The 72,089-nt window shown below is 41.4% G+C and overlaps 2 protein-coding genes across 2 annotated transcripts; both read left to right on the forward strand.

The window, feature by feature from the left end:
- Positions 1-22,009: 22,009 nt before the first annotated feature.
- LOC137260820 (coadhesin-like) lies at positions 22,010-32,200 on the forward strand. Its single transcript, XM_067798382.1, has 10 exons — positions 22,010-22,016; positions 23,527-23,712; positions 23,812-24,024; positions 25,647-25,832; positions 26,602-26,790; positions 27,767-27,952; positions 28,722-28,910; positions 29,887-30,072; positions 30,842-31,030; positions 32,007-32,200. The coding sequence occupies exons 1-10, from the start codon at positions 22,010-22,012 to the stop codon at positions 32,198-32,200; spliced, it is 1,725 nt and encodes a 574-aa protein (XP_067654483.1).
- Positions 32,201-34,692: 2,492 nt separating this feature from the next.
- LOC137260821 (coadhesin-like) lies at positions 34,693-49,142 on the forward strand. The gene is made up of 11 exons (XM_067798383.1): positions 34,693-34,699; positions 36,245-36,430; positions 38,362-38,547; positions 39,317-39,484; positions 40,479-40,664; positions 41,434-41,601; positions 42,596-42,781; positions 44,714-44,899; positions 45,669-45,857; positions 46,831-47,016; positions 48,949-49,142. The coding sequence occupies exons 1-11, from the start codon at positions 34,693-34,695 to the stop codon at positions 49,140-49,142; spliced, it is 1,842 nt and encodes a 613-aa protein (XP_067654484.1).
- Positions 49,143-72,089: the final 22,947 nt, after the last annotated feature.

Below are 72,089 nucleotides of genomic sequence, written 5' to 3' on the forward strand. Positions count from 1 at the left end.
AAACTGTTTGATCGACACTCTTGACGTTTGGGAGTATAAGCGTGTGTGCTCTATACAAATGGCATGCAATGACCAAATGAGAGTTTTACCACCCGATCATGTCTGTCGCTACCCGTGAAGATCCGGGTTATAATTGATCTTCAGTAGCCCATGCTTGTCGTAAGACGCAACTAACTGGAGCTCACCGACTTATTAGACACATGTCATAGTATCCCAGTTTGTGAAGGTCGATGTTTATGTTGCAGATCATGAATTTTCTCACTCGATTATTAATAGGCAGGTGATATAGGGAGAATATTGCTGAGTGTGGTGTTAAAGAGCAAACCAACCAACCTACCGCTTGTTGCCTCCCACTACAAGCACTTATTGCATAAGCTCATTTCAGTAAAGGATCTCCCAGGGAAGAGTAAAAAGCGAATTGTATGACTTTATGGAAACATCTTGTTGTTAACTGCATAGAGCAACATTTCTGTGTAGATTCTTGTTATCAAACTAACAGCATCGTTCTTGACGCAACGAGAGACTCTCGTATGTGAATCACTGGATTATCTGGTTATGGCCCGATTATTTACAGACCGTCTTAATGGGGCTGGAAGCTTGCTGTGTCAAACATCAACCACACTGATGTAACTTTCACGTTCGCAAAGACATCGATATCATTTCATAATGTGATCAATGTCTGTGGCTCCAATGTACATGCCTTGGCTGTTTAGTGTTTACTGCACATAAATGAATGCATGACAATCTCCAAAAATATATGCATTTGTGCAAAGACAAATTGCAATATCTGTAAAAATAGATCCCAGATCAAACGCACAATCATTCCCAGTTAATTGCACCTATATATGGTCAAGACTTAGTATAACTTACATTTCTGTTTCTTCTGAGGGTGAAAACAAATGTTTACGAATTACGTAATAAATGTTTACGAAAATAAACATTAACAGCTGCAGTTTAAGATTTTACATTCCTCAATACCATATGGTGCATACCTTCAAAAAATGATATGAAGAAAAATTATTTGCTTTAAAAATGTAGAGGTATAAATATTGTGAAGCATTACATTGGATTTTCCTTTTTCAAGTGGGCAAAGATTCATATTGAAAAACAGAGTGTATGAAATGTATAGAATAACTGATGTTTATTTATAAGTTGTCAAGATAACCTCAGAAAACATTAAGCTGATGAATCAGTTGTAAATTTTATGCATGCGAATTTGCTATTTTAAGCAACCAACAAAAATGAAATGACTGTTACACTTTGATATCATCTGAAAATGCGAGAAATATTAGTGGAGATGAAGCATGGGTTGGAAACTTTGTATAAACATAGCTCTGCCATTTCCCGTAGGGGATGTTCCACACTCGGTTGAAGTGGCTCCTTGCTTCACTCTTGTTGCTGGTTCCATCGACGTCGAGTCAACAGAACGGTAAGCAGCCTTGCACACATTTACCATGATAGTCACTGTCATATATTTCGTCGTAAGAGAAACACTGACCAAGGTCAGGACCAATTGCCATCGTGACAGCTGAACCCCAGCAAGGATTTTTTTCGCCGTTTTTAGCAGTGCTCCAGGAATATCAAAGCGGGGACACCGGGAATAGGCTTCATGTATTGCACCCATATTGGGAAACGATCCTGGGTCGTCAGCGTGACAAGCTACCCCATTTCGGGATAGAAGCAGGGTTATTGCGTTTGTGACAACAGACGATATAATCACACTATGATGTAGATGCTAGGATGTAGAAAATGACGTTGTTAGTAGTGATGCATAGCAAAGCAATTGAATGATAATGAATGATAATGAATGATAATGAATGATAATGAATGATAATGAATGATAATTCACGTGACAAACATTACATAAATTATCATTTAGTTTTGAGATGACAAACAAACAGACTTAATCATCATTATCATAATAATCATGAAAATATTGTCATATTTAGGGACAAATGATATTGAAGGTGACCTTTCATGTTAAGATTTATGTTAAGGATTTATATTACTTTTGGATGTTTTATATTTGGAAACAGTTAATGTTAAAACGGTCAAATGAATGTAAATGAACATAATTTCAAAAGCATGTATGATGAAGCTAGGCTTGTTTCGGTTTTGGTAATATATATGTATACGTATATCTTATTTCATTGATAGACAACATTCCAAAGAAGATTCTGTTATGTTACCACTGGTTTTAATTTGAAGAACCAGGTTAAAAGTGACCTTCAGCAACAAATTCGTGTCGTAAGAGCGGGTGTTCAGACTTGATTGACTTGATTGACACATGTCGTCGTACTTGTAGCACGATGACACAACGAAAGATGAAAAGCTGCAAACAGTGTTCTTTAATTACGACGTATATATAACTGAAACAGTCCACAGTAACAACAGAAAGTGATGGAAACTTTGAGAGAGGCTAGGCACTTCTCAGGTGCTGACCAAGTCTAACCAAAGCTGTTCTTCGGACTTCGCTGCTCAGCTGGTCAGCTAGCATTGTCTGGTGGTGTGGTCCGTTGGTTGGTGTTCAGCGCCCTTCTGTGCCTCAAACTGCCTCTCTGTCGACTTCATTGACGGTGCTGCTTATATGGGAACTGCTCCCCAGGAACACGTCAGCAATACGTAGAGACCAGTCAGCATTTCTCCGGTCAATTGGCCAAAATATCACAACCCACTTAAATCTTTATCTATTCAGTTAGCTAATCATTACTGGTGGCCAGCTCCTCACCAACGGGCATGTAATAGACAAAAGCCAAACACCATGTAACATGAGTCTATTTCCATAGGCTCCGTTGGAATTCCACTGAGTAAACAAACAACTATTCTTGCGTATAATATTCTGAAAGGCAAAAGAAACATTGCTGGAGATTGTGTAGGCGTCCAATGGTTTGTAGTCTTTGATGTCTCGTTAACCTTGCCATGGCTGATTTCTTCAGAAAGCAAGTGAACTATTGTCATTCAAGCCGGCAATTTATGCCTGAAAGCATGCATGATGATCTCGATTTTAGTGTGTTTGTGCGAACTCTTCCATTTCCACAAATAAAAACATTTCTGACCAAAATCTCAAAACAATACTTTATTGGGCAAATAAGCTATAAGACCACGATTCATGTTTTCTTCAAACTTGAGTTCTGGTGCGTATTTAAAAAAAAACATATTTCCAACATCTTGACAAATCCATACGAAACTCAAAACCATGGGGAAATGTCTAGCTGCTGATGCCCAATTTATGTAGCCTATGTCATTATGTTGTAAATAACATACCTGTCATAATTCATTCATTATATTTAAATATATTTAATCAAAAGGTTATCAGTGAACTCTTAGCTGTTGATGAAAACAAGGGATGGCGTCCACAATCGCTAAAATTACTTGTGCGGTAACCAATTCTGAAAATATATTTACCTTCTTTTTTCTTGTATGATTTCTAAAATTTTTCTTTCTTTCTTTAGTTCCCTATATTCCCGACCAGTACATAGAAACTGGCTGAATGTTCCTGTAAAGAACATCAAACCATCCAAATTTTCATATCTATAAATCAGACAGAAACCATAGCATTTCCCTATTTAGCAAAAATTTGGCAAGCAACTGTAAACATGATTCTGAATGAAAATACAATGTCCAAGCCACATAGACTTTCCTGCATATACCCAATTTTCAAATTTCGATACAAGTCCTCCTTTATTACATAAAAATATTTTGGTTTTATCTACATGTAGAGTTATACCACGCTTCTCAGAATGTTCTTCTAAAATATTTATTTTTCACGGGAAGTTGATCATCAGCAAATAAAATAAAAACATTTCTTCAATATCAGCATTTACAAAAATACCATGTGGACCCGTTTGAAAAAAATGATTGTAGCTAATTGTGCATATACATCAAAAACAAAATTGGTGACAACATAAACCCTTGTCTAACACCAGGGGAACATGAAAACATTTTTTTGTAAACTGACATGGCATGAATCTCACAAGTTTCAAATTACAATAAATACTTTCTACGTGTTAGTAGTGTTTGGCCTGTTGCCTAACTGCGGTACTCCTTATTATGATCCAATACCCCTGCTCCAAACAGTTCAGAATTATATTGTGTTCAGTAAGATAAATACTTTGGTAATAACAAAAAGGGTACATCTAATGCGCCGATCATTATTACAACGGATACTTAAAGCTGCCTTTTAGGCGCTAGAAGATTATAGTCACATGACTTTATCTCACCGGGTACCCATTTTCTGATAGGTGCACAGAGGCAATTTTGAACAAACTCACTTGCCTAAGGTGAGACAACATGTTTCACTTGTGCTTCGTAGTGGGGAAAATGTCCGGAGTCAAGCTGCCAAGCACGGTCACCCATCTGAGGACTGTCCGAGTAATATTTTGTCCAGTATAGATGGTAAATTGACCATGACCAACATATGTCTTAAGAGCGATAAGCCATTCCTCACACGTATCATTCGTCCAAAGGATCGCTGGGGTAGCCTAATAGTTAAAGCGTCTGTTCCCCACGCTGAAGGTCCGTGTTCGATTCCACACATGTGTAGAATGTATGAAGCCAAGTTCCTATAGTGTTATTGCTGGATTATGGCTAAAAGCGGCGTAAAACTGTATTCGACCAATCAAGGCATGGTAACACCCAACATCAACTTGTGTACCGTCTGGTTCAGACTCAACAATTTACTGACAGCTGCCACAAAGCTGAGCCGTCGTATGATTTATCAATAAACCAATCATCAGAAACCCCACGGTCACCCGTATCAGTCTACACAGGTCCCGGGCATTTCTGGTGTCTCCACCATTATACTCATGAATAATTCTGGTCCCCACCATTATACTCATGAATAATTCTGAAGCCATACTCACTCACTCACTCATTTTTTCACGTCGCAGTCATTGAGATTGGTCTGGCAGACAGCGAGTATGACGTCGGCGACTTGGGGCACCTGCAGGTGATACTGAACCAGGAAGTAGAGGAACCAGGGACGTGGTACAAAAATGGCATGTTAGTTGAAGAAATGACCAACAAACTGCTGATACTGAGGGCGCCGACATCTCGACAGCTGGTCATCTACAACGTGCAGTACGACGACTCTGGGCTCTACACCCTCAGCATCAACGGCGTCAACACTTCGGCGACTGTCACTGTAGGAAGTAAGTAGAGAGTTTTAGCTAATCCAGAAACAAAATTCGCCACATTCCTCGTGTTTTCTAGCTGTCACTGATTACTGGCCTTCCGAGGAGAAAATACAATCCATAGCTATATATATGTAAGTATGTCTTGATCATAAATGTTTTAAGCCATTTAAGTTTAGTAAATCTGAAGGACAATTATATGATAGGATGTAGATTTTAAATTCTGAATACCATTGTTTCACTCTTTATTGTGATAATGGATTGACGTGTTTGAGATGTTCTTCATCGTTTCTATTATGTATTCGTTTCTAAAAGGCAAGGTGTGATTTTCTAGTCGCGAACTTGTGCAATACTGGTGATCCGGCTAAAGAATTCACTCACTCACTCGGATTTTCATTTTTGTTTTGCCAATATTTTTGCAGAAATCGACATCCTCATTGGTCTCCGTGACGTGGAGGCCGTAGTTGGGGAACAGATGTCGTTCCAGACAACCCTGTCAGATTCGGGTATTACCCAGGGTTACTGGACGAAGGATGGCGTTCCACTGTTCATCTCGGTCAAGTACGCATTTTTTGTACGCAATCAAGTTCAGCAACTGACCATCACAAGCCTAACCCCTGGTGACGCAGGGAGGTACTCCTACACCATTCGAGGGAAGACTACTTCAGCTAATCTTGTTGTAAAGTCAAAACCACGTAAGTTTGTAACGTTCGGGCATTTCCGTAATTCTGTTCATCCGTCGGGGCTCTTCCACTTCCGAATACAGTCGAACTGTTTTCTCTCATTTCTTCCCGAATAAAGGAATTTCGGATGTCATCAGTTACCCCCCTCGCCTAAATTGTCTGGATACAAAGTTATATCTCTGGTAACCTTGCGTATATGTTTGTAAGACAAAGATGGATCTGGCTGTCACATGTCACCTGCGTAGATTGGGACGTCATGTCGTCAATCACTGGCCATGGTTTGTTTCATCCAGACTCGAACACTGACAGCTCGTTATCACATTACCGGCATATTAGTGCTACTTTGACATGGGTGACAGTATTAAAGTTGTCAGTATATTTTCTGTGCTTCCCATTTTGCACAGGTTCAGAAGTTTCACAACACTGAAAAAAGAAAAAGTTTACTTTTTTCACATTTCCATTAAACTATAGCAATATATGTCTTTACCTTCAGGAAGGAAAATATGCAAGAAACAGTTTTTGTGTTTGAGATAGGTACAAGTCCGCTATAATCAAGCCAAGATATTAAAGAGACTAAAACGCAGTTTGAAACTACATTCGTTTGTTAAGTGAGTGAGTGAGTTAATATTTACCGTCACATCACTGTTGCAGCTATATCGTGACGAGAACAATTCATTTAATAAAAAGAAAACATCTGGAAGAGTATAACCTGTGGACAATGGACAGTAAAAATACTAGACTAAAACAGATATGAACATACAACTACCATGTAAAACTAAAACACTGTAATCAGACTGAAGGTAGATCATCATAGTAGGGACCATGGAGACTTACATTACTTTTGCTACCTGGAGTCTAGCTGGATCTACACCATCCCCTCAGCCTCTGCCGATTGTAAGACAACTTAGCCAAAATTTAAAATAACAAAATACTACGTTTAAAAATTTGGTACCTGAAGCCTTTACTTTGAAAGTTCTGGGACTTACGTACCCTCTCAGGGCACAATAATTTTACGATACTTTGACCCCTGTGAAGGCACAACCACTAACCATCGCAGTTGCTAATCTATACTACCATTAATACAATAAGATGTATATATGTACAAAATATATTGTTCAAAATTTATCCCACAATTCTATTTCTTTTAAAAACTAATTATGAAATGATAATTTTCTTTATTAAAAGATCCTTAATTGTTTTGACACAGAAATATTTATCCCTTGTGATGGCAAACAATCGCTTGTTAAAGTGACTCATGTATACTGAAAGAGCTTATTTTGGAGACACTTCCCACCCACCCAGCCCTTTCAGATGACCTCCTCGTAAGGACATAACTTATTCTAATGTTTTAAGTTATTCAGACATAATGTTAAGGGTTCAGATTAAATACTGAATGGTCAGACAAGTGTCAATATATTGTAAACAGGTTCAGCTTGAGTATCGGGACACAATGCTCTTGAAAGACTATAATAGGGTTGTCCTTAAATACACTCCTCGTCTAAATATAAATCTAGCAATCCAAATTTTTGACTGCGATTGTGACTGGATGCTACACTGTATCATCCAATGCTACACTGTATTATCTGAGGGCATACCATTATACAAGAGGAACCAAATGACAGGTGGTGTTTCATTACGTTTACGAATATTATATTTCTATTTACCAATGTGTTGTGATGACTAATATCTCGTTAACGACACCACCAACATATGAAATTTTGCATATGATTAATGATTCCCTACAAAAAATGAATGCTTTTCAAACATTAAAAAACATCGAGCATATAGTTAGACCGAGTACTTTTTGACCGACACTGTTACCAATTAACTAAATTTTGAAATGTCCTAAAACAGACTAAACACTTAGTGAAACTAATATTGTGTAATTTTATGGATTTTTATAATACATTTTCTTTCTGGTTTAGTTTGGAGATAAGAACATGGAATAATCGGATGGCCTTGTGGTGTCCGTTTATCTTGACAGAAAGAACTTTGGTTACTGCAATAAATCACTTTGGTCCAAGAACCAATTGCATGAAAGTATTTCTCCTTCAGCGTTACGGATCCTGAGGAAACTACAGTCAGTGACCGTACTCCCTGGCCAGTCTCTTCTTCTCAGTGTGACATTGTCCGAGCCCAACGTTGCAGTTGGTACATGGTACAAGAACGGAATTCCTGCTTCGGCATCGGAAAACAGGCAAATTTCCGTGAATGGAAATTTTCACCGACTTCTCATTTCCAACACCCAAGCAACCAGAGATTCTGGAGTCTACATCTACATTGTTGAGCAACTGCATACATTTGCTACCATAACGGTGACGGGTATGCTCAAACTATCAGATTCAGTCAGTTGGAGATATCAGCCTCCCTTTCATTTCATGTAAAATCAAACCAGAGAGGTATATATACACATATACATATATACCAAGAAATCGAAGTAGATTATAATATATAAAGAAACCGTGATAGATTATTCGGATTTCTGAATTATAGATTATAGATTAGATAATATCCGATTAGGTTTCAGATGTTAAACTGTAAATGACAAGAAGTAACTGACGCATTTTCAACTGATCATGTAATATGACAGATGAACTGATATACCGAGAGCTGGACCATGATCACAAACTACTATGACGTCATTAAAACAAATGAAATGGAAGACTGTTCCTGTTAGACACAAGGAAAGCGTGTAAGGCAATAAAATGCCACACAATCATTCACTTTCCAAAAGCATTGCTGTATACTCCAAAATGGTAGGTGTACACAATCTAATTCTGTCTAATATTGTGTCTGCTTTTTCCACAGACATCAACATTCTGACAAACCTTGAGAACGTGACAACAACAATTGGGAGCAACATCACCTTTACATGCACGCTGTCTGAAAGTGGTGTTGAGATAGGTGTCTGGCAGAAGAACGGGACAACTTTGTCTACTGGTGGAAGGATATCTATAACAACACAAGGTCCGATCCAGGTGTTGACCATCAGGAACGTTGGGGCGACAGACACCGGCATATACCGATACTCCATAGGTGGCAAAGAAACATCAGCAGTGCTGGCACTGGCAAATGGTAACTAAAGATGTTTTCACGAGTTCTTCAATGTTATATTTGGCATTGCACTTTCTCCGTAAATGTCCCTCAGAGTCCGGCACCTAATCGACAGCACACAAAGTCAGTGGCATCAGCTCAGAGTTGGTTGTTTCATTGTCTTCAAACAATTTGTAATCTACCAAGTGCAAATTATATTTTGACCCTTCCTCCAAAGCCGAAGCAGTTTTTTCTCTTTACCATCATGATAGTCGATGGCAATCATATTTATAAACGCATTCAAAATCAAGAATCCTTTTCTTGCTTGTCAGCACACATATCGTCCTATCAGCTATGGTAAATCTAAATCGTTAACGCCACAGGTTTTGAAGTTATCTGCCGATAAAAAATCATTCTATTTGATGAATTTCGATTGAGGATCAGATTTGATTATTGAACCTTTGTTTGCAGATCAAATTGCCTTTACGACGTCCATGGTAATCGATGCTTCTGCTAGCATTACGGAAGCCAATTTTCTCCTCATGAAGAACCTGTTGAAGTCTTACATCATTCGTGCCTCCAATGCCAACAAAGAGTCCAAAGCTGGCGTCGTTGTGTTCAGTGACACTGTGACAAGCACCCCCATTACAGCTAATGTCTCAGCCCTCATCAGTCAGATAGATGCACTGACCTATCCAGGACAGGGGACAGCCACTCACCTGGCGATCGATCAAGCAAGGCAGATGCTGTTGCAGGACTCCACGCTCAACCCCAAAGTTATGGTGGTTGTTACTGACGGTGCCTCCGACGATGAAGAAAAAACACGTACAGCCGTTCAGCGTGCTAAGGACGCTGGGATAACTATGTTGGCAATAGGAATCACTGAATTTGTATCGTCATCACCTTTACTCTTAAGGAGGCTAGAAGAAGAACTATCAAATATAGCAAACAGTGATTCCTATAAAGTCACTTTTCCAACTTTCTCCTCACTCAATGACGCAGTTTCTGAAGCTCTCTACCAACGTTTGCAGGGTTTTATAGGTACGTTGAGTAGTTCTCAGATCATCTGTTTTTAGAAACGGTTTCATGTATACGGTAACGTTACCATATTTCACGCGCAATATTTCCATTTGTGTTATAGTGTTTTTGTTAATCTTGTTGACCAATGGTAAAAAAATGCAGGTATTATCGATACAAAACATACAGATCGATAATCGATAATCCAATATGATCATTATCGATAATTATCGGAGACGTAACTTTGATCCTAATGGCAAAAATCTCTGAAAGAAATGAATAATTATATTTCACATCACAGGCGAATGGTGACATTTTTTCAATGGAATATTAACAAAAAACAACCCCATGAACATAATTCGGAAACATATCATTAATAAGGACCTCACGTTGTATATCGTGTGATAAAATCAAAACTCTATTTCCTATCCTAAAACTTTTACGCTATTAACGATAACACAATTTTGATATCGATGCTCAATACTTTGTCCTTTCGACGATATTTTCGATAATTGTAGCCAGCTCTAGTACGAGGTACCCGCTTTGCACAGTATTTCAGCTACCTCTACAGTAAATCGGGTCTGCTTTATGAGGGAGGAAATCCCGAAGCGATGTCGGTTTGATACATTAAACATGGTGATCATCTTTCCATATTTTACTAAATGGTGCTGTATATGGGATGAATATGATTGCTTGTAATATGTTAACATCATGTCCATACATTCTATTGTATTTTCAAGTAGATACATCATTTCCCTTTTGCATGAACTGCATTTTGAAGGGAGCAGCTATTATTAGTTTTGGGGCAATTTACTTTGAAGAAAGTGGATAATATTTTATATATCATATTAGACATGGTGTATTAATTGATGTACATGCAGAACATGGTGACAATGTTGAATGTCTCCTTAGCATAAAATGCTTCCCATTCCTGAGCGGTCATCTGAGCCAACTTTGGTGATTTTATCACGAAATGCACAAGAAATGTCGAATCATGCATAAGGTGTTGACAAACCTTGAAACCTTTTGAAAGCTAACTATAATTAGCAACAACATGAAAGCAGCCTTGGCTAACCACTAACTATTATGTTTTTACAAAGCAAGCACAATAGAAATATTTGTCAGTCACAATCGAAAATGTATATATGCAAAATTAATGATAATAGCAAATCTTTGTTCTTTCAGCTGGAATATCAATCACCCAAGAGATGGTATCGAAGACAGCTCTGACAGGCTCTACGGTCTCTTTGACAGTTACAGTCAACATATCGGAAGTGACTTTAGGTGTCTGGAGTAAAAACGGACTCCCTCTCATATTGGGCCAAAGATACATTAAGTCCGTGTCATCTTACTTACAGAGACTTGACATCAACAGTACGGATCTGGCTTCTGCTGGGTTGTACTCTTTTACCATCGGGAAGAGGAGATCATCCGCATCAGTGACCCTTATTGGTAAGAATCTGACGTCAGTGAGTGAGTTCAGTTTTACGCCGGTTTTAGCAATATTCCTGGAAAACTACGGCGGGCTATCATACCTATTTTCTTGTAATAGTGTAATCTGATCAGACGGTCAGTACCAAGGGTCACCGCGATATAGCTGGACTGTTGATCACAACCGACAAACAGACTTGAACCTCTAATTTAGGTCATTCTGGAATAGAGCTGTGAGTAGTGTTTCACCCCGCGTTTAGCAACATTTCAACAATATCACGACGGGAACACCAGAAACGGGCTTCACACATTGTATCCAGTGTTGGGAACAGAATCCGTGTCTTCAGTGAAGATCAGATGCTTTAACCCTAGACTGGTTACGTTATTAAAGTAATCTACTCTTGTAGTTTACATAAATACATTTCTTTTCTGTATGATTTTGACAGTCAGTAATATATTCAGAATAACGTTAAAGCAAAACATCATTTATTGACAAATAACTCTTGCTTGATTTAGATCCAGTAAATAGCGTCACAACGTATGTCGGAGCACAGGCTGTATTCAGGACGAACGTGGCACCATCAGGGGGATCGGGTGGATCTTGGTCAAGAGGAGGGGCATCCTTGTCCAATTCCAGCAAATACACAGTGACCATGAATGAGCTGATGGACAGACAGTCACATCAGCTGACCATTAACGCTGTACAAGTGGCCGACCAGGGACCATATAACTTTACTTTTAATGGAGTGACAACGCAAGGAATCCTTATAATCACAGGTCTGTATAAAACGGCCATTACACGGCAATCTAAAGTTTGTCGACAGTTGTTAAAATTTTAAAAGTTGTCAAACTCACGTTTTCACACGTCAAACACATATTGTCAAACTTTCGAACTTAACAACGAAAGTTTCGAAACTCGAAATTAACAACTCCGAAAGTTTGATGGAAATGTTGGAGAGAATAGAGACCGATCTTATTTCTTTACATTAGTTTGACAACTCTGAAATTGGAGAGTTGCTGAAATGTTCATTTGAAATGTTCATTTGAAATGTTCAGTTCCAACTCGAGCAACATGTGAAGGCCGCTTATGATTTTGGTTCTCGCGAGAACGTAGATACTATATATTGCCATAATTGTTTTGTCCAATAATATATAGGAATGTCGGTGTTATGTGAAAAACGTGATAACTAATTCAGCTATACAAAATGATGTACTTTCATATGCGTAAATATTTAATGTATAGCCGAGCTGAAAATATACACTTGGATTTGACGAAACTTTAAAACGATTTCAAATTGTGATTTTGGTGAAAATGATATAGAATGCCAGTACAAAAGAACACCCAGTTTTAACTATCCTAAAAACAAATTCCGTTTGGTGTAAGGGGGAAAATAGCTGTGAAAAGATATATAATTGTTCAGAGAGAATGAGTCATGAGTGTTGCTGAAATACTGCAGGAACACATAAAAACATCGCCATCAAAAAACGTTTCTTGTTTCTTTCATCTGTAGCCATCATCAAACATGACTGGGTTGTGTTTTCTTTTCCTCCCCTCTATTTTTTTTTCTTTTATTTTTGGGTTTTGCCCGGCTGGGGGAGCCTTGTGGTCATTGCTCACTTACTCTTTAGCCCGGCGATTAAAGATCGGTCGAAATGCTAGAAAATGAAATACGTCGACGCACTTTATATAGTACCGACAGAATACCCCAGTAGTTTTGTCTGAACTATTTAAATTTCTATAAGATGTCATGACTTAACATGTTTAATAATGCAACATGTTTCTGTTTGCTTCATAGTTTTGAGGATTGTTGCATCCTTGCAACCGCAAACTGTGAGGGAGGGTTCCGCCACAGACCTCCAGACTATCCTATCACTACCCGGCATTGATACTGGTGTCTGGAGCAAGGACGGCGTGGTACTGTCTAATACTCCGAACATCCTGATATCCACTGAGGGCTCGATACAACGGCTAGTTATCAACGAGACTGGTCTAGATGCTACTGGAGAATACTCCTATTCAATCAACGGTCTTGTCACCATGGCTCAACTCACAGTCGTGCCTGCGCCTGGTATGTGGAATTGGTTGTCAAGTGACTGAATGTTGTTTTACGCCGATTTTAGCAATATTCCAGCAATATCACAGCGGTGGGCACCAGAAATTGTTTTCACGGATTATGTCCACTTTGGGAATCGAGCCCTGGTCGGCGGTGGGACGAGCAAACGGTTTGACCAACCACCCATGCCAAGAAGAGATAATGTACAATATGTCTTCCTTGTTTAACGCCACACTCAGCAATATTTTCTTCTATGTGGCGGTGGCCTGTAAATCATCGAGTGATCAAGACCATGAGCATCGATCTACGCTATTGGGATACAATGACATGTGTCAACACAGTCAGTTAGTCCGACTACCCGATCACGTTAGTCACCTCTTAAAACAAGCATGGTCTAGTGGAGAATGAAGAGTTGAGATCACAGCCAGTGTTATTGTACATTAAATTAATAATGATTACACGATGCCATTTAGAAAGTGGTCAAATGCAACATATGTCATATTTGGGATTTCACTTTCTTAGTAAAGTACAAATTCTAGTACTTTTTTCGGTTGGAAGTCGCGGTGGCTGAGCGGGCTAGGCGGCTGATTTTGTGTGCTGGCGATTAGGTGCCTGACTCTGAGGGTGCGGGTTCGAATCCCGGATGGGACTCAACCGAAAAAAGTACTAGAATTTGTACTTTACTAAGAAAGTGAAATCCCAAATATGACATATGTTAAATTAATAATGTTGAAGAAAGAGAATAATCCAACAGTGTAGATTGAAATAGAGACCACATTGCTTAATGATCTATAATAATGACATTTTTACGGAACAAGCTCCACACATTGTTCCCATGTGGGGAATCGAACATTGGCATTCGGTGTGACGAATAAACGCTTTAACCGCTAGATTATTTTTATTAATATTAATTACCATTAATGTATTGAAGTTCAGAGATTCCGTTGCTTGCATGTAAACAAATATAGAAAGAAAAATGTTTTCCAGTTACATGTGTTTCACATGTCATAAAAGATCAGTTTTTCTGTTTTTATACCTACTTCAAAAGGATAGTACCAATCGAGTTCATTTGTATATGGTAACGTAAGCTACAAAAAGTGTGTACAATTTGCTGGAATTGCAATACAGTATACCCTGATAATAATGCCACCGTTTGTCCCGGAAAAATATGGCATTATATCCGAGGTGGCATTATAACCGGATAGGACAGTTAGATGTACTTCTACGCACCCAGCAAGATGTTCTGAGCTGATGTCGCTGTAATGAGCCTTGAATAACTGGATAATCTCTTCTACGGCTGCAGGTGACTTCTCCTTGTAGAAGTGCAGGAAGTGCATTGTCACATTATGTTTGTGCCTTCAGTGATTTCTTCAGGGTAATCTAGGGGTTGAACATGACGACATAAAGCATAGAAAATAATCTGTGTCATGTCAATTAACCCATTAAGGTATGTAGGCTATATACAGCCACTCTAATTAAATTATAACTGGGAGAAAGTAACGTTTTTCCCCAAAAGCATTGGCAAATGACAATAAATCATATTTGGCATTATAACAAGGTATTATTGGCAAAAACATTATATCCAGGGTGGCATTATAACCAGGGTGCAGTTAGAAATGTCTGCGCATGCATGGGTGTGTGTTCTCACAACAAATGAAACAGAAACTATGAAAATGTTAATTAAGTGACATGATAATTGCTAAGGATGTGGAGAAGTATGTTGTCATTCTTTTTACCCCTTTACATTGAATTGTCCCAATTTTCAGGTTTTGTCTAGCATCATGCAGTAAAATACAACCCGTCTTTGTTAGACATTAGTCATATCAACCTTTAGTTTTGTATACCTCAGACACAACTGAAAGCAATTGGGGGCAGAGCTCGTTGAAATTGTTGAATGTTGCGTCAGCGTCCCTGTGGCGGGGGGAGGGGGGGGGATAGCTGACAGGTCGTTGCCATAGAGATGAACTACTGCCCAGTCGTAATCACAAAACAACGCTTTTAGAGTCTCGATTCCATTCAATACAATTCAAAATAAGATATTTGAACTGTGTATGTATGTTTTCACATCATCAGTGATCATATTTACGGGACATCCTTCTGATAGGACTGTCGGACATTAAGGTTGAACATTTTCCGTGGTAATATTAATGAACTGTGATGTTACAGTTGATGGTAATGTGACAGTATGGTCAGAGTGGGTTAACACTTCCTGTTCAACAAGCTGTGGACCAGGATTGAGGACAAGGTCCAGATTCAGGACATGCACCAACCCATCACCAGCATTTGGCGGAAGGAACTGCACACAACCTCTGACGTCTGTCGAATATATCAACTGTTTGGACCGATTCTGTCCAGGTAGAAAATTGAATATTACGTATCCGTCGAATACGTCACGAAACTGGGTAGCGTGAATATTGGTGGGAATATAACCATTGTCTTTATGAAACCAACAGTGTCAATAACAAGATATTAACTCTGTCACTGAGTGAGTGAGTTTAGTTTTACGCCTCTTTTAGCAATATTCCAGCAATATCACTTACCAGTTGGTGGCTTTACACAAAAAGTGCCCATGTAGGGAATCGAACCCGGGTCATCGACGTGACGAGCGAACACCTTAACAACTAAGCTACCTCACCACCCCTGCTTCAAAAGAAACTAATAGCGTGTATTTTGAAAAGCTATCCCACGTTGCAATTTGCAATTAATTGTTTCAGAATTAGTCTAGTCAAGTATACACGAGGCATATACATGTACAGTTATGATCGAGTTCTATATAGGTATGCGCTCTCAATTGAAAATGTACATAATATTCAACGTGATTTTATTCTTTTGGAAATCGCTATTAGGTCTGACGAACTACTTATTTATTCTCTTGCCATTGCCCAAATTATGTACACTCTATAATTTACTGCAGAAAGAAATGAATCAGCAGTTTAAAGGCGATGGGCGTCCAAAATCGGTAAGTTTTAACAAAAAGCATTGTTTAAAACTTTAAGACGTCACTTTCATATTTGTTACAGTTGACGGAAACGTGACAACATGGACACAGTGGGTTAACTCTTCCTGTTCAACAAGCTGCGGACCAGGAGTGACTACGAGAACCAGATTCAGGACATGCACCAACCCATCACCAGCATTTGGCGGAAGAAACTGTACGCAACAGCTGGTTGCTTTTGAAGTCTTCAACTGTACGGAAGGAAACTGTCCGGGTTTGTACACACTGCTATTTTATACTGACTTCTTGGTTTAGGTCGTGGACTAAGTAGTTGGTTTAGGTCGTGGATTCACGCCACCTGTAGACATACATGTCACCCAGCATCGGCCTTTGGCGGAAAGAAATGTAGACAACAGCTGGATTCTGTCGAAACTGACACCTGTATTGACCGAAATTGGCCTGGTGTGAGTAGTATGTGATAGCATAGGTAATATAATAGATCAGGGTATACACCTTAAGTGTATCTAACGCTTCGAATACAATCGTTGTGGAACATTTGAATACATTGTGAAAGAATTAGTGAAATCATAAAAGATGTAAATACGTTTCAATATAGCTCTGACAACTTACGGGAAGTGTCAATAATACGATTATGAACCATTTTGATGATGACTTCTTTTGGAAATTGCAAAGAGCACCCGTTGGGATTGCGTTGAAACCTTACGTTTTGTAGACGTAAGAGGTAATTGACGGTTAGTTTAGATTACTTGCATGGCTTGTGAAAACCGACTGTCTGCAGATCGTTTTTCACAATGTAAGTCACAATGGTCTGTGGATCGTTGTCTACAATGTAGGTCACAATGGTCTGTGGATCGTTGTCTACAATGTAAGTCACAATGGTCTGTGGATCGTTGTCTACAATGTAAGTCACAATGGTCTGTGGATCGTTGTCTACAATGTAAGTCACAATGGTCTGTCGATCGTTTTCCACAATGTAAGTCACAATCTGGACAAGACTCACAATCCCATGTCACAAAGCTAGATCATTGCAGAGTGTCGTTAAACGTAAGAGGTAACTGATGGTTAGTTTAGATTACTTGCACGGCTTGTGTAAACCGACGGTCTGTGAATCGTTTTTCACAGTGGAAGTCACAATGGTCTGTGGACCGTTTTCCACAGTGTAAGTCACAATGGTCTGTGGATCGTTTTCCACAGTGAAAGTCACAATGGTGTGTGAATCGTTTACCACAGTGTAAGTCACAATGGTCTGTGGATCGTTTTTCACAATGTAAGTCACAATGGTGTGTGGATTGTTTTCCACAATGTAAGCCAAGACCAAAAATACAGTACATTTCGGAAAAATCTGTATGCCATTCTGACATTCCAAGAAATAATTCTAGGCTTAGTTATAACCTAAATTCTGAAAGTATTGACTGATGCTGAAGTAAAACATTTGGCGTGGTAAAAGAAACAACCTGTTATGTTCAAATGCGCCAATACTAGGGTCATATTGAAACAAAGTATTGTTCAAATAACGTCATATGCTTAAATGGTGTAAGTATAGCGTATATAAGTATATACATCCTCCTCCCCTCAAGCTAAACATCTGGTTTCCATTTCACTGTGTGTTGGGTCTGTGTGTGGTGATTCAAGCTAAACGTTTCGAAATATTTGTAAGAGGAGTGTGCAGATATTCAGCTACTTACATACCCACAACACAGAGCGAATTATGGTGGAAATCCACAGCTATTGTAGACGATTACACTTGCTCAAGAATTCCTCTTTCTTCTATTTCACTTTCCCACACTGAGGTATACATTCTTTTTGTATTATTACCAATTAGTATGAAGGGACATGTAGGTTAAGAATAAAACGCTATGTGCGTCAGTATAAGGGTCATTTTAAAGTAAAGAATATTTGAAAAGATGTCACATGATTAAATGTTACAGTTGACGGAAACGTGTCAGTATGGACACAGTGGGTTAACAGTTCGTGTTCAACAAGCTGCGGACCAGGAGTGAGTACGAGAACCAGATTCAGGACATGCACCAACCCATCACCAGCATTTGGCGGAAGAAACTGTACGCAACAGCTGGCTGCTTTTGAAGTCGTCAGCTGTACAGAAGGAAACTGTCCGGGTTTGTACACACTGCTATTTTATACTGACTACTTGGTTTAGGTCGCGGACTCACGTCAAATATCCCTTCGAAGTTTTTTGCGAGAGAATGAAAAGCTGATGGGTCTATGTCACAGATATAAGCAGAGCCAATCTTGTGTGCCATATGAAATAGGTCTGTTCAGCCCTTACTACTATCTATGGTAATAACATTAGAGGAACCGTGCAGAGCATTTTTAAGCGGCCAGCCATGAGATGGAAGCACAAGACCTAAACAAAGTAGTACAGACGTGAATGTTGAACTAAAGGTCTGACATTGGATCTGTCAAAGTATTAGTAGACATTGAGAACGAACTTCAAGCGTCACTGCAAAATCGCAAGTGTGTCTTGAATGTGTGTCCGAAGGGATTAAGAAACGTGTCAACACAAAAACAGTGATGACACTGATATAAAATGATGCATGAAACTCTACCATGACACAAGATGTTCACTTCTACCGACATGACCTCTCATGAAATCATTCATTAAAACTGAGTGCTGATGAGTGAGTGAGTGAGTGAGTTAAGTTTTACGCTACACTCAGCAATATTCCAGCTATAGGGCGGAGGTCTGTAAATAATGGAGTCTGGACCAGACAATCCAGTGATTAACAACATGAGCATCGATCTGCGCAACTGGGAACCGATGACATGTGTCAACCAAGTCAGCGAGCCTGACCACCCAGTCCCGTTAGTCGCCTCCTACGACAAGCATAGTCGCCTTTTATGGCACGTATGGGTTGCTGAAGACCTATTCTACCCCAGAACCTTCACGGGTCGAGTGCTGATTAGAATTGGAGAGGTATGAAAACTAAGTGTAAGGGTCAGAGCATGGGAGAGGAACGGCCATAATGTAGAAATGTGACCTATCATATCAGTGAATTATCCTGTTGAATTGACCTTTTCTACTGTTCGTTGTGCAGTTGATGGAGGCGTAACAGAGTGGTCACAGTGGTCCGGCCCCGCATGTGATTGTGCAGGTGGAAGTACGAGGGTTCTTAACAGGTCCAGGACGTGTACCAATCCTACACCTGCAAATGGTGGAAGATTCTGCAATGAAACTTTGAATGAGTCAGTGACAAGAAACTGCAACCGCAGTAACTGCCCGGGTAAATAAGCATTTCTTTCACTGAAGTAGATTTATCATACCACCGTCTCCATTTGGGAAAGACGTGCCCACTATTCTAGGCTAGGCCATGTTCGTTCAGCACTTTTGTTTCTGTCATCAGTTGATGGAGGCGTAAGTGAATGGAGTGAATGGGTCGATGGGGACTGTTCACAGACGTGTGGAGAAAATGTTTTCCGACCTCGAACAAGAAACAGAACATGCACCAACCCGGAACCCAGAAATGGTGGACTCGACTGTCAAAACATACTAACTGAAAGAATAAATATTAGCTGTACCCTTCCTAATTGTCCAAGTAAGTTTGTTTGTGTTTTCATGTTGTCAATATCCTGTCATGCATTCCAAGTTGTGAGAGTGTAAGTATAGTGGGTAGAAATAGGTTAAATCCTTCTCCCCTCAAGCTAAACATCTGGTTTCCATTTCACTGTGTGTTTGGTCTGTGTGTGGTGATTCAAGCTAAACGTTTCGAAATATTTGTAAGAGGAGTGTGTAGATATTCAGCTACTTACATACCCACAACACAGAGCGAATTATGGTGGAAATCCACAGCTATTGTAGACGATTACACTTGCTCAAGAATTCCTCTTTCTTCTCTTTCACTTTCCCACATTGAGGTATACATTCTTTTTGTATTATTACCAATTAGTATGAAGGGACATGTAGGTTAAGAATAAAACGCTATGTGCGTCAGTATAAGGGTCATTTTAAAGTAAAGAATATTTGAAAAGATGTCACATGATTAAATGTTACAGTTGACGGAAACGTGTCAGTATGGACACAGTGGGTTAACAGTTCGTGTTCAACAAGCTGTGGACCAGGAGTGAGTACGAGAACCAGATTCAGGACATGCACCAACCCATCACCAGCATTTGGCGGAAGAAACTGTACGCAACAGCTGGCTGCTTTTGAAGTCGTCAGCTGTACGGAAGGAAACTGTCCGGGTTTGTACACACTGCTATTTTATACTGACTACTTGGTTTAGGTCGCGGACTCACGTCAAATATCCCTTCGAAGTTTTTTGCGAGAGAATGAAAAGCTGATGGGTCTATGTCACAGATATAAGCAGAGCCAATCTTGTGTGCCATATGAAATAGGTCTGTTCAGCCCTTACTACTATCTATGGTAATAACATTAGAGGAACCGTGCAGAGCATTTTTAAGCGGCCAGCCATGAGATGGAAGAACAAGACCTAAACAAAGTAGTACAGACGTGAATGTTGAACTAAAGGTCTGACATTGGATCTGTCAAAGTATTCGTAGACATTGAGAACGAACTTCAAGCGTCACTGCAAAATCGCAAGTGTGTCTTGAATGTGTGTCCGAAGGGATTAAGAAACGTGTCAACACAAAACAGTGATGACACTGATATAAAATGATGCATGAAACTCTACCATGACACAATATGTTCACTTCTACCGACATGACCTCTCATGAAATCATTCATTAAAACTGAATGCTGATGAGTGAGTGAGTAAATGAGTTAAGTTTTACGCTACACTCAGCAATATTCCAGCTATAGGGCGGAGGTCTGTAAATAATGGAGTCTGGACCAGACAATCCAGTGATTAACAACATGAGCATCGATCTGCGCAACTGGGAACCGATGACATGTGTCAACCAAGTCAGCGAGCCTGACCACCCAGTCCCGTTAGTCGCCTCCTACGACAAGCATAGTCGCCTTTTATGGCACGTATGGGTTGCTGAAGACCTATTCTACCCCAGAACCTTCACGGGTCGAGTGCTGATTAGAATTGGAGAGGTATGAAAACTAAGTGTAAGGGTCAGAGCATGGGAGAGGAACGGCCATAATGTAGAAATGTGACCTATCATATCAGTGAATTATCCTGTTGAATTGACCTTTTCTACTGTTCGTTGTGCAGTTGATGGAGGCGTAACAGAGTGGTCACAGTGGTCCGGCCCCGCATGTGATTGTGCAGGTGGAAGTCCGAGGGTGCTTAACAGGTCCAGGACGTGTACCAATCCTACACCTGCAAATGGTGGAAGATTCTGCAATGAAACTTTGAATGAGTCAGTGACAAGAAACTGCAACCGCAGTAACTGCCCGGGTAAATAAGCATTTCTTTCACTGAAGTAGATTTATCATACAACCGTCTCCATTTGGGAAAGACGTGCCCACTATTCTAGGCTAGGCCATGTTCGTTCAGCACTTTTGTTTCTGTCATCAGTTGATGGAGGCGTAAGTGAATGGAGTGAATGGGTCGATGGGGACTGTTCACAGACGTGTGGAGAAAATGTTTTCCGACCTCGAACAAGAAACAGAACATGCACCAACCCGGAACCCAGAAATGGTGGACTCGACTGTCAAGACATACTAACTGAAAGAATAAATATTAGCTGTACCCTTCCTAATTGTCCAAGTAAGTTTGTTTGTGTTTTCATGTTGTCAATATCCTGTCATGCATTCCAAGTTGTGAGAGTGTAAGTATGGCGGGTAGAAATAGGTTAAATCCTTCTCCCGTCAAGCTAATCATCTGGTTTCCATTTCACTGTGTGTTTGGTCTGTGTGTGGTGATTCAAGCTAAACGTTTCGAAATATTTGTAAGAGGAGTGTGTAGATATTCAGCTACTTACATACCCACAACACAGAGCGAATTATGGTGGAAATCCACAGCTATTGTAGACGATTACACTTGATCAAGAATTCCTCTTTCTTCTATTTCACTTTCCCACATTGAGGTGTACATTCTTTTTGTATTATTACCAATTAGTATGAAGGGACATGTAGGTTAAGAATAAAACGCTATGTGCGTCAGTATAAGGGTCATTTTAAAGTAAAGAATATTTGAAAAGATGTCACATGATTAAATGTTACAGTTGACGGAAACGTGTCAGTATGGACACAGTGGGTTAACAGTTCGTGTTCAACAAGCTGCGGACCAGGAGTGAGTACGAGAACCAGATTCAGGACATGCACCAACCCATCACCAGCATTTGGCGGAAGAAACTGTACGCAACAGCTGGCTGCTTTTGAAGTCGTCAGCTGTACAGAAGGAAACTGTCCGGGTTTGTACACACTGCTATTTTATACTGACTACTTGGTTTAGGTCGCGGACTCACGTCAAATATCCCTTCGAAGTTTTTTGCGAGAGAATGAAAAGCTGATGGGTCTATGTCACAGATATAAGCAGAGCCAATCTTGTGTGCCATAGGAAATAGGTCTGTTCAGCCCTTACTACTATCTATGGTAATAACATTAGAGGAACCGTGCAGAGCATTTTTAAGCGGCCAGCCATGAGATGGAAGAACAAGACCTAAACAAAGTAGTACAGACGTGAATGTTGAACTAAAGGTCTGACATTGGATCTGTCAAAGTATTCGTAGACATTGAGAACGAACTTCAAGCGTCACTGCAAAATCGCAAGTGTGTCTTGAATGTGTGTCCGAAGGGATTAAGAAACGTGTCAACACAAAACAGTGATGACACTGATATAAAATGATGCATGAAACTCTACCATGACACAATATGTTCACTTCTACCGACATGACCTCTCATGAAATCATTCATTAAAACTGAATGCTGATGAGTGAGTGAGTAAATGAGTTAAGTTTTACGCTACACTCAGCAATATTCCAGCTATAGGGCGGAGGTCTGTAAATAATGGAGTCTGGACCAGACAATCCAGTGATTAACAACATGAGCATCGATCTGCGCAACTGGGAACCGATGACATGTGTCAACCAAGTCAGCGAGCCTGACCACCCAGTCCCGTTAGTCGCCTCCTACGACAAGCATAGTCGCCTTTTATGGCACGTATGGGTTGCTGAAGACCTATTCTACCCCAGAACCTTCACGGGTCGAGTGCTGATTAGAATTGGAGAGGTATGAAAACTAAGTGTAAGGGTCAGAGCATGGGAGAGGAACGGCCATAATGTAGAAATGTGACCTATCATATCAGTGAATTATCCTGTTGAATTGACCTTTTCTACTGTTCGTTGTGCAGTTGATGGAGGCGTAACAGAGTGGTCACAGTGGTCCGGCCCCGCATGTGATTGTGCAGGTGGAAGTCCGAGGGTGCTTAACAGGTCCAGGACGTGTACCAATCCTACACCTGCAAATGGTGGAAGATTCTGCAATGAAACTTTGAATGAGTCAGTGACAAGAAACTGCAACCGCAGTAACTGCCCGGGTAAATAAGCATTTCTTTCACTGAAGTAGATTTATCATACCACCGTCTCCATTTGGGAAAGACGTGCCCACTATTCTAGGCTAGGCCATGTTCGTTCAGCACTTTTGTTTCTGTCATCAGTTGATGGAGGCGTAAGTGAATGGAGTGAATGGGTCGATGGGGACTGTTCACAGACGTGTGGAGAAAATGTTTTCCGACCTCGAACAAGAAACAGAACATGCACCAACCCGGAACCCAGAAATGGTGGACTCGACTGTCAAGACATACTAACTGAAAGAATAAATATTAGCTGTACCCTTCCTAATTGTCCAAGTAAGTTTGTTTGTGTTTTCATGTTGTCAATATCCTGTCATGCATTCCAAGTTGTGAGAGTGTAAGTATGGCGGGTAGAAATAGGTTAAATCCTTCTCCCGTCAAGCTAATCATCTGGTTTCCATTTCACTGTGTGTTTGGTCTGTGTGTGGTGATTCAAGCTAAACGTTTCGAAATATTTGTAAGAGGAGTGTGTAGATATTCAGCTACTTACATACCCACAACACAGAGCGAATTATGGTGGAAATCCACAGCTATTGTAGACGATTACACTTGATCAAGAATTCCTCTTTCTTCTATTTCACTTTCCCACATTGAGGTGTACATTCTTTTTGTATTATTACCAATTAGTATGAAGGGACATGTAGGTTAAGAATAAAACGCTATGTGCGTCAGTATAAGGGTCATTTTAAAGTAAAGAATATTTGAAAAGATGTCACATGATTAAATGTTACAGTTGACGGAAACGTGTCAGTATGGACACAGTGGGTTAACAGTTCGTGTTCAACAAGCTGCGGACCAGGAGTGAGTACGAGAACCAGATTCAGGACATGCACCAACCCATCACCAGCATTTGGCGGAAGAAACTGTACGCAACAGCTGGCTGCTTTTGAAGTCGTCAGCTGTACAGAAGGAAACTGTCCGGGTTTGTACACACTGCTATTTTATACTGACTACTTGGTTTAGGTCGCGGACTCACGTCAAATATCCCTTCGAAGTTTTTTGCGAGAGAATGAAAAGCTGATGGGTCTATGTCACAGATATAAGCAGAGCCAATCTTGTGTGCCATAGGAAATAGGTCTGTTCAGCCCTTACTACTATCTATGGTAATAACATTAGAGGAACCGTGCAGAGCATTTTAAGCGGCCAACCATGAGATGGAAGCACAACAGAAATCACGACATGTATGATACTGACACTATTATCCAAGACCTAAAGAAGTAGTACAGACGTGAATGTTGAACTAAAGGTCTGACATTGGATCTGTCAAAGTATTCGTAGACATTGAGAACGAACTTCAAGCGTCACTGCAAAATCGCAAGTGTGTCTTGAATGTGTGTCCGAAGGGATTAAGAAACGTGTCAACACAAAACAGTGATGACACTGATATAAAATGATGCATGAAACTCTACCATGACACAAGATGTTCACTTCTACCGACATGACCTCTCATGAAATCATTCATTAAAACTGAATGCTGATGAGTGAGTGAGTGAGTGAGTTAAGTTTTACGCTACACTCAGCAATATTCCAGCTATAGGGCGGAGGTCTGTAAATAATGGAGTCTGGACCAGACAATCCAGTGATTAACAACATGAGCATCGATCTGCGCAACTGGGAACCGATGACATGTGTCAACCAAGTCAGCGAGCCTGACCACCCAGTCCCGTTAGTCGCCTCCTACGACAAGCATAGTCGCCTTTTATGGCACGTATGGGTTGCTGAAGACCTATTCTACCCCAGAACCTTCACGGGTCGAGTGCTGATTAGAATTGGAGAGGTATGAAAACTAAGTGTAAGGGTCAGAGCATGGGAGAGGAACGGCCAAAATGTAGAAATGTGACCTATCATACCAGTGAATTATCATGTTGAATTGACCTTTTCTACTGTTCGTTGTGCAGTTGATGGAGGCGTAACAGAGTGGTCACAGTGGTCCGGCCCCGCATGTGATTGTGCAGGTGGAAGTACGAGGGTGCTTAACAGGTCCAGGACGTGTACCAATCCTACACCTGCAAATGGTGGAAGATTCTGCAATGAAACTTTGAATGAGTCAGTGACAAGAAACTGCAACCGCAGTAACTGCCCGGGTAAATAAGCATTTCTTTCACTGAAGTAGATTTATCATACCACCGTCTCCATTTGGGAAAGACGTGCCCACTATTCTAGGCTAGGCCATGTTCGTTCAGCACTTTTGTTTCTGTCATCAGTTGATGGAGGCGTAAGTGAATGGAGTGAATGGGTCGATGGGGACTGTTCACAGACGTGTGGAGAAAATGTTTTCCGACCTCGAACAAGAAACAGAACATGCACCAACCCGGAACCCAGAAATGGTGGACTCGACTGTCAAGACATACTAACTGAAAGAATAAATATTAGCTGTACCCTTCCTAATTGTCCAAGTAAGTTTGTTTGTGTTTTCATGTTGTCAATATCCTGTCATGCATTCCAAGTTGTGAGAGTGTAAGTATGGCGGGTAGAAATAGGTTAAATCCTTCTCCCGTCAAGCTAATCATCTGGTTTCCATTTCACTGTGTGTTTGGTCTGTGTGTGGTGATTCAAGCTAAACGTTTCGAAATATTTGTAAGAGGAGTGTGTAGATATTCAGCTACTTACATACCCACAACACAGAGCGAATTATGGTGGAAATCCACAGCTATTGTAGACGATTACACTTGATCAAGAATTCCTCTTTCTTCTATTTCACTTTCCCACATTGAGGTGTACATTCTTTTTGTATTATTACCAATTAGTATGAAGGGACATGTAGGTTAAGAATAAAACGCTATGTGCGTCAGTATAAGGGTCATTTTAAAGTAAAGAATATTTGAAAAGATGTCACATGATTAAATGTTACAGTTGACGGAAACGTGTCAGTATGGACACAGTGGGTTAACAGTTCGTGTTCAACAAGCTGCGGACCAGGAGTGAGTACGAGAACCAGATTCAGGACATGCACCAACCCATCACCAGCATTTGGCGGAAGAAACTGTACGCAACAGCTGGCTGCTTTTGAAGTCGTCAACTGTACAGAAGGAAACTGTCCGGGTTTGTACACACTGCTATTTTATACTGACTACTTGGTTTAGGTCGCGGACTCACGTCAAATATCCCTTCGAAGTTTTATGCGAGAGAATGAAAAGCTGATGGGTCTATGTCACAGATATAAGCAGAGCCAATCTTGTGTGCCATAGGAAATAGGTCTGTTCAGCCCTTACTACTATCTATGGTAATAACATTAGAGGAACCGTGCAGAGCATTTTAAGCGGCCAACCATGAGATGGAAGCACAACAGAAATCACGACATGTATGATACTGACACTATTATCCAAGACCTAAAGAAGTAGTACAGACGTGAATGTTGAACTAAAGGTCTGACATTGGATCTGTCAAAGTATTCGTAGACATTGAGAACGAACTTCAAGCGTCACTGCAAAATCGCAAGTGTGTCTTGAATGTGTGTCCGAAGGGATTAAGAAACGTGTCAACACAAAACAGTGATGACACTGATATAAAATGATGCATGAAACTCTACCATGACACAATATGTTCACTTCTACCGACATGACCTCTCATGAAATCATTCATTAAAACTGAATGCTGATGAGTGAGTGAGTGAGTGAGTTAAGTTTTACGCTACACTCAGCAATATTCCAGCTATAGGGCGGAGGTCTGTAAATAATGGAGTCTGGACCAGACAATCCAGTGATTAACAACATGAGCATCGATCTGCGCAACTGGGAACCGATGACATGTGTCAACCAAGTCAGCGAGCCTGACCACCCAGTCCCGTTAGTCGCCTCTTACGACAAGCATAGTCGCCTTTTATGGCACGTATGGGTTGCTGAAGACCTATTCTACCCCAGAACCTTCACGGGTCGAGTGCTGATTAGAATTGGAGAGGTATGAAAACTAAGTGTAAGGGTCAGAGCATGGGAGAGGAACGGCCATAATGTAGAAATGTGACCTATCATATCAGTGAATTATCCTGTTGAATTGACCTTTTCTACTGTTCGTTGTGCAGTTGATGGAGGCGTAACAGGGTGGTCACAGTGGTCCGGCCCCGCATGTGATTGTGCAGGTGGAAGTACGAGGGTTCTTAACAGGTCCAGGACGTGTACCAATCCTACACCTGCAAATGGTGGAAGATTCTGCAATGAAACTTTGAATGAGTCAGTGACAAGAAACTGCAACCGCAGTAACTGCCCGGGTAAATAAGCATTTCTTTCACTGAAGTAGATTTATCATACCACCGTCTCCATTTGGGAAAGACGTGCCCACTATTCTAGGCTAGGCCATGTTCGTTCAGCACTTTTGTTTCTGTCATCAGTTGATGGAGGCGTAAGTGAATGGAGTGAATGGGTCGATGGGGACTGTTCACAGACGTGTGGAGAAAATGTTTTCCGACCTCGAACAAGAAACAGAACATGCACCAACCCGGAACCCAGAAATGGTGGACTCGACTGTCAAGACATACTAACTGAAAGAATAAATATTAGCTGTACCCTTCCTAATTGTCCAAGTAAGTTTGTTTGTGTTTTCATGTTGTCAATATCCTGTCATGCATTCCAAGTTGTGAGAGTGTAAGTATGGCGGGTAGAAATAGGTTAAATCCTTCTCCCGTCAAGCTAATCATCTGGTTTCCATTTCACTGTGTGTTTGGTCTGTGTGTGGTGATTCAAGCTAAACGTTTCGAAATATTTGTAAGAGGAGTGTGTAGATATTCAGCTACTTACATACCCACAACACAGAGCGAATTATGGTGGAAATCCACAGCTATTGTAGACGATTACACTTGATCAAGAATTCCTCTTTCTTCTATTTCACTTTCCCACATTGAGGTGTACATTCTTTTTGTATTATTACCAATTAGTATGAAGGGACATGTAGGTTAAGAATAAAACGCTATGTGCGTCAGTATAAGGGTCATTTTAAAGTAAAGAATATTTGAAAAGATGTCACATGATTAAATGTTACAGTTGACGGAAACGTGTCAGTATGGACACAGTGGGTTAACAGTTCGTGTTCAACAAGCTGCGGACCAGGAGTGAGTACGAGAACCAGATTCAGGACATGCACCAACCCATCACCAGCATTTGGCGGAAGAAACTGTACGCAACAGCTGGCTGCTTTTGAAGTCGTCAGCTGTACAGAAGGAAACTGTCCGGGTTTGTACACACTGCTATTTTATACTGACTACTTGGTTTAGGTCGCGGACTCACGTCAAATATCCCTTCGAAGTTTTATGCGAGAGAATGAAAAGCTGATGGGTCTATGTCACAGATATAAGCAGAGCCAATCTTGTGTGCCATAGGAAATAGGTCTGTTCAGCCCTTACTACTATCTATGGTAATAACATTAGAGGAACCGTGCAGAGCATTTTAAGCGGCCAACCATGAGATGGAAGCACAACAGAAATCACGACATGTATGATACTGACACTATTATCCAAGACCTAAAGAAGTAGTACAGACGTGAATGTTGAACTAAAGGTCTGACATTGGATCTGTCAAAGTATTCGTAGACATTGAGAACGAACTTCAAGCGTCACTGCAAAATCGCAAGTGTGTCTTGAATGTGTGTCCGAAGGGATTAAGAAACGTGTCAACACAAAACAGTGATGACACTGATATAAAATGATGCATGAAACTCTACCATGACACAATATGTTCACTTCTACCGACATGACCTCTCATGAAATCATTCATTAAAACTGAATGCTGATGAGTGAGTGAGTGAGTGAGTTAAGTTTTACGCTACACTCAGCAATATTCCAGCTATAGGGCGGAGGTCTGTAAATAATGGAGTCTGGACCAGACAATCCAGTGATTAACAACATGAGCATCGATCTGCGCAACTGGGAACCGATGACATGTGTCAACCAAGTCAGCGAGCCTGACCACCCAGTCCCGTTAGTCGCCTCTTACGACAAGCATAGTCGCCTTTTATGGCACGTATGGGTTGCTGAAGACCTATTCTACCCCAGAACCTTCACGGGTCGAGTGCTGATTAGAATTGGAGAGGTATGAAAACTAAGTGTAAGGGTCAGAGCATGGGAGAGGAACGGCCATAATGTAGAAATGTGACCTATCATATCAGTGAATTATCCTGTTGAATTGACCTTTTCTACTGTTCGTTGTGCAGTTGATGGAGGCGTAACAGGGTGGTCACAGTGGTCCGGCCCCGCATGTGATTGTGCAGGTGGAAGTACGAGGGTTCTTAACAGGTCCAGGACGTGTACCAATCCTACACCTGCAAATGGTGGAAGATTCTGCAATGAAACTTTGAATGAGTCAGTGACAAGAAACTGCAACCGCAGTAACTGCCCGGGTAAATAAGCATTTCTTTCACTGAAGTAGATTTATCATACCACCGTCTCCATTTGGGAAAGACGTGCCCACTATTCTAGGCTAGGCCATGTTCGTTCAGCACTTTTGTTTCTGTCATCAGTTGATGGAGGCGTAAGTGAATGGAGTGAATGGGTCGATGGGGACTGTTCACAGACGTGTGGAGAAAATGTTTTCCGACCTCGAACAAGAAACAGAACATGCACCAACCCGGAACCCAGAAATGGTGGACTCGACTGTCAAGACATACTAACTGAAAGAATAAATATTAGCTGTACCCTTCCTAATTGTCCAAGTAAGTTTGTTTGTGTTTTCATGTTGTCAATATCCTGTCATGCATTCCAAGTTGTGAGAGTGTAAGTATGGCGGGTAGAAATAGGTTAAATCCTTCTCCCGTCAAGCTAATCATCTGGTTTCCATTTCACTGTGTGTTTGGTCTGTGTGTGGTGATTCAAGCTAAACGTTTCGAAATATTTGTAAGAGGAGTGTGTAGATATTCAGCTACTTACATACCCACAACACAGAGCGAATTATGGTGGAAATCCACAGCTATTGTAGACGATTACACTTGATCAAGAATTCCTCTTTCTTCTATTTCACTTTCCCACATTGAGGTGTACATTCTTTTTGTATTATTACCAATTAGTATGAAGGGACATGTAGGTTAAGAATAAAACGCTATGTGCGTCAGTATAAGGGTCATTTTAAAGTAAAGAATATTTGAAAAGATGTCACATGATTAAATGTTACAGTTGACGGAAACGTGTCAGTATGGACACAGTGGGTTAACAGTTCGTGTTCAACAAGCTGCGGACCAGGAGTGAGTACGAGAACCAGATTCAGGACATGCACCAACCCATCACCAGCATTTGGCGGAAGAAACTGTACGCAACAGCTGGCTGCTTTTGAAGTCGTCAGCTGTACAGAAGGAAACTGTCCGGGTTTGTACACACTGCTATTTTATACTGACTACTTGGTTTAGGTCGCGGACTCACGTCAAATATCCCTTCGAAGTTTTATGCGAGAGAATGAAAAGCTGATGGGTCTATGTCACAGATATAAGCAGAGCCAATCTTGTGTGCCATAGGAAATAGGTCTGTTCAGCCCTTACTACTATCTATGGTAATAACATTAGAGGAACCGTGCAGAGCATTTTAAGCGGCCAACCATGAGATGGAAGCACAACTGAAATCACGACATGTATGATACTGACACTATTATCCAAGACCTAAAGAAGTAGTACAGACGTGAATGTTGAACTAAAGGTCTGACATTGGATCTGTCAAAGTATTCGTAGACATTGAGAACGAACTTCAAGCGTCACTGCAAAATCGCAAGTGTGTCTTGAATGTGTGTCCGAAGGGATTAAGAAACGTGTCAACACAAAACAGTGATAACACTGATATAAAATGATGTATGAAACTCTACCATGACACAATATGTTCACTTCTACCGACATGACCTCTCATGAAATCATTCATTAAAACTGAATGCTGATGAGTGAGTGAGTGAGTGAGTTAAGTTTTACGCTACACTCAGCAATATTCCAGCTATAGGGCGGAGGTCTGTAAATAATGGAGTCTGGACCAGACAATCCAGTGATTAACAACATGAGCATCGATCTGCGCAACTGGGAACCGATGACATGTGTCAACCAAGTCAGCGAGCCTGACCACCCAGTCCCGTTAGTCGCCTCTTACGACAAGCATAGTCGCCTTTTATGGCACGTATGGGTTGCTGAAGACCTATTCTACCCCAGAACCTTCACGGGTCGAGTGCTGATTAGAATTGGAGAGGTATGAAAACTAAGTGTAAGGGTCAGAGCATGGGAGAGGAACGGCCATAATGTAGAAATGTGACCTATCATATCAGTGAATTATCCTGTTGAATTGACCTTTTCTACTGTTCGTTGTGCAGTTGATGGAGGCGTAACAGGGTGGTCACAGTGGTCCGGCCCCGCATGTGATTGTGCAGGTGGAAGTACGAGGGTTCTTAACAGGTCCAGGACGTGTACCAATCCTACACCTGCAAATGGTGGAAGATTCTGCAATGAAACTTTGAATGAGTCAGTGACAAGAAACTGCAACCGCAGTAACTGCCCGGGTAAATAAGCATTTCTTTCACTGAAGTAGATTTATCATACCACCGTCTCCATTTGGGAAAGACGTGCCCACTATTCTAGGCTAGGCCATGTTCGTTCAGCACTTTTGTTTCTGTCATCAGTTGATGGAGGCGTAAGTGAATGGAGTGAATGGGTCGATGGGGACTGTTCACAGACGTGTGGAGAAAATGTTTTCCGACCTCGAACAAGAAACAGAACATGCACCAACCCGGAACCCAGAAATGGTGGACTCGACTGTCAAGACATACTAACTGAAAGAATAAATATTAGCTGTACCCTTCCTAATTGTCCAAGTAAGTTTGTTTGTGTTTTCATGTTGTCAATATCCTGTCATGCATTCCAAGTTGTGAGAGTGTAAGTATGGCGGGTAGAAATAGGTTAAATCCTTCTCCCGTCAAGCTAATCATCTGGTTTCCATTTCACTGTGTGTTTGGTCTGTGTGTGGTGATTCAAGCTAAACGTTTCGAAATATTTGTAAGAGGAGTGTGTAGATATTCAGCTACTTACATACCCACAACACAGAGCGAATTATGGTGGAAATCCACAGCTATTGTAGACGATTACACTTGATCAAGAATTCCTCTTTCTTCTATTTCACTTTCCCACATTGAGGTGTACATTCTTTTTGTATTATTACCAATTAGTATGAAGGGACATGTAGGTTAAGAATAAAACGCTATGTGCGTCAGTATAAGGGTCATTTTAAAGTAAAGAATATTTGAAAAGATGTCACATGATTAAATGTTACAGTTGACGGAAACGTGTCAGTATGGACACAGTGGGTTAACAGTTCGTGTTCAACAAGCTGCGGACCAGGAGTGAGTACGAGAACCAGATTCAGGACATGCACCAACCCATCACCAGCATTTGGCGGAAGAAACTGTACGCAACAGCTGGCTGCTTTTGAAGTCGTCAGCTGTACAGAAGGAAACTGTCCGGGTTTGTACACACTGCTATTTTATACTGACTACTTGGTTTAGGTCGCGGACTCACGTCAAATATCCCTTCGAAAATTTTTTGCGAGAGAATGAAAAGCTGATGGGTCTATGTCACAGATATAAGCAGAGCCAATCTTGTGTGCCATAGGAAATAGGTCTGTTCAGCCCTTACTACTATCTATGGTAATAACATTAGAGGAACCGTGCAGAGCATTTTAAGCGGCCAACCATGAGATGGAAGCACAACAGAAATCACGACATGTATGATACTGACACTATTATCCAAGACCTAAAGAAGTAGTACAGACGTGAATGTTGAACTAAAGGTCTGACATTGGATCTGTCAAAGTATTCGTAGACATTGAGAACGAACTTCAAGCGTCACTGCAAAATCGCAAGTGTGTCTTGAATGTGTGTCCGAAGGGATTAAGAAACGTGTCAACACAAAACAGTGATAACACTGATATAAAATGATGTATGAAACTCTACCATGACACAATATGTTCACTTCTACCGACATGACCTCTCATGAAATCATTCATTAAAACTGAATGCTGATGAGTGAGTGAGTGAGTGAGTTAAGTTTTACGCTACACTCAGCAATATTCCAGCTATAGGGCGGAGGTCTGTAAATAATGGAGTCTGGACCAGACAATCCAGTGATTAACAACATGAGCATCGATCTGCGCAACTGGGAACCGATGACATGTGTCAACCAAGTCAGCGAGCCTGACCACCCAGTCCCGTTAGTCGCCTCTTACGACAAGCATAGTCGCCTTTTATGGCACGTATGGGTTGCTGAAGACCTATTCTACCCCAGAACCTTCACGGGTCGAGTGCTGATTAGAATTGGAGAGGTATGAAAACTAAGTGTAAGGGTCAGAGCATGGGAGAGGAACGGCCATAATGTAGAAATGTGACCTATCATATCAGTGAATTATCCTGTTGAATTGACCTTTTCTACTGTTCGTTGTGCAGTTGATGGAGGCGTAACAGGGTGGTCACAGTGGTCCGGCCCCGCATGTGATTGTGCAGGTGGAAGTACGAGGGTTCTTAACAGGTCCAGGACGTGTACCAATCCTACACCTGCAAATGGTGGAAGATTCTGCAATGAAACTTTGAATGAGTCAGTGACAAGAAACTGCAACCGCAGTAACTGCCCGGGTAAATAAGCATTTCTTTCACTGAAGTAGATTTATCATACCACCGTCTCCATTTGGGAAAGACGTGCCCACTATTCTAGGCTAGGCCATGTTCGTTCAGCACTTTTGTTTCTGTCATCAGTTGATGGAGGCGTAAGTGAATGGAGTGAATGGGTCGATGGGGACTGTTCACAGACGTGTGGAGAAAATGTTTTCCGACCTCGAACAAGAAACAGAACATGCACCAACCCGGAACTCAGAAATGGTGGACTCGACTGTCAAGACATACTAACTGAAAGAATAAATATTAGCTGTACCCTTCCTAATTGTCCAAGTAAGTTTGTTTGTGTTTTCATGTTGTCAATATCCTGTCATGCATTCCAAGTTGTGAGAGTGTAAGTATGGCGGGTAGAAATAGGTTAAATCCTTCTCCCCTCAAGCTAAACATCTGGTTTCCATTTCACTGTGTGTTTGGTCTGTGTGTGGTGATTCAAGCTAAACGTTTCGAAATATTTGTAAGAGGAGTGTGTAGATATTCAGCTACTTACATACCCACAACACAGAGCGAATTATGGTGGAAATCCACAGCTATTGTAGACGATTACACTTGATCAAGAATTCCTCTTTCTTCTATTTCACTTTCCCACATTGAGGTATACATTCTTTTTGTATTATTACCAATTAGTATGAAGGGACATGTAGGTTAAGAATAAAACGCTATGTGCGTCAGTATAAGGGTCATTTTAAAGTAAAGAATATTTGAAAAGATGTCACATGATTAAATGTTACAGTTGACGGAAACGTGTCAGTATGGACACAGTGGGTTAACAGTTCGTGTTCAACAAGCTGCGGACCAGGAGTGAGTACGAGAACCAGATTCAGGACATGCACCAACCCATCACCAGCATTTGGCGGAAGAAACTGTACGCAACAGCTGGCTGCTTTTGAAGTCGTCAGCTGTACGGAAGGAAACTGTCCGGGTTTGTACACACTGCTATTTTATACTGACTACTTGGTTTAGGTCGCGGACTCACGTCAAATATCCCTTCGAAGTGTTTTGCGAGAGAATGAAAAGCTGATGGGTCTATGTCACAGATATAAGCAGAGCCAATCTTGTGTGCCATAGGAAATAGGTCTGTTCAGCCCTTACTACTATCTATGGTAATAACATTAGAGGAACCGTGCAGAGCATTTTTAAGCGGCCAACCATGAGATGGAAGCACAACAGAAATCACGACATGTATGATACTGACACTATTATCCAAGACCTAAAGAAGTAGTACAGACGTGAATGTTGAACTAAAGGTCTGACATTGGATCTGTCAAAGTATTCATAGACATTGAGAACGAACTTCAAGCGTCACTGCAAAATCGCAAGTGTGTCTTGAATGTGTGTCCGAAGGGATTAAGAAACGTGTCAACACAAAACAGTGATGACACTGATATAAAATGATGCATGAAACTCTACCATGACACAATATGTTCACTTCTACCGACATGACCTCTCATGAAATCATTCATTAAAACTGAGTGCTGATGAGTGAGTGAGTGAGTTAAGTTTTACGCTACACTCAGCAATATTCCAGCTATAGGGCGGAGGTCTGTAAATAATGGAGTCTGGACCAGACAATCCAGTGATTAACAACATGAGCATCGATCTGCGCAACTGGGAACCGATGACATGTGTCAACCAAGTCAGCGAGCCTGACCACCCAGTCCCGTTAGTCGCCTCTTACGACAAGCATAGTCGCCTTTTATGGCACGTATGGGTTGCTGAAGACCTATTCTACCCCAGAACCTTCACGGGTCGAGTGCTGATTAGAATTGGAGAGGTATGAAAACTAAGTGTAAGGGTCAGAGAATGGGAGAGGAACGGCCATAATGTAGAAATGTGACCTATCATATCAGTGAATTATCCTGTTGAATTGACCTTTTCTACTGTTCGTTGTGCAGTTGATGGAGGCGTAACAGAGTGGTCACAGTGGTCCGGCCCCGCATGTGATTGTGCAGGTGGAAGTACGAGGGTTCTTAACAGGTCCAGGACGTGTACCAATCCTACACCTGCAAATGGTGGAAGATTCTGCAATGAAACTTTGAATGAGTCAGTGACAAGAAACTGCAACCGCAGTAACTGCCCGGGTAAATAAGCATTTCTTTCACTGAAGTAGATTTATCATACCACCGTCTCCATTTGGGAAAGACGTGCCCACTATTCTAGGCTAGGCCATGTTCGTTCAGCACTTTTGTTTCTGTCATCAGTTGATGGAGGCGTAAGTGAATGGAGTGAATGGGTCGATGGGGACTGTTCACAGACGTGTGGAGAAAATGTTTTCCGACCTCGAACAAGAAACAGAACATGCACCAACCCGGAACCCAGAAATGGTGGACTCGACTGTCAAGACATACTAACTGAAAGAATAAATATTAGCTGTACCCTTCCTAATTGTCCAAGTAAGTTTGTTTGTGTTTTCATGTTGTCAATATCCTGTCATTCATTCCAAGTTGTGAGAGTGTAAGTATAGTGGGTAGAAATAGGTTAAATCCTTCTCCCCTCAAGCTAAACATCTGGTTTCCATTTCACTGTGTGTTTGGTCTGTGTGTGGTAATTCAAGCTAAACGTTTCGAAATATTTGTAAGAGGAGTGTGTAGATATTCAGCTACTTACATACCCACAACACAGAGCGAATTATGGTGGAAATCCACAGCTATTGTAGACGATTACACTTGATCAAGAATTCCTCTTTCTTCTATTTCACTTTCCCACATTGAGGTATACATTCTTTTTGTATTATTACCAATTAGTATGAAGGGACATGTAGGTTAAGAATAAAACGCTATGTGCGTCAGTATAAGGGTCATTTTAAAGTAAAGAATATTTGAAAAGATGTCACATGATTAAATGTTACAGTTGACGGAAACGTGTCAGTATGGACACAGTGGGTTAACAGTTCGTGTTCAACAAGCTGCGGACCAGGAGTGAGTACGAGAACCAGATTCAGGACATGCACCAACCCATCACCAGCATTTGGCGGAAGAAACTGTACGCAACAGCTGGCTGCTTTTGAAGTCGTCAGCTGTACGGAAGGAAACTGTCCGGGTTTGTACACACTGCTATTTTATACTGACTACTTGGTTTAGGTCGCGGACTCACGTCAAATATCCCTTCGAAGTGTTTTGCGAGAGAATGAAAAGCTGATGGGTCTATGTCACAGATATAAGCAGAGCCAATCTTGTGTGCCATAGGAAATAGGTCTGTTCAGCCCTTACTACTATCTATGGTAATAACATTAGAGGAACCGTGCAGAGCATTTTTAAGCGGCCAACCATGAGATGGAAGCACAACAGAAATCACGACATGTATGATACTGACACTATTATCCAAGACCTAAAGAAGTAGTACAGACGTGAATGTTGAACTAAAGGTCTGACATTGGATCTGTCAAAGTATTCATAGACATTGAGAACGAACTTCAAGCGTCACTGCAAAATCGCAAGTGTGTCTTGAATGTGTGTCCGAAGGGATTAAGAAACGTGTCAACACAAAACAGTGATGACACTGATATAAAATGATGCATGAAACTCTACCATGACACAATATGTTCACTTCTACCGACATGACCTCTCATGAAATCATTCATTAAAACTGAGTGCTGATGAGTGAGTGAGTGAGTTAAGTTTTACGCTACACTCAGCAATATTCCAGCTATAGGGCGGAGGTCTGTAAATAATGGAGTCTGGACCAGACAATCCAGTGATTAACAACATGAGCATCGATCTGCGCAACTGGGAACCGATGACATGTGTCAACCAAGTCAGCGAGCCTGACCACCCAGTCCCGTTAGTCGCCTCTTACGACAAGCATAGTCGCCTTTTATGGCACGTATGGGTTGCTGAAGACCTATTCTACCCCAGAACCTTCACGGGTCGAGTGCTGATTAGAATTGGAGAGGTATGAAAACTAAGTGTAAGGGTCAGAGAATGGGAGAGGAACGGCCATAATGTAGAAATGTGACCTATCATATCAGTGAATTATCCTGTTGAATTGACCTTTTCTACTGTTCGTTGTGCAGTTGATGGAGGCGTAACAGAGTGGTCACAGTGGTCCGGCCCCGCATGTGATTGTGCAGGTGGAAGTACGAGGGTTCTTAACAGGTCCAGGACGTGTACCAATCCTACACCTGCAAATGGTGGAAGATTCTGCAATGAAACTTTGAATGAGTCAGTGACAAGAAACTGCAACCGCAGTAACTGCCCGGGTAAATAAGCATTTCTTTCACTGAAGTAGATTTATCATACCACCGTCTCCATTTGGGAAAGACGTGCCCACTATTCTAGGCTAGGCCATGTTCGTTCAGCACTTTTGTTTCTGTCATCAGTTGATGGAGGCGTAAGTGAATGGAGTGAATGGGTCGATGGGGACTGTTCACAGACGTGTGGAGAAAATGTTTTCCGACCTCGAACAAGAAACAGAACATGCACCAACCCGGAACCCAGAAATGGTGGACTCGACTGTCAAGACATACTAACTGAAAGAATAAATATTAGCTGTACCCTTCCTAATTGTCCAAGTAAGTTTGTTTGTGTTTTCATGTTGTCAATATCCTGTCATTCATTCCAAGTTGTGAGAGTGTAAGTATAGTGGGTAGAAATAGGTTAAATCCTTCTCCCCTCAAGCTAAACATCTGGTTTCCATTTCACTGTGTGTTTGGTCTGTGTGTGGTAATTCAAGCTAAACGTTTCGAAATATTTGTAAGAGGAGTGTGTAGATATTCAGCTACTTACATACCCACAACACAGAGCGAATTATGGTGGAAATCCACAGCTATTGTAGACGATTACACTTGATCAAGAATTCCTCTTTCTTCTATTTCACTTTCCCACATTGAGGTATACATTCTTTTTGTATTATTACCAATTAGTATGAAGGGACATGTAGGTTAAGAATAAAACGCTATGTGCGTCAGTATAAGGGTCATTTTAAAGTAAAGAATATTTGAAAAGATGTCACATGATTAAATGTTACAGTTGACGGAAACGTGTCAGTATGGACACAGTGGGTTAACAGTTCGTGTTCAACAAGCTGCGGACCAGGAGTGAGTACGAGAACCAGATTCAGGACATGCACCAACCCATCACCAGCATTTGGCGGAAGAAACTGTACGCAACAGCTGGCTGCTTTTGAAGTCGTCAGCTGTACGGAAGGAAACTGTCCGGGTTTGTACACACTGCTATTTTATACTGACTACTTGGTTTAGGTCGCGGACTCACGTCAAATATCCCTTCGAAGTGTTTTGCGAGAGAATGAAAAGCTGATGGGTCTATGTCACAGATATAAGCAGAGCCAATCTTGTGTGCCATAGGAAATAGGTCTGTTCAGCCCTTACTACTATCTATGGTAATAACATTAGAGGAACCGTGCAGAGCATTTTTAAGCGGCCAACCATGAGATGGAAGCACAACAGAAATCACGACATGTATGATACTGACACTATTATCCAAGACCTAAAGAAGCAGTACAGACGTGAATGTTGAACTAAAGGTCTGACATTGGATCTGTCAAAGTATTCGTAGACATTGAGAACGAACTTCAAGCGTCACTGCAAAATCGCAAGTGTGTCTTGAATGTGTGTCCGAAGGGATTAAGAAACGTGTCAACACAAAACAGTGATGACACTGATATAAAATGATGCATGAAACTCTACCATGACACAATATGTTCACTTCTACCGACATGACCTCTCATGAAATCATTCATTAAAACTGAATGCTGATGAGTGAGTGAGTGAGTTAAGTTTTACGCTACACTCAGCAATATTCCAGCTATAGGGCGGAGGTCTGTAAATAATGGAGTCTGGACCAGACAATCCAGTGATTAACAACATGAGCATCGATCTGCGCAACTGGGAACCGATGACATGTGTCAACCAAGTCAGCGAGCCTGACCACCCAGTCCCGTTAGTCGCCTCTTACGACAAGCATAGTCGCCTTTTATGGCACGTATGGGTTGCTGAAGACCTATTCTACCCCAGAACCTTCACGGGTCGAGTGCTGATTAGAATTGGAGAGGTATGAAAACTAAGTGTAAGGGTCAGAGAATGGCAGAGGAACGGCCATAATGTAGAAATGTGACCTATCATATCAGTGAATTATCCTGTTGAATTGACCTTTTCTACTGTTCGTTGTGCAGTTGATGGAGGCGTAACAGGGTGGTCACAGTGGTCCGGCCCCGCATGTGATTGTGCAGGTGGAAGTACGAGGGTTCTTAACAGGTCCAGGACGTGTACCAATCCTACACCTGCAAATGGTGGAAGATTCTGCAATGAAACTTTGAATGAGTCAGTGACAAGAAACTGCAACCGCAGTAACTGCCCGGGTAAATAAGCATTTCTTTCACTGAAGTAGATTTATCATACCACCGTCTCCATTTGGGAAAGACGTGCCCACTATTCTAGGCTAGGCCATGTTCGTTCAGCACTTTTGTTTCTGTCATCAGTTGATGGAGGCGTAAGTGAATGGAGTGAATGGGTCGATGGGGACTGTTCACAGACGTGTGGAGAAAATGTTTTCCGACCTCGAACAAGAAACAGAACATGCACCAACCCGGAACCCAGAAATGGTGGACTCGACTGTCAAGACATACTAACTGAAAGAATAAATATTAGCTGTACCCTTCCTAATTGTCCAAGTAAGTTTGTTTGTGTTTTCATGTTGTCAATATCCTGTCATTCATTCCAAGTTGTGAGAGTGTAAGTATAGTGGGTAGAAATAGGTTAAATCCTTCTCCCCTCAAGCTAAACATCTGGTTTCCATTTCACTGTGTGTTTGGTCTGTGTGTGGTAATTCAAGCTAAACGTTTCGAAATATTTGTAAGAGGAGTGTGTAGATATTCAGCTACTTACATACCCACAACACAGAGCGAATTATGGTGGAAATCCACAGCTATTGTAGACGATTACACTTGATCAAGAATTCCTCTTTCTTCTATTTCACTTTCCCACATTGAGGTATACATTCTTTTTGTATTATTACCAATTAGTATGAAGGGACATGTAGGTTAAGAATAAAACGCTATGTGCGTCAGTATAAGGGTCATTTTAAAGTAAAGAATATTTGAAAAGATGTCACATGATTAAATGTTACAGTTGACGGAAACGTGTCAGTATGGACACAGTGGGTTAACAGTTCGTGTTCAACAAGCTGCGGACCAGGAGTGAGTACGAGAACCAGATTCAGGACATGCACCAACCCATCACCAGCATTTGGCGGAAGAAACTGTACGCAACAGCTGGCTGCTTTTGAAGTCGTCAGCTGTACGGAAGGAAACTGTCCGGGTTTGTACACACTGCTATTTTATACTGACTACTTGGTTTAGGTCGCGGACTCACGTCAAATATCCCTTCGAAGTGTTTTGCGAGAGAATGAAAAGCTGATGGGTCTATGTCACAGATATAAGCAGAGCCAATCTTGTGTGCCATAGGAAATAGGTCTGTTCAGCCCTTACTACTATCTATGGTAATAACATTAGAGGAACCGTGCAGAGCATTTTTAAGCGGCCAACCATGAGATGGAAGCACAACAGAAATCACGACATGTATGATACTGACACTATTATCCAAGACCTAAAGAAGTAGTACAGACGTGAATGTTGAACTAAAGGTCTGACATTGGATCTGTCAAAGTATTCGTAGACATTGAGAACGAACTTCAAGCGTCACTGCAAAATCGCAAGTGTGTCTTGAATGTGTGTCCGAAGGGATTAAGAAACGTGTCAACACAAAACAGTGATGACACTGATATAAAATGATGCATGAAACTCTACCATGACACAATATGTTCACTTCTACCGACATGACCTCTCATGAAATCATTCATTAAAACTGAATGCTGATGAGTGAGTGAGTGAGTTAAGTTTTACGCTACACTCAGCAATATTCCAGCTATAGGGCGGAGGTCTGTAAATAATGGAGTCTGGACCAGACAATCCAGTGATTAACAACATGAGCATCGATCTGCGCAACTGGGAACCGATGACATGTGTCAACCAAGTCAGTGAGCCTGACCACCCAGTCCCGTTAGTCGCCTCTTACGACAAGCATAGTCGCCTTTTATGGCACGTATGGGTTGCTGAAGACCTATTCTACCCCAGAACCTTCACGGGTCGAGTGCTGATTAGAATTGGAGAGGTATGAAAACTAAGTGTAAGGGTCAGAGAATGGGAGAGGAACGGCCATAATGTAGAAATGTGACCTATCATATCAGTGAATTATCCTGTTGAATTGACCTTTTCTACTGTTCGTTGTGCAGTTGATGGAGGCGTAACAGAGTGGTCACAGTGGTCCGGCCCCGCATGTGATTGTGCAGGTGGAAGTACGAGGGTTCTTAACAGGTCCAGGACGTGTACCAATCCTACACCTGCAAATGGTGGAAGATTCTGCAATGAAACTTTGAATGAGTCAGTGACAAGAAACTGCAACCGCAGTAACTGCCCGGGTAAATAAGCATTTCTTTCACTGAAGTAGATTTATCATACCACCGTCTCCATTTGGGAAAGACGTGCCCACTATTCTAGGCTAGGCCATGTTCGTTCAGCACTTTTGTTTCTGTCATCAGTTGATGGAGGCGTAAGTGAATGGAGTGAATGGGTCGATGGGGACTGTTCACAGACGTGTGGAGAAAATGTTTTCCGACCTCGAACAAGAAACAGAACATGCACCAACCCGGAACCCAGAAATGGTGGACTCGACTGTCAAGACATACTAACTGAAAGAATAAATATTAGCTGTACCCTTCCTAATTGTCCAAGTAAGTTTGTTTGTGTTTTCATGTTGTCAATATCCTGTCATTCATTCCAAGTTGTGAGAGTGTAAGTATAGTGGGTAGAAATAGGTTAAATCCTTCTCCCCTCAAGCTAAACATCTGGTTTCCATTTCACTGTGTGTTTGGTCTGTGTGTGGTAATTCAAGCTAAACGTTTCGAAATATTTGTAAGAGGAGTGTGTAGATATTCAGCTACTTACATACCCACAACACAGAGCGAATTATGGTGGAAATCCACAGCTATTGTAGACGATTACACTTGATCAAGAATTCCTCTTTCTTCTATTTCACTTTCCCACATTGAGGTATACATTCTTTTTGTATTATTACCAATTAGAATGAAGGGACATGTAGGTTAAGAATAAAACGCTATGTGCGTCAGTATAAGGGTCATTTTAAAGTAAAGAATATTTGAAAAGATGTCACATGATTAAATGTTACAGTTGACGGAAACGTGTCAGTATGGACACAGTGGGTTAACAGTTCGTGTTCAACAAGCTGCGGACCAGGAGTGAGTACGAGAACCAGATTCAGGACATGCACCAACCCATCACCAGCATTTGGCGGAAGAAACTGTACGCAACAGCTGGCTGCTTTTGAAGTCGTCAACTGTACAGAAGGAAACTGTCCGGGTTTGTACACACTGCTATTTTATACTGACTACTTGGTTTAGGTCGCGGACTCACGTCAAATATCCCTTCGAAGTTTTTTTGCGAGAGAATGAAAAGCTCATGGGTCTATGTCACAGATATAAGCAGAGCCAATCTTGTGTGCCATAGGAAATAGGTCTGTTCAGCCCTTACTACTATCTATGGTAATAACATTAGAGGAACCGTGCAGAGCATTTTTAAGCGGCCAACCATGAGATGGAAGCACAACAGAAATCACGACATGTATGATACTGACACTATTATCCAAGACCTAAAGAAGTAGTACAGACGTGAATGTTGAACTAAAGGTCTGACATTGGATCTGTCAAAGTATTCGTAGACATTGAGAACGAACTTCAAGCGTCACTGCAAAATCGCAAGTGTGTCTTGAATGTGTGTCCGAAGGGATTAAGAAACGTCTCAACACGAAACAGTGATGACACTGATATAAAATGATGCATGAAACTCTACCATGACACAATATGTTCACTTCTACCGACATGACCTCTCATGAAATCATTCATTAAAACTGAGTGCTGATGAGTGAGTGAGTGAGTTAAGTTTTACGCTACACTCAGCAATATTCCAGCTATAGGGCGGAGGTCTGTAAATAATGGAGTCTGGACCAGACAATCCAGTGATTAACAACATGAGCATCGATCTGCGCAACTGGGAACCGATGACATGTGTCAACCAAGTCAGCGAGCCTGACCACCCAGTCCCGTTAGTCGCCTCTTACAACAAGCATAGTCGCCTTTTATGGCACGTATGGGTTGCTGAAGGCCTATTCTACCCCAGAACCTTCACGGGTCGAGCGCTGATTAGAATTGGAGAGGTATGAAAACTAAGTGTAAGGGTCAGAGAATGGGAGAGGAACGGCCATAATGTAGAAATGTGACCTATCATATCAGTGAATTATCCTGTTGAATTGACCTTTTCTACTGTTTGTTGTGCAGTTGATGGAGGCGTAACAGAGTGGTCACAGTGGTCCGGCCCCGCATGTGATTGTGCAGGTGGAAGTACGAGGGTTCTTAACAGGTCCAGGACGTGTACCAATCCTACACCTGCAAATGGTGGAAGATTCTGCAATGAAACTTTGAATGAGTCAGTGACAAGAAACTGCATCCGCAGTAACTGCCCGGGTAAATAAGCATTTCTTTCACTGAAGTAGATTTATCATACCACCGTCTCCATTTGGGAAAGACGTGCCCACTATTCTAGGCTAGGCCATGTTCGTTCAGCACTTTTGTTTCTGTCATCAGTTGATGGAGGCGTAAGTGAATGGAGTGAATGGGTCGATGGGGACTGTTCACAGACGTGTGGAGAAAATGTTTTCCGACCTCGAACAAGAAACAGAACATGCACCAACCCGGAACTCAGAAATGGTGGACTCGACTGTCAAGACATACTAACTGAAAGAATAAATATTAGCTGTACCCTTCCTAATTGTCCAAGTAAGTTTGTTTGTGTTTTCATGTTGTCAATATCCTGTCATGCATTCCAAGTTGTGAGAGTGTAAGTATGGCGGGTAGAAATAGGTTAAATCCTTCTCCCCTCAAGCTAAACATCTGGTTTCCATTTCACTGTGTGTTGGGTCTGTGTGTGGTGATTCAAGCTAAACGTTTCGAAATATTTGTAAGAGGAGTGTGTAGATATTCAGCTACTTACATACCCACAACACAGAGCGAATTATGGTGGAAATCCACAGCTATTGTAGACGATTACACTTGATCAAGAATTCCTCTTTCTTCTATTTCACTTTCCTGCATTGAGGTATACATTCTTTTTGTATTATTACCAATTAGTATGAAGGGACATGTAGGTTAAGAGTAAAACGCTATGTGCGTCAGTATAAGGGTCATTTTAAAGTAAAGAATATTTGAAAAGATGTCACATGATTAAATGTTACAGTTGACGGAAACGTGTCAGTATGGACACAGTGGGTTAACAGTTCGTGTTCAACAAGCTGCGGACCAGGAGTGAGTACGAGAACCAGATTCAGGACATGCACCAACCCATCACCAGCATTTGGCGGAAGAAACTGTACGCAACAGCTGGCTGCTTTTGAAGTCGTCAGCTGTACAGAAGGAAACTGTCCGGGTTTGTACACACTGCTATTTTATACTGACTACTTGGTTTAGGTCGCGGACTCACGTCAAATATCCCTTCGAAGTTTTTTGCGAGAGAATGAAAAGCTGATGGGTCTATGTCACAGATATAAGCAGAGCCAATCTTGTGTGCCATAGGAAATAGGTCTGTTCAGCCCTTACTACTATCTATGGTAATAACATTAGAGGAACCGTGCAGAGCATTTTTAAGCGGCCAACCATGAGATGGAAGCACAACAGAAATCACGACATGTATGATACTGACACTATTATCCAAGACCTAAAGAAGTAGTACAGACGTGAATGTTGAACTAAAGGTCTGACATTGGATCTGTCAAAGTATTCGTAGACATTGAGAACGAACTTCAAGCGTCACTGCAAAATCGCAAGTGTGTCTTGAATGTGTGTCCGAAGGGATTAAGAAACGTGTCAACACAAAACAGTGATGACACTGATATAAAATGATGCATGAAACTCTACCATGACACAATATGTTCACTTCTACCGACATGACCTCTCATGAAATCATTCATTAAAACTGAGTGCTGATGAGTGAGTGAGTGAGTTAAGTTTTACGCTACACTCAGCAATATTCCAGCTATAGGGCGGAGGTCTGTAAATAATGGAGTCTGGACCAGACAATCCAGTGATTAACAACATGAGCATCGATCTGCGCAACTGGGAACCGATGACATGTGTCAACCAAGTCAGCGAGCCTGACCACCCAGTCCCGTTAGTCGCCTCTTACGACAAGCATAGTCGCCTTTTATGGCACGTATGGGTTGCTGAAGGCCTATTCTACCCCAGAACCTTCACGGGTCGAGCGCTGATTAGAATTGGAGAGGTATGAAAACTAAGTGTAAGGGTCAGAGCATGGGAGAGGAACGGCCATAATGTAGAAATGTGACCTATCATATCAGTGAATTATCCTGTTGAATTGACCTATTCTACTGTTCGTTGTGCAGTTGATGGAGGCGTAACAGAGTGGTCACAGTGGTCCGGCCCCGCATGTGATTGTGCAGGTGGAAGTACGAGGGTTCTTAACAGGTCCAGGACGTGTACCAATCCTACACCTGCAAATGGTGGAAGATTCTGCAATGAAACTTTGAATGAGTCAGTGACAAGAAACTGCATCCGCAGTAACTGCCCGGGTAAATAAGCATTTCTTTCACTGAAGTAGATTTATCATACCACCGTCTCCATTTGGGAAAGACGTGCCCACTATTCTAGGCTAGGCCATGTTCGTTCAGCACTTTTGTTTCTGTCATCAGTTGATGGAGGCGTAAGTGAATGGAGTGAATGGGTCGATGGGGACTGTTCACAGACGTGTGGAGAAAATGTTTTCCGACCTCGAACAAGAAACAGAACATGCAAAAACCCGGAACCCAGAAATGGTGGACTCGACTGTCAAGACATACTAACTGAAAGAATAAATATTAGCTGTACCCTTCCTAATTGTCCAAGTAAGTTTGTTTGTGTTTTCATGTTGTCAATATCCTGTCATGCATTCCAAGTTGTGAGAGTGTAAGTATGGCGGGTAGAAATAGGTTAAATCCTTCTCCCCTCAAGCTAAACATCTGGTTTCCATTTCACTGTGTGTTGGGTCTGTGTGTGGTGATTCAAGCTAAACGTTTCGAAATATTTGTAAGAGGAGTGTGTAGATATTCAGCTACTTACATACCCACAACACAGAGCGAATTATGGTGGAAATCCACAGCTATTGTAGACGATTACACTTGATCAAGAATTCCTCTTTCTTCTATTTCACTTTCCTGCATTGAGGTATACATTCTTTTTGTATTATTACCAATTAGTATGAAGGGACATGTAGGTTAAGAGTAAAACGCTATGTGCGTCAGTATAAGGGTCATTTTAAAGTAAAGAATATTTGAAAAGATGTCACATGATTAAATGTTACAGTTGACGGAAACGTGTCAGTATGGACACAGTGGGTTAACAGTTCGTGTTCAACAAGCTGCGGACCAGGAGTGAGTACGAGAACCAGATTCAGGACATGCACCAACCCATCACCAGCATTTGGCGGAAGAAACTGTACGCAACAGCTGGCTGCTTTTGAAGTCGTCAACTGTACAGAAGGAAACTGTCCGGGTTTGTACACACTGCTATTTTATACTGACTACTTGGTTTAGGTCGCGGACTCACGTCAAATATCCCTTCGAAGTTTTTTTGCGAGAGAATGAAAAGCTGATGGGTCTATGTCACAGATATAAGCAGAGCCAATCTTGTGTGCCATAGGAAATAGGTCTGTTCAGCCCTTACTACTATCTATGGTAATAACATTAGAGGAACCGTGCAGAGCATTTTTAAGCGGCCAACCATGAGATGGAAGCACAACAGAAATCACGACATGTATGATACTGACACTATTATCCAAGACCTAAAGAAGTAGTACAGACGTGAATGTTGAACTAAAGGTCTGACATTGGATCTGTCAAAGTATTCGTAGACATTGAGAACGAACTTCAAGCGTCACTGCAAAATCGCAAGTGTGTCTTGAATGTGTGTCCGAAGGGATTAAGAAACGTCTCAACACGAAACAGTGATGACACTGATATAAAATGATGCATGAAACTCTACCATGACACAATATGTTCACTTCTACCGACATGACCTCTCATGAAATCATTCATTAAAACTGAGTGCTGATGAGTGAGTGAGTGAGTTAAGTTTTACGCTACACTCAGCAATATTCCAGCTATAGGGCGGAGGTCTGTAAATAATGGAGTCTGGACCAGACAATCCAGTGATTAACAACATGAGCATCGATCTGCGCAACTGGGAACCGATGACATGTGTCAACCAAGTCAGCGAGCCTGACCACCCAGTCCCGTTAGTCGCCTCTTACAACAAGCATAGTCGCCTTTTATGGCACGTATGGGTTGCTGAAGGCCTATTCTACCCCAGAACCTTCACGGGTCGAGCGCTGATTAGAATTGGAGAGGTATGAAAACTAAGTGTAAGGGTCAGAGAATGGGAGAGGAACGGCCATAATGTAGAAATGTGACCTATCATATCAGTGAATTATCCTGTTGAATTGACCTTTTCTACTGTTTGTTGTGCAGTTGATGGAGGCGTAACAGAGTGGTCACAGTGGTCCGGCCCCGCATGTGATTGTGCAGGTGGAAGTACGAGGGTGCTTAACAGGTCCAGGACGTGTACCAATCCTACACCTGCAAATGGTGGAAGATTCTGCAATGAAACTTTGAATGAGTCAGTGACAAGAAACTGCATCCGCAGTAACTGCCCGGGTAAATAAGCATTTCTTTCACTGAAGTAGATTTATCATACCACCGTCTCCATTTGGGAAAGACGTGCCCACTATTCTAGGCTAGGCCATGTTCGTTCAGCACTTTTGTTTCTGTCATCAGTTGATGGAGGCGTAAGTGAATGGAGTGAATGGGTCGATGGGGACTGTTCACAGACGTGTGGAGAAAATGTTTTCCGACCTCGAACAAGAAACAGAACATGCACCAACCCGGAACCCAGAAATGGTGGACTCGACTGTCAAGACATACTAACTGAAAGAATAAATATTAGCTGTACCCTTCCTAATTGTCCAAGTAAGTTTGTTTGTGTTTTCATGTTGTCAATATCCTGTCATGCATTCCAAGTTGTGAGAGTGTAAGTATGGCGGGTAGAAATAGGTTAAATCCTTCTCCCCTCAAGCTAAACATCTGGTTTCCATTTCACTGTGTGTTGGGTCTGTGTGTGGTGATTCAAGCTAAACGTTTCGAAATATTTGTAAGAGGAGTGTGTAGATATTCAGCTACTTACATACCCACAACACAGAGCGAATTATGGTGGAAATCCACAGCTATTGTAGACGATTACACTTGATCAAGAATTCCTCTTTCTTCTATTTCACTTTCCCCCATTGAGGTATACATTCTTTTTGTATTATTACCAATTAGTATGAAGGGACATGTAGGTTAAGAGTAAAACGCTATGTGCGTCAGTATAAGGGTCATTTTAAAGTAAAGAATATTTGAAAAGATGTCACATGATTAAATGTTACAGTTGACGGAAACGTGTCAGTATGGACACAGTGGGTTAACAGTTCGTGTTCAACAAGCTGCGGACCAGGAGTGAGTACGAGAACCAGATTCAGGACATGCACCAACCCATCACCAGCATTTGGCGGAAGAAACTGTACGCAACAGCTGGCTGCTTTTGAAGTCGTCAGCTGTACAGAAGGAAACTGTCCGGGTTTGTACACACTGCTATTTTATACTGACTACTTGGTTTAGGTCGCGGACTCACGTCAAATATCCCTTCGAAGTGTTTTGCGAGAGAATGAAAAGCTGATGGGTCTATGTCACAGATATAAGCAGAGCCAATCTTGTGTGCCATAGGAAATAGGTCTGTTCAGCCCTTACTACTATCTATGGTAATAACATTAGAGGAACCGTGCAGAGCATTTTTAAGCGGCCAACCATGAGATGGAAGCACAACAGAAATCACGACATGTATGATACTGACACTATTATCCAAGACCTAAAGAAGTAGTACAGACGTGAATGTTGAACTAAAGGTCTGACATTGGATCTGTCAAAGTATTCGTAGACATTGAGAACGAACTTCAAGCGTCACTGCAAAATCGCAAGTGTGTCTTGAATGTGTGTCCGAAGGGATTAAGAAACGTGTCAACACAAAACAGTGATGACACTGATATAAAATGATGCATGAAACTCTACCATGACACAATATGTTCACTTCTACCGACATGACCTCTCATGAAATCATTCATTAAAACTGAGTGCTGATGAGTGAGTGAGTGAGTTAAGTTTTACGCTACACTCAGCAATATTCCAGCTATAGGGCGGAGGTCTGTAAATAATGGAGTCTGGACCAGACAATCCAGTGATTAACAACATGAGCATCGATCTGCGCAACTGGGAACCGATGACATGTGTCAACCAAGTCAGCGAGCCTGACCACCCAGTCCCGTTAGTCGCCTCTTACGACAAGCATAGTCGCCTTTTATGGCACGTATGGGTTGCTGAAGGCCTATTCTACCCCAGAACCTTCACGGGTCGAGCGCTGATTAGAATTGGAGAGGTATGAAAACTAAGTGTAAGGGTCAGAGCATGGGAGAGGAACGGCCATAATGTAGAAATGTGACCTATCATATCAGTGAATTATCCTGTTGAATTGACCTATTCTACTGTTCGTTGTGCAGTTGATGGAGGCGTAACAGAGTGGTCACAGTGGTCCGGCCCCGCATGTGATTGTGCAGGTGGAAGTACGAGGGTGCTTAACAGGTCCAGGACGTGTACCAATCCTACACCTGCAAATGGTGGAAGATTCTGCAATGAAACTTTGAATGAGTCAGTGACAAGAAACTGCATCCGCAGTAACTGCCCGGGTAAATAAGCATTTCTTTCACTGAAGTAGATTTATCATACCACCGTCTCCATTTGGGAAAGACGTGCCCACTATTCTAGGCTAGGCCATGTTCGTTCAGCACTTTTGTTTCTGTCATCAGTTGATGGAGGCGTAAGTGAATGGAGTGAATGGGTCGATGGGGACTGTTCACAGACGTGTGGAGAAAATGTTTTCCGACCTCGAACAAGAAACAGAACATGCACCAACCCGGAACTCAGAAATGGTGGACTCGACTGTCAAGACATACTAACTGAAAGAATAAATATTAGCTGTACCCTTCCTAATTGTCCAAGTAAGTTTGTTTGTGTTTTCATGTTGTCAATATCCTGTCATGCATTCCAAGTTGTGAGAGTGTAAGTATGGCGGGTAGAAATAGGTTAAATCCTTCTCCCCTCAAGCTAAACATCTGGTTTCCATTTCACTGTGTGTTGGGTCTGTGTGTGGTGATTCAAGCTAAACGTTTCGAAATATTTGTAAGAAGAGTGTGTAGATATTCAGCTACTTACATACCCACAACACAGAGCGAATTATGGTGGAAATCCACAGCTATTGTAGACGATTACACTTGATCAAGAATTCCTCTTTCTTCTATTTCACTTTCCTGCATTGAGGTATACATTCTTTTTGTATTATTACCAATTAGTATGAAGGGACATGTAGGTTAAGAGTAAAACGCTATGTGCGTCAGTATAAGGGTCATTTTAAAGTAAAGAATATTTGAAAAGATGTCACATGATTAAATGTTACAGTTGACGGAAACGTGTCAGTATGGACACAGTGGGTTAACAGTTCGTGTTCAACAAGCTGCGGACCAGGAGTGAGTACGAGAACCAGATTCAGGACATGCACCAACCCATCACCAGCATTTGGCGGAAGAAACTGTACGCAACAGCTGGCTGCTTTTGAAGTCGTCAGCTGTACAGAAGGAAACTGTCCGGGTTTGTACACACTGCTATTTTATACTGACTACTTGGTTTAGGTCGCGGACTCACGTCAAATATCCCTTCGAAGTTTTTTTGCGAGAGAATGAAAAGCTGATGGGTCTATGTCACAGATATAAGCAGAGCCAATCTTGTGTGCCATAGGAAATAGGTCTGTTCAGCCCTTACTACTATCTATGGTAATAACATTAGAGGAACCGTGCAGAGCATTTTTAAGCGGCCAACCATGAGATGGAAGCACAACAGAAATCACGACATGTATGATACTGACACTATTATCCAAGACCTAAAGAAGTAGTACAGACGTGAATGTTGAACTAAAGGTCTGACATTGGATCTGTCAAAGTATTCGTAGACATTGAGAACGAACTTCAAGCGTCACTGCAAAATCGCAAGTGTGTCTTGAATGTGTGTCCGAAGGGATTAAGAAACGTGTCAACACAAAACAGTGATGACACTGATATAAAATGATGCATGAAACTCTACCATGACACAATATGTTCACTTCTACCGACATGACCTCTCATGAAATCATTCATTAAAACTGAGTGCTGATGAGTGAGTGAGTGAGTTAAGTTTTACGCTACACTCAGCAATATTCCAGCTATAGGGCGGAGGTCTGTAAATAATGGAGTCTGGACCAGACAATCCAGTGATTAACAACATGAGCATCGATCTGCGCAACTGGGAACCGATGACATGTGTCAACCAAGTCAGCGAGCCTGACCACCCAGTCCCGTTAGTCGCCTCTTACGACAAGCATAGTCGCCTTTTATGGCACGTATGGGTTGCTGAAGGCCTATTCTACCCCAGAACCTTCACGGGTCGAGCGCTGATTAGAATTGGAGAGGTATGAAAACTAAGTGTAAGGGTCAGAGCATGGGAGAGGAACGGCCATAATGTAGAAATGTGACCTATCATATCAGTGAATTATCCTGTTGAATTGACCTATTCTACTGTTCGTTGTGCAGTTGATGGAGGCGTAACAGAGTGGTCACAGTGGTCCGGCCCCGCATGTGATTGTGCAGGTGGAAGTACGAGGGTTCTTAACAGGTCCAGGACGTGTACCAATCCTACACCTGCAAATGGTGGAAGATTCTGCAATGAAACTTTGAATGAGTCAGTGACAAGAAACTGCATCCGCAGTAACTGCCCGGGTAAATAAGCATTTCTTTCACTGAAGTAGATTTATCATACCACCGTCTCCATTTGGGAAAGACGTGCCCACTATTCTAGGCTAGGCCATGTTCGTTCAGCACTTTTGTTTCTGTCATCAGTTGATGGAGGCGTAAGTGAATGGAGTGAATGGGTCGATGGGGACTGTTCACAGACGTGTGGAGAAAATGTTTTCCGACCTCGAACAAGAAACAGAACATGCACCAACCCGGAACTCAGAAATGGTGGACTCGACTGTCAAGACATACTAACTGAAAGAATAAATATTAGCTGTACCCTTCCTAATTGTCCAAGTAAGTTTGTTTGTGTTTTCATGTTGTCAATATCCTGTCATGCATTCCAAGTTGTGAGAGTGTAAGTATGGCGGGTAGAAATAGGTTAAATCCTTCTCCCCTCAAGCTAAACATCTGGTTTCCATTTCACTGTGTGTTGGGTCTGTGTGTGGTGATTCAAGCTAAACGTTTCGAAATATTTGTAAGAGGAGTGTGTAGATATTCAGCTACTTACATACCCACAACACAGAGCGAATTATGGTGGAAATCCACAGCTATTGTAGACGATTACACTTGATCAAGAATTCCTCTTTCTTCTATTTCACTTTCCTGCATTGAGGTATACATTCTTTTTGTATTATTACCAATTAGTATGAAGGGACATGTAGGTTAAGAGTAAAACGCTATGTGCGTCAGTATAAGGGTCATTTTAAAGTAAAGAATATTTGAAAAGATGTCACATGATTAAATGTTACAGTTGACGGAAACGTGTCAGTATGGACACAGTGGGTTAACAGTTCGTGTTCAACAAGCTGCGGACCAGGAGTGAGTACGAGAACCAGATTCAGGACATGCACCAACCCATCACCAGCATTTGGCGGAAGAAACTGTACGCAACAGCTGGCTGCTTTTGAAGTCGTCAGCTGTACAGAAGGAAACTGTCCGGGTTTGTACACACTGCTATTTTATACTGACTACTTGGTTTAGGTCGCGGACTCACGTCAAATATCCCTTCGAAGTTTTTTGCGAGAGAATGAAAAGCTGATGGGTCTATGTCACAGATATAAGCAGAGCCAATCTTGTGTGCCATAGGAAATAGGTCTGTTCAGCCCTTACTACTATCTATGGTAATAACATTAGAGGAACCGTGCAGAGCATTTTTAAGCGGCCAACCATGAGATGGAAGCACAACAGAAATCACGACATGTATGATACTGACACTATTATCCAAGACCTAAAGAAGTAGTACAGACGTGAATGTTGAACTAAAGGTCTGACATTGGATCTGTCAAAGTATTCGTAGACATTGAGAACGAACTTCAAGCGTCACTGCAAAATCGCAAGTGTGTCTTGAATGTGTGTCCGAAGGGATTAAGAAACGTGTCAACACAAAACAGTGATGACACTGATATAAAATGATGCATGAAACTCTACCATGACACAATATGTTCACTTCTACCGACATGACCTCTCATGAAATCATTCATTAAAACTGAGTGCTGATGAGTGAGTGAGTTAAGTTTTACGCTACACTCAGCAATATTCCAGCTATAGGGCGGAGGTCTGTAAATAATGGAGTCTGGACCAGACAATCCAGTGATTAACAACATGAGCATCGATCTGCGCAACTGGGAACCGATGACATGTGTCAACCAAGTCAGCGAGCCTGACCACCCAGTCCCGTTAGTCGCCTCTTACGACAAGCATAGTCGCCTTTTATGGCACGTATGGGTTGCTGAAGACCTATTCTACCCCAGAACCTTCACGGGTCGAGTGCTGATTAGAATTGGAGAGGTATGAAAACTAAGTGTAAGGGTCAGAGAATGGGAGAGGAACGGCCATAATGTAGAAATGTGACCTATCATATCAGTGAATTATCCTGTTGAATTGACCTTTTCTACTGTTCGTTGTGCAGTTGATGGAGGCGTAACAGAGTGGTCACAGTGGTCCGGCCCCGCATGTGATTGTGCAGGTGGAAGTACGAGGGTTCTTAACAGGTCCAGGACGTGTACCAATCCTACACCTGCAAATGGTGGAAGATTCTGCAATGAAACTTTGAATGAGTCAGTGACAAGAAACTGCAACCGCAGTAACTGCCCGGGTAAATAAGCATTTCTTTCACTGAAGTAGATTTATCATACCACCGTCTCCATTTGGGAAAGACGTGCCCACTATTCTAGGCTAGGCCATGTTCGTTCAGCACTTTTGTTTCTGTCATCAGTTGATGGAGGCGTAAGTGAATGGAGTGAATGGGTCGATGGGGACTGTTCACAGACGTGTGGAGAAAATGTTTTCCGACCTCGAACAAGAAACAGAACATGCACCAACCCGGAACCCAGAAATGGTGGACTCGACTGTCAAGACATACTAACTGAAAGAATAAATATTAGCTGTACCCTTCCTAATTGTCCAAGTAAGTTTGTTTGTGTTTTCATGTTGTCAATATCCTGTCATGCATTCCAAGTTGTGAGAGTGTAAGTATGGCGGGTAGAAATAGGTTAAATCCTTCTCCCCTCAAGCTAAACATCTGGTTTCCATTTCACTGTGTGTTGGGTCTGTGTGTGGTGATTCAAGCTAAACGTTTCGAAATATTTGTAAGAGGAGTGTGTAGATATTCAGCTACTTACATACCCACAACACAGAGCGAATTATGGTGGAAATCCACAGCTATTGTAGACGATTACACTTGATCAAGAATTCCTCTTTCTTCTATTTCACTTTCCCCCATTGAGGTATACATTCTTTTTGTATTATTACCAATTAGTATGAAGGGACATGTAGGTTAAGAATAAAACGCTATGTGCGTCAGTATAAGGGTCATTTTAAAGTAAAGAATATTTGAAAAGATGTCACATGATTAAATGTTACAGTTGACGGAAACGTGTCAGTATGGACACAGTGGGTTAACAGTTCGTGTTCAACAAGCTGCGGACCAGGAGTGAGTACGAGAACCAGATTCAGGACATGCACCAACCCATCACCAGCATTTGGCGGAAGAAACTGTACGCAACAGCTGGCTGCTTTTGAAGTCGTCAACTGTACGGAAGAAAACTGTCCGGGTTTGTACACACTGCTATTTTATACTGACTACTTGGTTTAGGTCGCGGACTCACGTCAAATATCCCTTCGAAGTTTTTTGCGAGAGAATGAAAAGCTGATGGGTCTATGTCACAGATATAAGCAGAGCCAATCTTGTGTGCCATAGGAAATAGGTCTGTTCAGCCCTTACTACTATCTATGGTAATAACATTAGAGGAACCGTGCAGAGCATTTTTAAGCGGCCAACCATGAGATGGAAGCACAACAGAAATCACGACATGTATGATACTGACACTATTATCCAAGACCTAAAGAAGTAGTACAGACGTGAATGTTGAACTAAAGGTCTGACATTGGATCTGTCAAAGTATTCGTAGACATTGAGAACGAACTTCAAGCGTCACTGCAAAATCGCAAGTGTGTCTTGAATGTGTGTCCGAAGGGATTAAGAAACGTGTCAACACAAAACAGTGATGACACTGATATAAAATGATGCATGAAACTCTACCATGACACAATATGTTCACTTCTACCGACATGACCTCTCATGAAATCATTCATTAAAACTGAGTGCTGATGAGTGAGTGAGTTAAGTTTTACGCTACACTCAGCAATATTCCAGCTATAGGGCGGAGGTCTGTAAATAATGGAGTCTGGACCAGACAATCCAGTGATTAACAACATGAGCATCGATCTGCGCAACTGGGAACCGATGACATGTGTCAACCAAGTCAGCGAGCCTGACCACCCAGTCCCGTTAGTCGCCTCTTACGACAAGCATAGTCGCCTTTTATGGCACGTATGGGTTGCTGAAGACCTATTCTACCCCAGAACCTTCACGGGTCGAGTGCTGATTAGAATTGGAGAGGTATGAAAACTAAGTGTAAGGGTCAGAGAATGGGAGAGGAACGGCCATAATGTAGAAATGTGACCTATCATATCAGTGAATTATCCTGTTGAATTGACCTTTTCTACTGTTCGTTGTGCAGTTGATGGAGGCGTAACAGAGTGGTCACAGTGGTCCGGCCCCGCATGTGATTGTGCAGGTGGAAGTACGAGGGTTCTTAACAGGTCCAGGACGTGTACCAATCCTACACCTGCAAATGGTGGAAGATTCTGCAATGAAACTTTGAATGAGTCAGTGACAAGAAACTGCAACCGCAGTAACTGCCCGGGTAAATAAGCATTTCTTTCACTGAAGTAGATTTATCATACCACCGTCTCCATTTGGGAAAGACGTGCCCACTATTCTAGGCTAGGCCATGTTCGTTCAGCACTTTTGTTTCTGTCATCAGTTGATGGAGGCGTAAGTGAATGGAGTGAATGGGTCGATGGGGACTGTTCACAGACGTGTGGAGAAAATGTTTTCCGACCTCGAACAAGAAACAGAACATGCACCAACCCGGAACCCAGAAATGGTGGACTCGACTGTCAAGACATACTAACTGAAAGAATAAATATTAGCTGTACCCTTCCTAATTGTCCAAGTAAGTTTGTTTGTGTTTTCATGTTGTCAATATCCTGTCATGCATTCCAAGTTGTGAGAGTGTAAGTATGGCGGGTAGAAATAGGTTAAATCCTTCTCCCCTCAAGCTAAACATCTGGTTTCCATTTCACTGTGTGTTGGGTCTGTGTGTGGTGATTCAAGCTAAACGTTTCGAAATATTTGTAAGAGGAGTGTGTAGATATTCAGCTACTTACATACCCACAACACAGAGCGAATTATGGTGGAAATCCACAGCTATTGTAGACGATTACACTTGATCAAGAATTCCTCTTTCTTCTATTTCACTTTCCCCCATTGAGGTATACATTCTTTTTGTATTATTACCAATTAGTATGAAGGGACATGTAGGTTAAGAATAAAACGCTATGTGCGTCAGTATAAGGGTCATTTTAAAGTAAAGAATATTTGAAAAGATGTCACATGATTAAATGTTACAGTTGACGGAAACGTGTCAGTATGGACACAGTGGGTTAACAGTTCGTGTTCAACAAGCTGCGGACCAGGAGTGAGTACGAGAACCAGATTCAGGACATGCACCAACCCATCACCAGCATTTGGCGGAAGAAACTGTACGCAACAGCTGGCTGCTTTTGAAGTCGTCAACTGTACGGAAGAAAACTGTCCGGGTTTGTACACACTGCTATTTTATACTGACTACTTGGTTTAGGTCGCGGACTCACGTCAAATATCCCTTCGAAGTTTTTTGCGAGAGAATGAAAAGCTGATGGGTCTATGTCACAGATATAAGCAGAGCCAATCTTGTGTGCCATAGGAAATAGGTCTGTTCAGCCCTTACTACTATCTATGGTAATAACATTAGAGGAACCGTGCAGAGCATTTTTAAGCGGCCAACCATGAGATGGAAGCACAAGAGGAATCACGACATGTATGATACTGACACTATTATCCAAGACCTAAAGAAGTAGTACAGACGTGAATGTTGAACTAAAGGTCTGACATTGGATCTGTCAAAGTATTCGTAGACATTGAGAACGAACTTCAAGCGTCACTGCAAAATCGCAAGTGTGTCTTGAATGTGTGTCCGAAGGGATTAAGAAACGTGTCAACACAAAACAGTGATGACACTGATATAAAATGATGCATGAAACTCTACCATGACACAATATGTTCACTTCTACCGACATGACCTCTCATGAAATCATTCATTAAAACTGAATGCTGATGAGTGAGTGAGTGAGTGAGTGAGTTACGTTTTACGCTACACTCAGCAATTTTCCAGCTATAGGGCGGAGGTCTGTAAATAATGGAGTCTGGACCAGACAATCCAGTGATTAACAACATGAGCATCGATCTGCGCAACTGGGAACCGATGACATGTGTCAACCAAGTCAGCGAGCCTGACCACCCAGTCCCGTTAGTCGCCTCTTACGACAAGCATAGTCGCCTTTTATGGCACGTATGGGTTGCTGAAGACCTATTCTACCCCAGAACCTTCACGGGTCGAGTGCTGATTAGAATTGGAGAGGTATGAAAACTAAGTGTAAGGGTCAGAGCATGGGAGAGGAACGGCCATAATGTAGAAATGTGACCTATCATATCAGTGAATTATCCTGTTGAATTGACCTTTTCTACTGTTTGTTGTGCAGTTGATGGAGGCGTAACAGAGTGGTCACAGTGGTCCGGCCCCGCATGTGATTGTGCAGGTGGAAGTACGAGGGTGCTTAACAGGTCCAGGACGTGTACCAATCCTACACCTGCAAATGGTGGAAGATTCTGCAATGAAACTTTGAATGAGTCAGTGACAAGAAACTGCAACCGCAGTAACTGCCCGGGTAAATAAGCATTTCTTTCACTGAAGTAGATTTATCATACCACCGTCTCCATTTGGGAAAGACGTGCCCACTATTCTAGGCTAGGCCATGTTCGTTCAGCACTTTTGTTTCTGTCATCAGTTGATGGAGGCGTAAGTGAATGGAGTGAATGGGTCGATGGGGACTGTTCACAGACGTGTGGAGAAAATGTTTTCCGACCTCGAACAAGAAACAGAACATGCACCAACCCGGAACTCAGAAATGGTGGACTCGACTGTCAAGACATACTAACTGAAAGAATAAATATTAGCTGTACCCTTCCTAATTGTCCAAGTAAGTTTGTTTGTGTTTTCACTCCCCTTTGCCCACTCCATTTTTATCGACTTCCCATGGATAATGTTGTAACTGTTGTAACTTCTGAAACCAGTTGATCTGATCATATCCAAAGCTTGATATTTTGGTCCTGAAGTAGCTGACTGCATGGCTGTACACTGTGTGATAACTTGTGCTATTGAAAGATTGTCATGCTCATGTCTGTGAAATGATGTCGTCAATATCCTGTCATGGATCCCAAGTTGTGAGAGTGTAAGTATGGCGGGTAGAAATAGGTTAAATCCTTCTCCCCTCAAGCGAAACATCTGGTTTCCATTTCACTGTGTGCTGAGACTGTGTATGATGATTTATGCTAAAGGTTTGTTATCTTTGTATATTGGTTGTGGTTGACAAGCCTATAATACAATGAATAGGGTACAATAAAGATGGGTTCATGGTTGATATTTTTTTTTGTTTTTATACTGTTACGTTTATAGGATGTTTGAAGGCATTACTTTTGTTTTGTTCATCGTTATGACTTTACGTTATTACGTTTATTCCGATATATTCTGGAAAAGGGTGGCAACTTTAAAAGTATTTTTATTAATGCTATCAACACCTGTTGGGCTTAAATAGTTAGCGCTTTACATGTTTGGACAAGGAAATATGATTAGTAAAACGTACACCTATTTATATTTATGAGGTTGATGATTCCCTCTGATTGCCTTTTTAATACCATATTTGTTGTCAAGAAAGTTTGTCTCACGTGTTGAAAGTATTTACTTCTGTTTGACTCGTATTCACTTTCCGTTTAGACTGTTCACAATAACTTTCTAATTCATTAGTTTGCTTCTGGAGACCAACAGTTGTACCAGGAACAAGAGCAATGACATCTGCAAAAAATGAAAAATGTTGAAACACATCTGGCTGATAAAGAAGGAGAATAAAACAGGACTGAGTACACATCTATGTCTAACAACAAAAGTGTCTGAGAGTTCGTATTTATTCCCGATAATCGAAGTGAACACTTTGCTAATTATACTATGTAACTATAATATCTATGATATTTACATTTCCTATATAACTATATAGGAACTATATAGGGCCAACTGACTGAGTATACTGATCTAATTATCCTTTCGAAGGTTGTTCTGTACTCTGCAAGGATCGGTCTAAGGCCTTTTGCATACATAATCATGCTAACGATTAGCATCATATTTCACGTCACTGCAACTATTTTTCATATACGATGCTGCGAGACAAAGAGCCTCTATAATAAAGTCGATACTTGTATCGACACCTGATGCACGTAAAAGCACTGTCCAGAGAATTTTTCTAATATTTCGTGTACTGAATCTGATAAAATCTTCTGTCAGAAAGGGTCCAATTTATCACAGTCCCAAACAAACTTTAAACTGTTGTTACAATCAGTGTTACTGTTGAAGGTTGACGTTCACGAAGTGCTCGTACTTTAAGTGTGACTGGGAGTTGTGATGATTCTGATCGATATGGTATCGAAACGCCTTTTATAAAGCGAAATATACGTGTGAAATGACGTAGGCTACAACACTTGCGCCGTTAAAACCATTAAAAGTACGATCCCTATTTTGCGAATGAGATCCACGTCGCCCAGTCATAACATAAATACTGGAAATAGAATATATATCAATTAAAGTTTCACCAAAGGTGTCTATCACTCTATCACGCAATCGGTGGAAACGCGTTTATGATTAAAATATTCCAGCAAGAAATTCACCTAGAGCTATCACGATTACTTGTGAATTTATCAGTTAACATAATTCTGGTAGCAACTAGTTACATCCTTCGCTCCTCAAGCTGAAACATCTGGTTTCGATTTCACTATGTGTTGAGTCTGTGTGTGGTGATTCATGCTAAAGGTTTCGGAATATTTGTAAGATGAGTATGCAGGTATTCCTAAGGTGCAGGAATATTTGTAAGACGAGTGTGCAAATAATCTTAAGATGCAGGAATATTTGTAAGAGGGGTGTGCATATATTCTTAGGATGCAGGAATATTTGTAAGAGAAGTGTGCAAATATTCATAAGATGCAGGAATATTTGTAAGAGGGGTGTGCAGATATCCTTAAGATGCAGGAATATTTGTCAGACGAGTGTGCAAATGTTCTTAAGATGCAGGAATATTTGTGAGACGAGTGTGCAGATACTCTAACTGACCCAAATCCTGAAACGAATTTTGCAGGAAACCATTGTACAAGTTTACACTTGATCAAGAGTTCCTCCTCCTTCTGTTTCACTTTCACACATTGACGTATACATTCATATTTATTATCATCAATCAGTATTGATGGAATAAACAGACTAAGAACGAAATGCAATGCGCATCAATATAAGGTTAAAGTATTGTTAAAAGACATCACTGTCTTAAACGTTGACGGTTACGCATAGGTTAAGCATAAAAAGCGGTGTGCGTGAATATATAAGGGTAGTAAAAATAATATATTGTTTAAAAGATGTCACTGTCTTGAATGTGACATTTGACCGCATGGTCACAGTGTAGAGGAGTGTGTAAGAGGAGTGCAGATATTCAGTTACTTACATACCCAAAGCGTAAAGGAATTATGGTAGAAATCCATAGCTATTGAAGAAGATTACACTTGCTCAAGAATTCCTCTCCATTTCCTCATCCAATAAGGTCCATTTCACTTTCCCACATTGAGGTATACATTCTTTTTGTATTATTACCAATTAGTAATTCAGGGACATGTAGGTTAAGAATAAAACGCTATGTACGTCAGTATGAGAGTAATTTTAAAGTAAAGAATATTCTAAAAGATGTCACATCCGTAAACGTTACAGTTGACGGAAACGTGTCAGTATGGACACAGTGGGTTAACACTTCCTGTTCAACAAGCTGTGGACCAGGAGTGAGAGCGAGGTTCAGATCCAGGACATGCACCAACCCATCACCAGCATTTGGCGGAATGAGGTGTAAAGAGGAGTTAGATTCGTTCGAAGTAGTCAGCTGTACCGAACGAAACTGTCCTGGTTTGTGTCCAATGCTTTTTATGTCGTTTATGATACACGTTACACCGTTACACGAAGAGATTGTTCGAAAGTACAGGTGTGAGCAAAATCTTCAAATGAATTTTTGGGAAGCATAACGTAATATTGGTACGAAGCACGTTCCATTGATTGTGAGGTCCAACATAACGAAATTTTACTGGACTTTTACCGGAAAAATTGCTAAGGTCACATCTAAGGGTAAGCGTGAACTGTATCATTCAAAGCATTTCATTGGTATCTTCAACTATCTGTTTTAAAAGATGAAAGGGTGTTATAACATGAATATGCAGGGAGAGGCGTGCTGAAATTTTTGAGGCAAATATTTTGTAAGAAGCTATGCATAACCACTAAATCTCATTATTACAAAACGAGGCTGTGTGACATAATGTCAGTACTCCGATGGTGTTTAGTAAATGAGTAAATGAGGAATAATAAAGTATAGACATGTGTAAGTTATTCCAATAATGGTATAACGGTACAAGTTACAAAGAACATTGAAATGCCATAGGTTTAATATCCGTGAAGGTAATACTTGAGCATGAATCTCATCGTCAGCTGCTTAACTAATGTTTTTCAGGCAAGGTGTCTGATAGGAGAAATACAACCGCTTCGCGGCAGGGACGGAAGCTTTTCATGCTACACATGACTACGTATGATACATAGATGTTAAGCGGCCTTCACACGGCAAACTTAAGTTTGTAAACACATGCTGTTATAGTTGCTTGATTGGCATTTAGAAGTTGGTGGGTGACATGACAACAAATGGAATGGATTTACAACTTCTATAATTTTTACAACATGACGTTTCTGGGCTGCTTCTTGCCCCTTCATCAGGTAAATGACTTAGTATGGTAATGAGCAAAATTCTATAGTATGTGCAGGAAGCCAGTTAGATAGTATTTTACAGATGAGCTGTACAGAGATCAAGAGGGTTAACTGAAGTGTTGATATACAGGATGTACTGAGTGTTTATACAACCAGAAGGATAGGATTAACATGATAGGATGATGGGAAGCCAGTTATGAAAACAATGATAGGAAAGCACATGAGGGGTAGAAACCACTTATGTAAACAATATTAGGAAAACACATGAATGCATGTACAGTGATAGTGGTGAAATAAAGAGATACATATTGTTGTTATAATTTTGAAACGTCATTTTCACGCGTCAAACAAATATTCACAAATGTTGTAAAACTTGCCTCTGTCAGTGCCATCATGTGACTATTTCGTTGAAAACTTCACGCGTCAAACTCGAGTTTGGCAACACCCAATGCCATGGAAAAATTGGTGAGGATAGAGACCGGTCCTCGACAACAGTTTTACAATTCTGATATTGGTGGAACGTTCACCCTTTCAAACGCGAGTATGATAACATGCCGTCTGAAGGCCGCTGTAGACTTTCAGTTTAGGGCGGTAGTGGCAGGTTGTTTTGGGACATACCGAAACATGAGTCTCATCAGCCTATTCAGGCAGTGACCTACTCTTCAGCGTATCCGAATTTTCTCGTGTGAAAGTGAAAACTGACAACACAAACAATTCTGGTTACACTGAATTCAAATTGCTTGTTTCATAAGAAAATGGTATTTACAAATGAATTTAGAATGGTGATCCACTTTCAGTTGTTGGCGATCTAGAGCCGGTGTTTTATATTTTATAATGTCTTCTTTAATTAAAAGATTTTAGTTTTCCACCCTGTTTTTTTATGCAAACATGCGATGCCCTAATATGTTTGCTGTCCATCGTCGACAGGTTTTATTCGTCAAACTGTTTTTAAAATGTTTTCATTTCCTATTGTGTAAATTGATTTCGTCACAATACGGCTGAGATACTGCCCACGTGACGTTAGATATTAACTCACTCACTACAAATGAATGTTAATTTAAATCTTCTTACCATCGTATTTTTAAGTTTTATGTAGAGGTTTGGGCAGCATACTTTAACTAACACATCATAGACTGCCACTGCGTGATGAGGTCGTAAAATAATTCACAATGTGTCATACTCATTGGTTCCTCTACTGTAACGCACAATAAGACTGATATAATATCACTTCCGCACCAGACCGCCAAACATTTCTAGCGGTAGAGCCTCGTTTTCAGATTTCCACGATGTCCAGGTTTTCCTTTGTCAGAGCTCGCTGTACGACAGAGCTCACAGTACCACAGAGCACTCCGTACGACGTGTTTGCAAGGATTAGAAGGATCGTAGTGTTGCAATATGCAAGTGTTAGATGGATCAAATCAAACTAATAAATATTTATGTATCCAGTTAAATGAATTAGTCTAAATATTCTGGACTGGTTATTGCACTAGGTTGCGCAACAGAACGGAATCCAGTCAACAGGCAACGAGTTAGTTAGTGATCACTGTTTTGACTTTTGCTGCACTAGTAAAATCGTACTCGACCTAATTAGGAGTGAGACTTGGGTTTTGCGCAGCTTTTAGCAATTTTCCAGCAAGATCACGGCGGGCGGGACCAGAAATAGGCTTCACGCATTGTACCTATGTTTGGAATCAAACGATTTAACCATTATTGGATATTCCTAACCACTGAGGGAAACTATATATTCTACCAAAGTAGCACCAACAGTTAGATTTAAGCATGATGTTGTCCAATGGCCGTTATTTCTTTCACAGTTGACGGTAACTTCACCGAATGGACACAGTGGAGCAACCCTCCATGTAACGTGACGTGTGGAGTGACAGCCATGAAGACGGTGACCAGAAATCGGACCTGCATCAACCCACAGCCTAATGAAACCAACTGTGTAGGACCAACCAGCCAAAATATGATCGTTAACTGTCGCTTGATTCCATGTCCTAGTGAGTATAATCCTGTACATGACCCTCCAAGTGTAATCTGGTACAAATCATATATCTATAATTTCATTTTAAGAAATAGTATTAACAGACCTGCACTGTGAAACACTTGTAGTTTCACCCAGTGAATGCAAGATTCAGTTGTATAAAAGTAAATTTGAAGGCCATTGAATGTTAATGTAATAGAATTCCAATTGTCACTTAAACTGACTGACAGACATTTCGCTTTTGGGCTGACATTAAATGTTCAGAACATGGTTTTCATACCTTAAAGTTGATGGAGGAATATCAGACTGGACCCAATGGGAGACAGGCCCATGCAACGCCACTTGTGGCGAGGGAGCGACAACACTTGGTGTGAGATCAAGAAGCTGCAACAGACCCATACCTGCATTCGGTGGAAGAGACTGTCCAGAGACCCGTGTTGAGATCGAAAGCAGAAATTGTAGCCTTCCAAGCTGTCCAAGTACGATTACAGTCATCAACATCAACATTATGTTCAGTTAATAGTGATGCCCAACATGAAAACAAAAAACATGGAGTCCATTCTTGCAGTTCACAACTCTGATCGCCGCACTAATATAATCGTGTTCGACCTACTTGGGACAAACAGCTGATGGAACAGCGCCCGACGAGCTGTGGTCATCTCACCTGCACGCCATGCCAATGCTGAGCTGCAGCTGAATGTGTGCTAGTGTTGTTTCATCAGCCTTTTGTCACCGGCAGGTGTGAAGCGTGAAAATAGTACAATATTACGTGACGGTTTCTTAAAAAGCTTTTTCAGCAATCGATCATGAAATGTCAGATTTCATATCCTATTGGGTATAGACGTTTCTGGATGATGTGTTTAATCTCATGTCTCCTTATTTCAAGGTATTTATGCATGCATCGGTGTAATTTGAACCCAAACGGACTATACGAGTTAGACAATTTGGAAATCTTTAGCTTTAGCATTTCCTTTTCTTGATGAAATATTATGTGGAGAACACAATTCTCAAATATCTGGATATTGTTTTTCCCGCTTGGCTCTAATATATTGTGATTTACAGTGATTGGAGTGTGTGACGACGCGGTGATGAGGTTCGGGGTGGGCTACCGCAGCCATCCTACTGAGTGTGACAAGTACATCCAGTGTTACTTCAGCCCTAACGGCAGCGTCGTCGGCGTCTTCAGAAGCTGTTCCTTCGGGTATTCATGGAATCAAGCAACGTTTGCATGTGTGGAATCCGGGAAGGTCCCGTGTCCTATGGGTAGGTGACTGTTGCCATTCCTGCTGAAATATGAACCCTCAGTATTTCCATACTAGGGTATTGCATACTGAAGCGTTCCTAGACTTCACACAGAGCAGCAATAACTAGCGTCCAGTCAGTTTACTGTATGCGTGTGCTTTAGTGAGTGTGTGTGTGTGTGTGTGTGTGTGTGTGTGTGTGTGTGTGTGTGTGTGTGTGTGTATGTGTGTGTGTGTGTGTGTGTGAGTGTGTGTGTGTGTGTGTGTGTGTGTGTGTGTGTGTGTGTGTGTGTTGTTACGGATAAAAATTGCCGTGACAAAAGGTGTAAGAAATCCGCTCAGAACCAGCAAAATATAACACCGACAGGTCTAAAATTTTCAGTAATTTTGTATTAACAGAAATCAAGAAACAAAGGTGCACAATAAAGGTTCCATGTGCAATACAACTGAGACAAAACCTAAAGTAATGTGTCACAAATATAATGTCAACTCGCCGAAGTCTTGGTGTGAGAGTGAGAAACAGTTATGCAGAATGCAACACAGCGAGGTCAGGCAGCGGTTATGTAGGTCAAGCGTTGATGGAGATTGGCAGATAGTGTTTGAGTTTGTGTGTGTGTGTGTGTGTGTGTGTGTGTGTGTGTGTGTTTGTGTGTGTATTTACTTCTGTTATACCACAACTACTACTACCACCACCACTACTACAGAACGGAACAGAATCCTTTCCATATCAATATAAAACTGTATTTTGAACTGAATCACAGCATCCCGGAACTGTGGGCCCACTTACAAGATGGAAGGAAGCTGCAGATCGTACCGGAAGTATGTGCAGGGAAAGTTAGAGTCGAGATGCTGTGCCCCTGGCTTCAGTTTCTCCCCCATTGCAGGATGCCGCCCGAACTTCTACTGTGACGATGTCTGTCCCTCTCCATACTTCACCAGAGGTAAACCCCGGCCTAGTCTGTTCCACAGGCCTTGAATCAAACATCTCAGGTTTATTAGACCAGGTATTCTGCATCCAATGTTTGTCGTAAGATGAGACTTTCGGTACCGCGTGGTCGGGCATGTTGACTTGATTAACACCCGTCATCGGTTTCCAGCTGCGCAGATCGATGCTGATGCTGCTGATCACTGGATTGTCTGGTCCAAATTATTGAAAGACCTCGGTCGTGTAGCTGGAATATTTCTGAGTACGGCATTAATTAACGAAACAACAGCAGATGTAGCAAGATGTGACCCATGTATTACCCAAATTGGTGCCATAACTTGGTTTAAGAACTCACTCGAGTCCATTCTTTGAGCTTCGATTTTCGTTGATGCTATTTTCAGAATGGATAGATTGGTAACAATCCTTTTTGCTGAATAGTCACGACACAAAACTCACAGCTAAATGTGGTTATTGACGTATTTATTTTCAACTTTTTGTTTTAGATGTGTGTGACAAATATCCTGACTGGGACATTCCACACTTTTACAACATCTCTGTTGGGGGCTTCGGATGGAGCAACGCATCTTGCCCTCAAAACAGTTCGTTCGACATCGTGGACTGTGGATGTCTCGTTAAGAGCACCGGTAAGTAATGCGACTATCAGGATCGGGTGGTCACGCTCGCTGACTTGGTTGCCACATGTCATCGGTTCCGAACTGGGCAGATAGATGCTCGTACTGTTGATCACTGGATTGTCTGATCCAGACTCGACTTACAGACCGCCGCCATGGAATATCGCTGTGTGCAGCGTAAAACTAAATTCACTCACTCACTGCCATGAAGAGTTGCGTCTCTTAGGCATTCCAGGATCCGATCAACACTTTCTATATTTGTCATGATCAGATCAAGGAATTTTAAGAGAGAGAGGGAGAAAAGAGAGAGAGAGAGAGAGAGAGAGAGAGAGAGAGAGAGAGAGAGAGAGAGAGAGAGAGAGAGAGAGAGAGAGAGAGAGAGAGAGAGAGAGAGAGAGAGAGAGAGAGAGACAGACAGACAGACCTTCCCCGCACCCCCGAAAAAAGAATAAGTACATAAATAAAAAAATAAAATAAAAATCTTCAATGTAGTCTTTAGGCATTTTCTAATGGGGTGGGCCGGGGTTGGTGGGGTCCAACCCCTCGAATGCCCCGTAAACCCCGACTACTTGTATCACTTTGGGCCCTAAGTTCATGTAACAATTGCGACGCGGAAGCGGCATTAAAATCTCTCGTGTCACAAACGTCAGCTTGTGTCCGTTGATATACGACGGCAAGTGTAAACACAGTACTGCTTGTTCAGGTCGACCTGATCAAGTGAATACTAATGCATTGTGTGACCGCGTCAGAACTGGTTGGATCTATTATTGTGAAGGGGTGCATCTTTGTCAGTTGATTGTCAACATGTCCGAACAACGTAGACAAGGTCGCCGTTTGACATCTCTTGTCGAGTAATCGTCAGCAATGTTGTAACTTTGTTTTTAAGCTACAGATGGTTGAATGTTTCCGATTCGAGCAACAACATCAACTGTGTTTCAGTGATAATTGAACTGGATACGGAGTGAGATAGCGAGACAGCGAGAGTGCCTCGGAATGTGAAAGTAACTGACGTCTGTACGTTGTAAACGCAGAAAATCAAAATAGCATCTGACCGTAATAACAATACAATTAAAACATGCTTCGTGTCGTTCCAATATTCTACACATACCACCACGGAGGTAAACGTGTAAGACCTGCTACTATTCACGATGTCTCGCTTTGATATAACTGAAATAAGTGTTAAGGCAATGTAAACCCCAATCTCACTTACTGACGCATATGATGTTTATATCACTGGACATATCAACATTTTTCAAACGCAACCTCCATGGGAGTATATCTCCAAAATGTACCATGCAAACATCATATTTGCAAATAACAGAAATTTACAACCAGGATGTGTTTCTGGAAATTGTATAAATCTGTTATATTTACGAATGCACAGTGTCATTTAGAAAATATTCAAATATATTTGGGATTAGTAAGTGACGTCTGTACGTAGTAAAGGTAGAAAATCAAAATAGCATCTGACCATATTAACAATACAATGAAAACATGCTTCGAACGAACTGGTCAAGGTCAAGCTGAACAGGCTTTACAGATTAAAAGTGTAACGTGAAATTTATATCATATTTCACATAATTTATTACGTAAATGGTATATCTTTGGTATGTATATATGGTATTGCTATACTTTCGCATTCAGCAGGTGAATGTTTATTTGTTCTGTTTACGAGCAAATAATCGTAGACTAATAAATCACTGAATACGAGTATGCAGCATAGTAAGAAGACCTTCACAGGCCAGGAACAAGCTGTTAAAAGCAGTAATGATGATGGTTCTGTAGATGATAGTTCGGAACATGATTCCGACACTGTCATCAGAGCAACGGTTTTTGAGGGTTTCATAAAGCATTAACATTCAATACAAAGTGACCCATCTTGATATAACTGGATTAGTATCATGGCTTCAAATGCATCACTCACTCACTCACTCACTCACTCACTCGCCACCGTCCCATGTTTCAGACACGTGTGATGCCAGGTACATGTGGGATGTCGGTTCAGCAATGACTCCGTCATGGCTGATCATGAGAGACGTGTCCAAAGTCAACGCCGTCGGCGTCTTCAACACCAGCAGCTACGTGTTCCTGAACATAACGATGACGACTTCAAACCGACCGCTGGCACTGAAGTACCGGTTCCGAGAAAACGCTGCAGTAAACGACAGTAGGGTGATGCTAAGTTGTACGGATAAACTTGTCATCACTTCCACCAATGACGGGATAGAATTTGTCATCAACAATAAATATGGTGTGATCTCCAAACTGTTCATTTTTACCAGCGTAAGTATGAAAGCTTTGGTTCTATTTACTAACTATGCATCTGGTAATATTAAAGTTTTACCGGTAAATAGATGGTGCGTGGGCGTGATGCAAGTGTTCGTGAGTGTGGTTTTACTCCTTCAACGATATTCCAGCAATATCATGGCGAGGGAAACCAGGAATGGGCTTCATATATTGTATCCAAAAGGATAATCGAACCCGGGTTTCTGGCGTGACGAGCGAGCATGTCAACCACTTGGCTATCCCACCGCCTATGAAGCCTAAAAGACAAACCAGCGAATGATAACACAAACAGCATATACTCCTCTGCGCGCAGTTGTAACTGAAATCACAATTGTCCACCATTCCCATCAGTTGGCTAGCTCGGTAGTATTTATTCAAAGTGCAGGTGGCTGAACACCAGTGTATTTCATTTTTGAAATTAAACCATGGCATATATAGTAAAATTCAATATAAGTAACACGTCATAAAAGGCGACTGTGCTTGTCGTAAGAGGCGACTAACGGGATCGGGTGGTCAGTCGCTGACTTGATTGACACATGTCCTCGGTTCCTAGTTGTACAGATCGATGCCCATGTTGTTAATCACTGGATTGTCTGGTTCAGACTCGATTATTTACTGACTGCCGCCATATAGCTGGAATATTGCTAAGTGTGGCGTAAAACTAAACTCACTCACTCACTCAAGATTAACTCACTCACATGTAAAAAACTTATATGAACTGGTTATATGAAGACTAGCGTTTAAATTTGCAACATGACCATGTAAATTTGAGCAGTTTAAACAAACTTATTTCCTAAGATAAGATGACTCAACCACACATCCGTTAGTTTGCATAATGGATTTATTAGCTTATTGTGTTGATTTGCAGGGTATACCGCGATCTGACTGGAAGACTGTAACAGCGTTGTACAAAGACAGAATCCTGACTGGCGTAGTAGAGACAGACAGTGTAAAATACATATCTCAAGTTTTTGGTAAGTTGTCCTCATTTCATCCCTAATTGTTTAACTTTTGTCTTACATACCTGCTCAACCCGGTACACTTAAAACTATCGGAGAAAAAATATTTTTACGAATTCGTCCAAGCATGTCCTTTTGAAATGTACCTATCGTAATCTGTAGAATGGTCAGATATAGTTGTG

This window comes from Haliotis asinina, chromosome 14, assembly GCF_037392515.1.
Source record: "Haliotis asinina isolate JCU_RB_2024 chromosome 14, JCU_Hal_asi_v2, whole genome shotgun sequence".
NCBI lineage: Eukaryota > Metazoa > Mollusca > Gastropoda > Lepetellida > Haliotidae > Haliotis > Haliotis asinina.

Bases quoted from the DNA above. Each gene is read 5' to 3' on its own strand.
- LOC137260820 (XM_067798382.1), top strand. The intron at 25,833-26,601 runs GTAAATAAGCAT...TAAATGTTACAG, and splicing joins CAACCGCAGTAACTGCCCGG to TTGACGGAAACGTGTCAGTA. The intron at 31,031-32,006 runs GTTTGTACACAC...TTCGTTGTGCAG, and splicing joins TACAGAAGGAAACTGTCCGG to TTGATGGAGGCGTAACAGGG.
- LOC137260821 (XM_067798383.1), top strand. The intron at 40,665-41,433 runs GTAAATAAGCAT...TAAATGTTACAG, and splicing joins CAACCGCAGTAACTGCCCGG to TTGACGGAAACGTGTCAGTA. The intron at 42,782-44,713 runs GTAAATAAGCAT...TTTGTTGTGCAG, and splicing joins CAACCGCAGTAACTGCCCGG to TTGATGGAGGCGTAACAGAG.